We start from the raw sequence: 70,720 nt of genomic DNA, 5'->3' as shown, positions 1-70,720 counted from the left end.
GGATGGATATATAATAGTTATACTGGAAAATATAGTTTTTAGGAACTAAAAATCAATATAGACGATTAATATATACTTTTAAATGTAGAAGTCAAAATATTTTTATGGGTGATGCTGAATAATTTGGAAAAAACTTTCGAGAATTGATATCAATAATTTAAGATCCAAATAGATAGATTTTTTTCAAAAAAAAAAAGATCCAAATAGATGGTAAACTTCTCAATAGAACTAATGGAAATTGATAAACTAAAAGGAAATTTTCAGAATTTTTTATCATTTACATTTTTTTGGGCGAATAATTCAACAATAGAATCTATAGCAAAAATGTCTATATTTTTCATATAGGGGTTTGTTTTATTGATTGTTATATTATATGATATGGTTTAAAGTTTGGGTAGTAAAATTACTATTTTTTGTAATAAAATTACTATTTTTTGTGAAAAAAAGAGACCATCTCCAATCATTTAAATCCAATATAGAATATACTTGATTTTAAATAATAATATTAAATATATATATTTATATAGAAATGAGTTCGAGATATTTTTACCGGTGAATTTTTCTTAATTTTTACCTGTGAAAACTTATGTTTAGGTACACATCGGTGCTATTTGTGGTCCTGATGGCTATAAGAACGGTTCCGGTTATCACTTTCTCATAGATTTTTGTTTTCTTCTGGTGTCTTTTCCGTGGTGTAGTTTCTGGCTCCGCGGGTATTAGTTAGGCAGTTTGCTCACTGGTTTCTCTGCTAGTGGGAGGTGGTGGCTTTTATATTCGAGGTGGATTTCGTTAAGACACATCATTTTTATCTAATAAGACTTTGTTTTTGAGGACGATGGAAGTTTTTGAACAGAGAGTTGGCGGTGATTGCTTAAAGCCTACATTGTTAGATTTTGTGCCATAACTATTGTGTTGCGTTCGCATATAGTATATCTTTATTGTTTAGAGTGTTTCATAGCAGCATGTTGCATTCCGTAAGGATATCCAATCTCTACGAAACTTCTTTTTTTAAGAAAAAATTTCTATGAAACTTGTTTTGTTAGTGTTCTAAACTTGGTGAAATTGCAGTAACTAAAAATACAATTTTAACGAAATGATTCTTTTATTACATAATATAAATAATTTTCAGAAACTTTTTATTTTAACTTCTAAAATATGTTTTTTTTATATTGAACCATGCGAATGTCATCGAGTGGTAAAACACGCTTTTAGAAAGCTAAGCAATCCGAGTTTTAAATTTATCTCTCAATCTAATTACATTTGTGTGACCATATAAACAGAACTATGTTTTAAGCCTTATTTGAAAATCCAAAAAATGTTCAATTGTGGGTTTGCAACTCTTCCCCTTAAGAATAACTAGATTTAGACCCGCACAACCGTGCGGGTATTAATTTTCATGTTTATATATATATATATATATATATATATATTACATAATTAGAATATATTTTTAAAGTTACTTATATATTTAAATGTTTATATATAACTATCTTAAATATAACAACAATTTGATAGTTTTCATGCTGTAAGTTAATTGATTATTTCAAATCATCACATATATTTGGTATTTTTTATTATATATATTTTAAAATTATTTTTTATTCAATTATTATGATCCTGATCCGTAAATCATCACATATACTTTCACATGTATTTGTATCTTCTTCTATATATATATTTTCGGATTATTATTTCATTATTAAAATCATAACTATATATATAAAGATTAGTAAAATATTGTTTTATTGTCATATTCAAAGATATTGTAATATTTCACAAATTTAGAAAGTTTTTTAAGAAATTAAAATTTTCGTTTCAAAGATTTATATTATCGAGTAAATAATTAAACATTTAATTTTTGTTTAGTTTTTAAAATAAACTATATAGTTTAAAATTTGTTTTCATTGGTTTAGGGTATTAAAGATTAATCATTGTTAGATAATATAATTTTTGTTATTTAACAAAAAAATCTTTATAATTTTAAAAGTTAACTTCGAAAAATATTTAAATATTCAGCATATAGAGGTATAGTATTACAACAATAAATTATGTTTATTTTATTTATACTATATATAAATCCAATGGATCATCTATTGTTTAAATTTAATTATTGATAGCCCAATAAAAATTTCTTGTAGGCCCAAAATTTAAATGATAAAATTAGATATTAAATGTAACATGACTTTCTAGGAATAGGTCCATTAAGTCCATTTTTAAAAAAAATCACACATGAATCAAAGTTGTGACTTCTCTTTTAATATATAAGATTACTCCTATATTAAAAAAAATGTTATAAATGTTATAAGTTTTATGCAATTTTATATTTATTATATATTTAACAATTTTAATTTATATTTTTATAATTAGTTGATTTATATTAAATAATATTTTAGAAAAAATAAACATTTCAATATTTATGTGTGTTTTAACTTTTAACTAAAAGTGATATGTAAACATTGGTAAAATAAAGGGAAGCCCTAGACAATTATCAAACTAGGTTGAATGGCGGATCCATATCCTGTAGACTTTCCCAACGAATCATCATCATATTTGTAATTTATAATATGTAACTTATAAATTTTAGCGTAAATTACATTGAAATAAAATCATTTTTGTACATAGGTAGACGTGTCAAACACCACTGTTGAAAGATTCTAGCTTTGTGAGCCCATTCCATCATCAGCCATGTTTTGAAGCTTCTTTACCCTAACAATTGTGTTCTACTATGAACATGTCAAAGGACCTACGCGACCATGTCGGCTTCCTGTGAATCAGGAACGATGATGTCAAGCCTCATCATGGCCTTGTAGCATTGAGGAACCCGAGCTCCGCTGTGCATACAAACCTCAACCAAAGCAGGGGCTTTACCATAAAACCTCTTGAGATTTCCGGTAAGCGGAGTTCCCTTAAGGTCTCTCACATGCCATACATAGTTAGGAGGAAGGACCTCCTCCACAAGAGCATCTTGCCATCCGTGTTTCCCGTCTCTCCATTGGTGTTTGAACTCTCCACACAGCTTCACACTATGTCCCCATGGTCCTACATGCACTTCAGAGCAGTATCCGCATGCTTTCACCGTGTACTCCCTCATCAGTTTGGTCACACCCCATCTCACTTTCTCGTAAGCATCCATTGTTTCCTGTGCTATCTTAGATACCTTCTCTGGTGTGGGAGGTGGATGCCTCTCGCAAGCACCAAGTGTGTCGAGATCAGCTAGTGGAGATGTCGAGCTGCAAGGCTTATCAGGCTCTTTTACATATCCACCTCGATCGATCACTCTCTTTCCCATCATTCGAACTGGTTGTGTTCTTCTGCGAGAAGGATACTCTGGAATCTCAACACCAGCCTGGACGCATAGCTCAACAACCGCTGGGATTCTTTCGTAGTCAAACCGGGATTCGTGCTTTATACGCCGCCCGAAAGGGTCATACATGTGGTACGACTCAACAGGAACCAGAACATCATTGATGGTGCCTTTGACCCACAAATGAGAACCATGTCGCTGTGAACTTGTTGGACCACTGCAATCCCTAATATTGTGACCAGCACTAGCCACATGAACCGCCGCACATTCACTGCAACAATACAAAAACAAAGTAAGTGGAAACGTGCAGAAGCAAATGATTTTGGGTCAAAAACTGAGAGACAGCTGATATTACCTGCAAGCAAAGACGGGAACAACATGGAGAAGCTGCGCTAAACCCTTGATGAGCAACTTCCAGTTATCTATGACTTCATAGGCGACAGGAACAAGAGTGGGGACAAGCAAGCCGTTCTTGGGAGGGTCCAAGTGCTTCTCTATCCCCATCTGTGCAAGTTTCTTGTCTTTCTTAGCTGCTTCCTGAATTTGCTTAAAAGGAATAGGATAAGGTTTTTTCTTGTTCTTTGGTAAAACAGGAGGAAGATCCACGTTCTGTGTAGACACATGCCGTTTCTTGAAATTCGGGTGCTGTTTAGGCTTCTTCTGATTGAAACAAACGAACCTCATTGAACACTCTTTTTTAAGAATCGGACGAGGAATCTGCATATATAAGAAGATCCATAATTTTAAGTAGGTGAAAAGCCAACCTCAGCAAGATGAGATGAAAATGTAAAAAACCTGAAAGGCAAGTGCATAAGAGCCTCTAGCAGAAAAATCAATCGGGTTGGAAGCAATGGAGTGAGGATAAACAACACCTATAGGTGAGGATCAGCCAGAATGAGAGACTGTGTACAATTATGGATGATCAGATAAGATAAGACATAAACAAAGCAGCTTACCTCTACCGGGAGGCGAAACCAGAAGCATGGTGGCTTGACGTGAGAACCCAAATCAGAAACTAAGCCAAAAACGATAACTTTGGCCGAGCCCTGTAAGATTTAAGGAAAATGTGAAAGGAAGTAAATGAAAACAAGTACATTGGTTTAGTCATTTCGTCGAACATGTGGTGTGTGTATGCAAAGTAAGACAAGAGATCAGACAAAGAGGAAACATAAAAAAATATAAAACCTTAAACTCCGAAGAGAATGATGAGCTCAGAAGGAGAAGATAAATTGGATTAAACAGACGATGTTCGTTCGGCAGTTTTTGAGTTCCTCAAGAACAGGATACCCGAGCATGCCTCGAACGCGAGTGGAAAGATTGGTCGGAATCTGAAAATGGTTCAGAAAGGTGAAGCAGAAGCAGATTCAATCAGAGTTTTCTTAAGCTGTCAATTTCTTGGGATAAATCGATGAATCCAGAAATTTCGAAGTTCTTTAATTTATTGTTGATGGAGTAAAAACGACAACTGAAGTTGATGATTTTTTTAGCAGGACAAATAATACGACGTCGTTAGTCAGGGTGGCACAAGACCTTTTTGGACATTGGTTTTTGCAATCGCTTATATATGGACTAAAATCTGAAATGGACCAAAAGGCCAAAAACAAGTTTCACACATCCAAAAAAAATATGTATGGACCGAGTGATTGTAAACTACTATTTTACCCTTAATAAATGAATAATATGAACCATTAGATTCTATAATCTTTCTATAAATCAGAACCGTCGGATTAAGAGAAGAAAAGATGAATGTTATATTTACAAAAGTGCCATTAATGAAACTCCAACCAGAGCCATTGATCATATTTTCTATGTTCTAATCTTGGTCACACGCTCTCACAGATCTCTCATTCTCTATCATCTCCCCTTCTTTAATCTGACACATAAATAACTCAGAGCCACACGATTTTCATTATTTCATTTTCTCATTCGACTAGGTACAACTAGTATAACTCATACAACTATACATGTTAAAAAATAATATAACTAGCACAACTGGTATATAAATGTTATAATTCATGTACAATTTGCAGCTACTATAATTAACTCAACTATTAAATCATTTTTTACATATGATGATAAAATTTCATCTATTTTTTCTGAGGTTCTTCAATTATTTTTAAATTATTAAATTACATTATCAATTTTATATAAGATATCTTATACTTTTAAGGTTTGTTAATTAGATTGACCATATTATTATGAAAAATAAACATCAAAAATATATTTACAAAGTTATAATGTGAAAAAATTGGTACAACTCCTAAAACTAAACATATAAAAAATTTGGTATATTTTTTTATTATATATTAGTTTACATGATCTACCTTATACTTTTAAGGTTTATTAACTTGTTTGTCTACATAATTTATGGAAAACATACATGAAATGTATTTTAACAGTTATGAAATGTATTTACCAGACTAGTAATACTGATATAACTAGTACAACTACTCAGGTTCTGAAATTTAAATATTCCTTCGAGTATGTCATATGAAAAAAATCAATAAAGTGGCTAAATTGTAAAGTATTTATAAAGGTTCCTTATGATATTTCATGGGGTTTTTTTTTTTTTTTTGCAAATCTAACACAATCACATAAGTTTGCATAATCTACCTTATACTTTTAAGGTTTGTTAACTTCTTTGTCCACATAATTTTTGGAAAACATACATGAAATGTATTTTAACAAAATTTATGATTTCATTTTATTGGAGCACAGACATGTACACATAATGAAGTGGTACAACTGAGGTAAGTTTAAATTTTATGTCGTACAACTAGTTTTTTCGATTTCACTGTCAAAATATAACTATGTACAAACTGGTATAACTCAAAAACTAGTACAACTATGTACAAACAGGTACAACTCGAATACTGGTACAACTATGCTATTTCATTTTATATTGTGCATTACATTTTAAACGTGTATCATGTTTTAAACATTATGGTTGAATATTAAATCAAGTCGTTGTACTAATTGTACTATTCCTAAATATTTTTGTGTAGTTTAACCTGTTATCTATTTCTTTTGGTTGAAATACATTAAATCAAAGTCGATAAAATTAAGAAAAAAATTTGTTAGGTATGTAAATACAACACGTAAAACTAAATAATATTTATAAAAAATAGATATTAAAAAAACTGATGGTATTGGGATTATAAATTTTATAATTTTTTAAAAACTTCATAAATTTTTGAAGATTTATTTTTTTGTAGGAAAAAATTTAAATTATAAAATAGAATTAAATTATAAACTGAGTGAAATGTACGAATTTGCAAACATAAGAATCAAAAACTATTTGAAATCAAATTTGTAGATACAACAAACATATGTATATCATATTTTATATCAGAATATGCAAGTTTCACCATGTTCTTTTTGTGTATGTGATTACAATTGCTCTATTTCTTGTAATATTTTCATGTCATATCAAGAAAATGAACTTTGAGGCGAGAAACCTACTAACCAACACTAGAAAAAAACAAATCAAGTGTTGCCACAATTAAACTAGTAATAGTACTACTGTAGTTAAACCGGTTAAACTATTATTGTTGTAGTCCAAATACCAAATATTAATGTTTATGTATTTTTTTCAAATTCGTGATGGCTTATGCATTATCTTTTGGACTATACTCTTCCAGATCTTAAACTGGAATCTTTTCTCGCTCGGCAGTTGTCTTATTTGGCTTCGGGAGCAAAAACGTGAAGATAATTTTCTTCCATATATAATACAACTAGTACAAATGGTAAAATAAATCATTATCAAAACAAATATTATATAAACAAACTATTAACATATTTTGACACATCCATGAAGATTAAACCAATATTTTCATTGGTGATACATCATCCCTTTCTAAAATATCATTCATACGTTGAAAACAAAAATTAAATATAATCATATTAATTGTAAAATTGTAGTAAATATACATGGTACAACTAGTTTTTTCGATTTCAATGCCAAAGTACAACTATGTACAAACTGGTACAACAATGTACAAACCAATACAATTCAATTACTAGCACAACTATGTTATTTCATCTTGTATTGTGCATCATGTTTTAAACGTGTATCATATTTTAAACATTATGGTTGAACTACATGTGAAGATAATTTGTTTTCGTAAATAGTATACTAGTACAACTGGTACAATTGGTAAACAATAACTATCCAAATAAATATTATAAAATAACTTTAAACATATTTCGACAAATCCATATAGTGGAAGATTATACCAACTTTTTCATTGGTTCTACATCATCCTCTTCTATAACATCATTCGCATGCTGAAAACAAAAAGCAAATATACCATATTAATTGTAAAGTTATACTAGTTATACACGTTCTAATTATATTAGTCATACTAGCTAAATTTGTTGTAGTTGTATTAGTTATTCACGTTCTAGTTGTACCAGTTATACTAGTTTCAGTTGTACTAGTTGTACTAGTAATACTCTGTGTTTTTCATTGTTGGAAATTTTGTACATTGAACACGAGATTCAATTTTATATAAGAGAAAATGGATTGAGAAAGATGGAGAATTGATCGATTTGGGATAAGAATGAAATTTCATAAGGTTTGAAGAATTTTTCAATTTTGATTTGGATAATGAGATGAAGCAATTTTGATATGAAATAAAAAAAAATTAAAATATGGGTTCTTAACATTATGAATCAGGATTGATTATGGAATAGATGAAATTGAGTAACACAAGAGGAATCAGGTGGATGTTACATGATTTTAGTTTGATTTTGAAAAAATAGTAATGAAAGATGAAGGTGAAAATCGTGAGAGGGAGGATGTTTGAGAAACAGAGATTTGGGGATTTAGGGATCTGAATTGAGTAGGATCGGGTTAGTGGGTTAGGATAGTGTGTGGTTGGGTTAGTAAATAAGTAGAACTTTCTAGGCTTCATGGTCTTTTCCTCCTATTTTTGATTTAATTTTAATTCTTTTTTAAAATAAAAAGGCAAGAGGTCCATATGAGATTATTTTGACCCCTTGTGGTCCATTACAGCATTTGTCTCCTTATATATTAATCAAGAAGCATTACTCACGTATTATCGCAAAAATAATTTTTAGAATCTTTAGAAAAATATATTGATCACTAAATATATAATAAATTTTTATTAAACTAACCATAAATTCATTATTATTTTCCTAAATAAAAGTTACGAAATTACCTATTATGGCTAAAGTATATATGATAATTAATGATTTTAACTAGTACAGATTTGATAAAAATTAATTTATTATCCATCATATTTTTTTTATTTTAAACTATTAAAATAAATTAAACAACCATATTAGCTATATAATAAAAATTTAAATTTTTTGTATATGTTATATTTTGAATTTTTTTTAAAATACTATAAATTACTAAAACGGTTAAAAAGCTTACATTCAACTTTTATGATCCATTGTTTAAAATTTTTGTTATGACAAGATGTAAGTGATTACAAAATTATATAAGTAAAAAGTCTCATATAATAATTATTAAGATTAAAAAAAATATATATATATATAGAGTTTTTAATTCAAATATATAATATATAAAATAAATAAATATTTTAATTTTGAAATTTATTTGAACAATTGTTTTGATTAAATATTTTAACAAACATTGACAACTTAATTTTTAAGAAAATTATAAATTACTAAAACTATTAATCTCACAATGAAAATTTTACTTTCAATAATTTAAAATTTTTGCTTTAAAAATACAAATGATCAAAAAAATCATATGAATAGAAAGCATCATTTAATAGACATTAATACTAAAAATGTACTATATATGTTAATATAATTTAAATTTAATTATATATTTTATGAAGTAGAAAAAAATATTTTTTGGATTAATAAAATTTATTTATATGTTTGCACCCATTCAATTATATATGTAACTAAAACTTGACCCGCGCATCCGCGCAGATTTTTGTTTTAAAATTTATTTTTATAAGTGATAATTTTATTTTAAAATTTATCCATTTAAATAATTTTTAATATGAAATTTCTAAACACAATAATTTTATAGTTTATATTGTGATATAATCCATATTTTTAGAATATGATCCATGTATCCGCACACATATAATTTTAATTTTTTGGAATCGTGCAACCGCACAGGTATTTATTTTTACTTTTTATAACTAAATTATTTTTTCTACATGTATTATATAATTGTTTTAAAATGGCATTTTAAATCATAATATTTTATTTATTACAATAAATAATTATATTTGTTTTTTCTGCCATCAATTACATCATATATATTTCTTATCATATTTATTTTATCATATTTATAAATAATTGAATTTTTATTTATATTTAAATATACCACGAATAATATATTAACAGATTAATTTGTATTTGATTTATATGTTGTAAAATTGATTAGTTTATGGTTTTTTATTTTTATTTATTAAATAATGAGAAAATATAACTACAGATGTTTAAAACAATATTATGCTATAAATGAAATAAATGAATAAACTAGTTCCCAATATTATTGAAATTATTAAAAATGATATTTCAGAAATTACAGATAGTCTCTGATTTTATTTACATATTTTCGTATATGTTTATTAGATTAGTTACAAAAGTTTATAATATAAGTCTGAAATTGAAAATATATATTTATATTTTCATTTAGGAAAGAATGTAAAAATGGAAGCTTTTAAGGTGTAAGCTTAATTAAACTAAATAGTATCATTTATTTCTAAGCTAGATTATACGAAGTAGTTAGGACTAGAAAATGAATGAATTCAATTTTTGAACAATTGATCATTTTTAATCACAATGTAAAAAAATATCTACACGACTTGTTTGATATATTAATGTTCAAATCATTTTAGAAAATTATTTACTTCTTGGAAAAGACAAACATTAATTAAAGATAAATTTATTTAATTTTCAGTGATATTAGATTGTAAATATTGTGTAAGTTTAAGGGTTAATCTTAATTTGTACTTCTTTTTAATAGATTAGATTTTATTTATATTAAAATATACTACTAATAATATATTAACTGATTACTTTGTATTTAAATTGTAAATATTGTGCAAGTTTAAGGATTAGTTTAAATACAAAGTAATCAGTTAATATATTATTAGTAGTATATTTTAATATAAATATTATTAGTAGTATATTTTAATATAAATATCATTTTAGAAAATTATTTACTTCTTGGAAAAGACAAACATTAATTAAAGATAAATTTATTTAATTTTCAGTGATATTAGATTGTAAATATTGTGTAAGTTTAAGGGTTAATCTTAATTTGTACTTCTTTTTAATAGATTAGATTTTATTTATATTAAAATATACTACTAATAATATATTAACTGATTACTTTGTATTTATATGTTGTAAAATTGATAATTTTGTGGTTTTTTATATTTATTTATTAAATAATAAGAAATATACCTATAGATGTTAAAAAAAATATTATGTTATAAATGAATAAACTAATTCTCAATATTATTGAAATCATTAAATTGTAAATATTGTGCAAGTTTAAGGATTAGTTTTGATTTATACTTTTCTTTTAATAGATGAGATAATTACTGTTCTTTTAATTATTCAATATATATTTATTATTTCATAATATGTAAAACACATACTAATACATAAAATAATTTATGTATATAATACGTTTAATAGTTAAATCTTAAAATATGTTTAGAGACTTCACTATTTCCAAGATACGAGCTTTTTAGTGAGACTTTTAATATTAGAAAAATTAGGATGCCTACCAACCATCTATCTGCTATTTAGCACACTGCCAAGAGCCCACATTTCAGACACTGTTGATAATTATGGAGGACACTGATACCCCTATACTTCATATTCGGTGTGTATAGGCAAAATATATTCCAAAGATACGATAGGATTTGTAACAGGATTTGTCAGACCAAAATTACAACCCTTCTCTTGTTTAAGATTTTAAAAATCAAAATTTTCAGTTTTTTTCTTTATTCCGTCATATCCTAACCAATCCAAAAAGTCTCCCAACCTCTCTCCTCTCAAAAACATCTCCAATCCATCAAACAAACCCTAGATTCTCTATCTTAAGACACTAAATAGAACAAGACAAACGCCAAGTAGATACCATCAGATCCTCCCCTTTGGCAAACTTATTGAGATACCTGAAAAGCTCTCTTTCTCAAAACGATTTGGTCGATTCATTATTTCCAAGCAGTTAAAGGTCGTGAAGAAACATGAGGCGTGGTTCTTTTTTGCCGGAAAACTAGTAAGATTTTCACTTTGAGAATTCGCATACCTGACTGGCTTGAACTGTATGAAGTTACCTAATCGATCCAGGTAGCGCCTTGGAATTTGTTTCTCCAAGTCGGAAGATGCCGATGAAGATGACGACACACCAAAGAATTCATCTGCGAAACTAAGCATGATCTCTGGTCATGCAAAAGAGATTGAAATCGAGGCTAAGGTAAATAGTTTCAGAATTTTATACACTAAATCCGTTATCAAAGATATTACCTTGATAACGTTTTGAGTAACTGCTATTTTTAACTCTAACAATACATTAGATGCGTTATATGAGGCCACTGAAGATCCACAATTGTTTTGTCTGACGAGGATGAAAGACGTTAAGATGGAGAATGTAATATTGATGTGTGAAACGTCAATTTTGAAACCTAGCAACTGTAAAGCAAAAACCGAGGTTGTGGAAAACAATGGTGTATATCTAGAATACGTTGTGGTTGTTGTGAGGGAATATGACGAGGATGTAAGAAGTTGTTATAAGAATGTACCTTAACCTATTAACATATCTAACAACACTGTAACAATTTGATAATATTTCTACATGTATCATTGAATTTAGATTTTTGAGATTTGATATTGAATGGTTAACTTATTTAATAACAGATAACAACTTATTTATCTACTTGCTATTAATCTTGAATATGTTAATAATGCAAAATTTTATTCAAAATTAATAGCAAGTCTCTTATACAGCATAAGTTAAAACTAAGTCATTGTTAGACGTCTAACCTGTGTTTTTGCGAGCTAATACTATTTTTAGCTGCCATTTTCTTGTTTTAACCGGTAAATAACATTTTCAAGTATTTTGTGTTTTGTTTTGTTTTGTTAAAGCTAATACTATCTTTTAAAAAGACACATAATGTTTTTTAGCCGGCTATACACTACCATATAGTATAACATTTGCAATTAGTCATATGTTTTTCTAATACAATTACAAATGATATTTCTAATGTGAATGTTAAACTTCATTTAACTAACATGTAAGCAGCATATCTTATAATAAGTCATTTACCTTATTTTATATTGATATGCTACTATTATATTTCATATAACATAAATAATGTGTTAGCAATGCAAATATAAAATTAGTTGTCCATAGCCTAACTTAAAACAAGTTTTGGTGATACTGAGTCATTTAGACGTCTAACCTTTCTTCTTGCGGGCTAAAATTATATTTAGCTCGGGCTTGCCTATTTTATCCGGTTAACAACATTTTTTTAAGTATTTTGTATTTCCTTTTGTTGAAACTAATATTATGTTTAAAAAAACACATAATATTTTTTATTCTCAATAGTAATTCTATGTGTCATCTACCATTCTCTGTTTTACTATTAGACTACTTGTTATGTATATTGTTCATATGTAGATTGTTAAATGTCCCTTAGTTTGTATTCTCAAGTTGTTATCCGTGTTGGCAACTAAAGGATTGTCTATCACTTTATATGTATGGCTAAGTCAAACTGCCACCACTTTTAGGAATGATATATTTGAATCCTTTGTAACCGGCTAAATATGGTCTACGCAATCTAAGATTTAATTTATATGTCCATGATATATTGAAGTCATCCACTACTTCAACTAATAAAAAAGATAGGCTAAAACCTTTCATTTTAATAAAATGCAAATAACCATCATTTTCAAGAATAAGATATTTGAATCATCTATACCGGCTAAACTCTTCTATACACAAGCTAAGATTTAATATATACATCCATGCTATATTGTAGCCATGTAATTATCATATTATCATAGCATAACTATTTGATATATCATATTAGAAATTTTTAACTTACTCTAACTATCATCAATATACGAATTTAACATTTTCAATACGAATTAGCTAGTTGGACCTCCTCAAGCTCATCTCTAAACCTGTTTTACAAGATTAATTCAATTCATGTCATTGAACTCAATATAAGAAAACTAACTATGATCTTTGTGTTAGTTCACATTATATTACTGATAAGCAAATCAATATTTTAATATGTATGGTAAGCCAAAATGTAAATAACCATCATTTCAAGAATAATATATTTGAATCATTTATAACCGGCTAAACTCCTCTATACACAAGCTAACAATTAATATATACATCTATTATATATTGTACTCGTCTAATTATCATATTAGAAGTTTTTAACTTATTGTAACTATCATCAATATATAGTACTCAAAGAATTTAGCATTTTTAATACAAATTATTTAGAACTTCTCAAGCTCATCTCCAAACCTGTTTTGCAAGATCAGTTCATTATGTGTCACTGAAAAGAATATAAAACAGCTAACTATTATCTTTGTTTTTGTTAGTTCACATCGTGTCACTGAGTTTTTATCAAGTGGAGGATGGTGAAGTAGACCAAGTCCATATTTGATTAGCTGGCTAAACGAATAAGAACCATATACACGACTAGACAGCCATCTAATTCTGAGACGGTACCGTCTTGATTGTTGGAAAAATGACTCGGGAAAATTTTTGTATGATAGGGAATGAACTCTGGTAGAGAGAACTCATAATCTTGTTCGGGACTGTGATAATGATGATGAATGGTTGGATGCGCTCAAGTGTTTATGTAGAGGAAGAAAATAGAAAAAGAAGAAGGAAATTCATGATTTTCTTTGGTTGTTTGCAACTCATGAACTCCTAAAGAAATAAGCAGAGAAACTTATGAACTCATGAAATTGTTCAGAATTCTCGATCTTTTTAATTTTGTTTAGATTCATCAGGCAAATGTAAAAAAAAAAACAGAAGAAGAAGATGAAGAAAAAAACAACGATAATGAGAGAGAAAACAAGTATTTTTGTTTAATATAACCAAATCTATACTAAATCTTTGCCAAATATCGACAAATCTAATAAAATATTCTCAGCTAACCTATTAGTTGTACTTCCCTATAGGACACAAGTTCTATCTGAAACTTCTGAGGCTAATTTTGTCATTACATATCACCCATTATGCCAACAAAACTACAAGTTTTACTGTTCTTGGTATGTAGCTAATATCATAAGTTTTCTTTGGTTTTAAGCAAGTTATCCCTTGATATTATAAAGGAGATGTATGTGTGTAGCCCATGAAACTAATTTGAGTTCTTGTTCATTTCCATTTCGAATTGGGTTTTTCTAGTTACAACCCAATTTATGTTTCATTTATTTGCCTTCAAGTGGTGTTTTATTAAATTATATTTATTTTATAGTTAATTAGTTCAGTATACACAAATAAGTTACATATTTGAAAAAACAGAAAGTTGTATTGAAAAGTGAGAAAAGTAGATGTAAAATATCTTAGACTATGTATAATGGTTTTAAGATTCAACACCCTTCACTTCATCTTTTAACACTTTATGTCATCTTCTCTTTCTTCCACATCATCATTCAACATTCAATTTTTATCCACTACAATGTTTTTGTTGAATAAAATTCAACATTCTATTTTATTAATTAATAATTATTTTTTTCTATATCCAAATTAAATAAACCTAGTTTCTATTTATAGATAGTTTAAAATGATAAATTTTAGTATAAGAAATAAAAATCTGTTATTGAATTTATAATGAGATTAATTGGTTTTGAATAACTAAGAAAATATCAAAATATCAAAAAAGTGACATGTGTCGTCGTTGGTCCATATTTTCTTCTTATTCAACATGTTGAATCTTTTCAACACCAATTAATCAACATCATCAAATTTCATTTTTCAACACCCTCGTTGCAAGAATTCAACAGTTCAACCTTTTATTCAACTCCCCACTGTACATAGTCTTAGATAACCCTTTGTTAAACTAATTTATTCTAAATAGATAAAATATGACTATGGACTATGATTATTGATTAGCCTATGACAGCCTATTAAAATTTATCTTTTAGGTTTTAGATTTAAGGTTAGAGCTTAGGGTTTATCTTCTGAGTTTAAATTTAAGAGTTTGGATTTATGATTTACGTATCTTCTTTGGATTTAGCGTTTAAGGCTTATGGTTTATAATGTGGAGGTAAAAATTCTGTTAAACATAATATTAGTTCTCCAACATGCTATCAAATGTTGTTAGCTGGCTAAAACTTTACAGGAACAACTAATCTTAATATTAGTTATTTAATATAAATTATAGCTAACTGTAAAGGTATTTGAACTTTTTCTATACTAGTTTATGTAATTTAACGGTTAAAACCATTTGAGTTTGAAACCTTGAAACTTGATGATATGATCACACCATCAAAACTCAAAATCGGTTAAGGTTGACAAAATTATCTAAAAATCTGTTAAAATTTTGATTTATACAAAAAAACTTTCCATAAGTTGAGATATTATAAATAATCATTTCGTGTTTTTGGCAATCAACTATATGCAACATAAACACCGAAAAGCTAATTAACATCATTAACATGACTTTAACAGTTGAAATTAAAGGTAATTAAAAAGGAGCAACTCAATATATAAATAAACTTATCTAAAGAGTTGACTTATTAAAGTGGCACTCAGGGTACGCTCCTCCATCAAATAAACTTATACAGTAGATAACTTTTGGTAACTAAAGATTTGAAAAGTTTTAATTTTCCTAAAACGTTTTCATCTGATCCACTAAAAGAGTAAGTTCGGACAGGTGTACGAACGACTTGGGTGTGTCGGCGGGTTAGTCGTGCCCATTAGCACTCAACAATTTAAGAATTCGATATTTTCTTATTATTCAGATAAAAATGAAAGCTGAGTGTTCCAAAACTTTTTAAAGTAGACCTAAAACTTAGCGAATTGAGAAGTTAACGGTCACTAGCTAGTTAAACTGAAGACGTTAGTAAATGTTTTCACAAAAACAAACTATTTATTAGATATTCTACAGTTGTTACTAATTGATTTTTATTTATACATTCTATCGCATTTTTTCTTTATAAGAAATAACGATACAGTTTGGAATCTACAAAAATTCGCCAATGGTTCATCGTTATCTACAGGCTAAATCATACACCTTGGCTATATATGGCATATTAATGAAAATTCCGCTGATGGTTTCAATAAAACGTTAGTTAATAATTGTTCTTAAAATCTGAATCTGTCAAACCACAGGAAGTATATGGCAATGTTTTTGAAAACACATTAATTGGCTAAGATTAGCGTGCTCTCAAGATAATAAGAAGAACAAAATTTGTTTAGTAATTTTAAAAAATGTAAAGCAGTATTTACTTACAAGTTACAAGTGTAGCTTAGGTTATGTTGTTTATCTTTTCATCTTTTTTTGGTTTCGTTTCGGAATCTTTACTTCTTTGCATGTATGTCATAAAATGCTTTTTTGTCCACTACCTTTGAACTTTGAAATAAAAATATCCTCTTGCTTGTTCTATTTGCTAGCATGTGTCATTCTAATTAAATACAGTGTATGACTGCATGTCTATGAAACCCTTTTTGTGGTAAACATGAAACCAGGGCCGTCTCAAACTTTATACAGACCCTGTTCAAACAAAAATTCCCTTTTTAATAATTTAAAATAATTTAGATTTTTTTACTAAATATCATTATAATATAAATAAATACATCAATTTAATTATTTTATATCTAAATAACATAATTTTCTAGTTTTCAATGCAAAATCATCGATCAAATCATCAAATTTGATCATTCTTCTAGCTTTTTCAGTTTTTTTACGTTTATTATCCACAACCAGAAATTATAATCTATAAATATAATAGAATAACAAAATCTGGATAATAGTTAGACAAAAAGCTATATACTCTTTGATTAGGTTATGTACTCTTTTTTTGCTTGTCGACAGAAGTTGTAGGCTATTTTTTTCCTTTTTTGCAGTGTTTTAAAACCCGATCCGGATCCATGGTTGAACCGGTAAACCCGGTGACCCAGAAAAAATCCGGTTTGGGTTTTATGAAAAACCCAATATTTAAAAACCCGCAAAAACCCGTAAAAACCCGCAAAAACCCAATAAACCCCAGAACCCGATACCGGTTGAACCGCCGGTTAAACCAATAAATAACTTTTACTCTTTTTTTAGTTTTTAGATTATGTTTTATATTCTAAGTTTTCAATTAAAAAGTTAAGTGCTGACAAAAAAAAAGTTAGGTTTTTCCTTTTCAGTTTTATATTTGTAATTTTTAGATTTTGAAAAGATTTTTCACTATACCACCTAAAAAAATGAAGTGAACGATGATAGAGAAAACCAAAATTAATTGATGTGATTTGGTGTTAGTTTATTTCTGCTATTGACAATTTATTGCAATGATCTTTTACTTTTAGTTTATTTTGAATTTGAAGTTAATTTATTATTCAAATTATATATTTAAATATTTGTGAGTTTTATATCTTGATTTTTCTAGATGTCATAACTCTTACTTTGTTACAGAAAATTTTAAATAGTCTAAACTATTTTTTTTATATTTTGCATGTCAAATGAAAATAAAAATATAAAAACTAAAGTTAAGTATTTGTTAAATACTTTTTAAACATAGTACATACATATCGAAACTATTATTTTATGTTTTAAAAAACATTAAAAAAATATAAAACTTTTGTTTTTATATATTTATTTTCATAGTTAATATATTATTATATAATAAAATTAATTCATATATTAACCCGCGGTTCATCCGCGGTCGACCCAGTGACCCAGCGACCCGGTAAGTCGTCCGGTTCAGTGTCCGGGTAGGGTTTAAAAACATTGCTTTTTTGTGTTTGCTATTTTTTATTTAAAAACGGTGAAGAAAATATATCTTGTTCTCCCTATTTATTATCACTAATTGATAATTTTTCCTAAACATAATCAAATTAAAATACTTACTTTCTATACTACCATAAAATATTCAAACACACATCAACAACTATTTCTTACTTTCCAAATATATAATTGATATAAATACTAATTACTTCCTAATTTATTGAAATTTATATTTATTTTTTATAAATACGAAGACTAAACAAAAATATAGTTATTCTGATTTTTTTATAAATATATGATTTTAAATTTATAACTAAAACAAAAAATATTGGACCCTCTAAAATTTTGGATCCTGTTCGACCGCTCCACTTGCACGTGCTAAAAGACGGCCCTGCATGAAACCCTTAGTTTCTACAAAATAATTCTCTAAAGAACGTGTTTATTGTTAAAGGTAATCCCTTTTTTCTGGTAAACCCTAAAGGTAATCTTTCACTAAACATTTAACTACATATAATTCCTGAAAACATACTGGTCCATTATTTATTTGAAAAGGAGAGTTGGTGATTTTTTTTTTGTGGGCACTGGGCACAATTCCAATGTGTAGTGTCAAGGGCACAGTCGATGTCGTTTCGGGGCTATCTCATGTTTTGTTAGAAGTTCGAACATTGGTTGATATATAAAATCATTGGACTTTTTCTTGAGTTGGTTTTTATTTTTCTATGCGCTCTTGACTTTTTACGTATTTTTATGTTTTTTAACAGATATTTTAGAATACACATAACAAGTGTTCTACAAAAAAAAAAGTGACACGTTATAGACGACAACAAATTAAAAACTCATAACAAGTTGTTGTGTGAGTATAAACTATCAAGTATCAGTGGAAAATTTCTAAAACACATGGTTGAAGTATGTTTAATATAACTTCATCTCATTATCCTAATTTCCGATAGATCTGAATCCAAATTTAAACTTATTAAGATAGAGTCCTTAGTAAATAATTTTCTAATTAATATGTCATAAAACATATAATCAAATTGTTCTAAGACTTTTCCTCCCACAACGTTTGTTTTAAGTATTATATTAACAAGTGTTAAAAAGGTATAATATTAACAATGAAATAGATTTATTGCATCAATCACTTTTATGAAATATATATTCTCTAGAATATGTGTACATGTAGCTCCTGCAAACAAACAATTTGTCTATTGTACAAAGTTTCTGGCATAGTTCCAATGATCGAATTTTGGATATATTTTGAGTGAAATCATGCGGATGGCTGAAGAACGCTTACTACATCCCAAACAAAACAATTAACCGTGGCCCATGATTAAATTATTGATACTATATATAGTCACTTGGTAAGTGAAGGTTATCAAATCATTCATCGTTCTCGTGGCCGTTCTCATTGGCTGCACACTATATAATAAATGCTCATGCAACATAAATAGTTAGCGTTTTACGAAAGTGGTCCATTTCTATCTTAGTGCTAATGGTTATCGAAACTTTCAAATATACACATTAATATGGAGATTTGTTTTTGAATCACGTGTGAAATGAAAATACATGAAAGTGATATTATACCTATATTCCAAACTTTTTGTACACGCTAGGTTAAACCGAATACGGTAAGAGACTGAACTTTCTTTTTGATAATTCAGCATGTATAAATAACTAGAGAATCTTTCTATAAACAGTAATTAAGTTAACAAAGCCAACAACGTCTCCCTTATTAATTCTTATACACAAATGATATACTAACAAAGCAATTAAACACAAAATATTAAAAGGAGGGTTTGCAGAATTATGAAAATACTCCTACGTCAGAAATTAAACTTGTTCCTTCAACTGATTCTCGCTCACGAACGTTCCGTGGAAACCGTACGGTACTCTCTCCGGTAGTCGCACGGCCGCTACTTGCTTCATCTCCGATGCGTCAACTACCACAAACTCCGACTCATCTCTCTCTTCGTCCCTCACAAACCCCATTACATACCCTTCGTCTTCTCCTTCTCCGTCCGCTACGAAATACGGTTCGCCGCCGAACCGGCCCGGTCCGTATTTGAATTGGATAACGGTTCCGTTCTCTAAATCAACTTTTGCGATGCCACTGCATCTCGGCCAAGGATCCGCTACCGCTAAATAAACGAACCGGGTTTTTCGGCCCAGGAAATTCCGGTTTACTTGACCCGCTTCTAAATTCATCCCGGTTACAATAACCTTCCGGTTCGATTCTTTTGTCCGCAGGTTTAACCGTATTTCAGTTAATTCAATCCGAGTCGGTTCTCCAGATTCGCTGAAAATCGTATCGGGCGGGTTCATGCACGACCCAATGACGACGATAACCGGGTCACCGTCCTCGGCTATCTCTTCCCACGCGTTCCATAGATGGAAACAGAAGCAGTCGGGTACATCGACCCAATTTACACTCGACCCGGTCGGATCCTGTTTTGACAAAACCCCGAATCTGGACATCTTCTCTTTGTCGTAGATAACCGGTGACCCGCCCCGAATCATTTCGGATAATTTGAATACCATTTGCTGATCTGGGATCACGACAAAATTTTCGGTTATTGCAAAATCGTGAATCATCGTGGGTTGCTCGAGTGTGATGTCAAGGTCACGTGTCTTTTTCCCGCACGTGTCGAATTTAAGATATTTGAGATGAGGTTTCTTCAAAACGTTGTAACTCAGCGTGTGAAGATCTCCTGTGGTAGGGTCCACTTTAGGATGCGCTATTACTGGACAATCAATCTGTTCATCGAATTGGAACCGTCCGATCGTCTCGAGATCTCCATGGCCGTTGATCTTCACGTGGTAAGGGAGATCATCCTCTGACATGGCTAATAATCTTCCGTTAAAGTAAACGACGCCGGCGTTAGCTACACCCATGCCACGTGTCGCGTCCACAAGACCAATCTCAGCTCGAGCGGCGAATAAAGCGAGTCGAGCCAAACCCGAGTGACCGTGAAGCTCGCCGATGGGTTTAGGGAAAACCGACCGGCCAAGCTCGGCTTCCTGAACAAGCCGGTTTGTTTTAGTGTACCGGCAGCTGTAACTAACCCGGTTATCAGAACCGATGCTAACTGCGTGAATCATTCCGTCACCGTCAAACAAATGGTGTCCACCTAACGGCGGAAACATAGGATTAGCGCCGTTACGGATGTAGACTCCACGTAGACAAGGAGGAATATTACCGATGACTTCTAAACCGTTTTGAACCGGACATTCATTAACGGGAGCGAAATTTCCAGATAATTGAATAGATGGATCGGTCGGTTTAGGTAGCGGGTGGTTTTGTTCCATTGGTACAACGAGGGAGGACTCGATTTTGTCGAGCATGGAAGCTGCTAGCTTCTGGAGAGGGTTTAAGTGATGATGGGTCGGCTTGAGCTTAACCGGAGACGGAGGTGACGTCGCCGGTGAAGTGAGGAGAGGAGGGAAGTCTGGAGGTTTTGTTGTTTTCTTGAAAGGGTTATTAATGAGAAGTTGGGACTTAGTAATATTTGCATGCTTGATTTGTGGGCGTAAATGAAAACGTGAGGATGTTTCCGGCGGAAGAAGATTGGAGCGGAGAGAGTGTTGCATGGTGGCGAGGTCAGAGTGGAGTGAATGATATTTTGCATTGTAAACATGAAGGAGCATGGTCACGTTTTATAAGTTGTTTTTTTTCTAAAAGATTTTTTGGTTTGTTTTTGTTTTCTCAACCTACTAGCGGTTGAATTTAAAAATAAAAAAAATTTAGTAGAGTATTGACATGTGGCAAATAATTATCTCTATTATATTATTAAAAATTTACAATATAGATAACTATTGATAAAACCATACGTCTATGCATATATCATAATTACTCTAAGATATTTGTGTATTTAAATCCAAAACAAAGTTAGTGAATCTTTTCAAAGAGGTGGGAGCCTATAGGAATAAATAATGTGCTTTACAAATAAATGTATTGTCTCATGTTTAAGAAGATTTTGGGGAAACTAATCTATTAAATGAAAGAGAGTATATATAAATAACTCCCGTTCGGAACTACGTTGGTGCTAATCGGACGGCAACTCCGAACCTAACGAGTTACCAGAAAATCAAGGAATACTCGGAGATTACGCAGAACCTAATTTTAAATATAATTTAATACATATATAATATATTCAACTAATTTTAAACATGATGATACATGTTTTTAGACATAATTATATAACTTTTTATATATAATTTTAAACATCTTTTTTTTTATTCGTCGAATATTTAGATTATGGTATGTTTGGTACGAAAAAATCCTTAAATGCAGTAATTATGTGTTTGTTTTGGGTTTAATAGCTAATTGTAATTATTTAGTATTGAATAATTATGTAAAGACTGTCAATAATAAGTAAAAAATAATCAACCGTATTTCAACTTTACACAGACAAAATATAAAATAAAAATTTAGATGTCAACGCGGAAATTAGACAGTCTTACGCGGATCAACGCCGGACTACACTGATTTGGGCATATTTACCGGTCATCCGAACAGGGACTATAACTGGTATAGTATGACTTGGTAGGTGTCGAGGTCTGTGTGTTTTAACACTAACGTAAACTTCGTGTGGTGTGTTAACAAAACTTCAACGTTTATTACTAATATGGAGTGGATGGTATATCTAACTGCACGCTCAAAAGTTAAAATCAATTATTCTTATGTGCCATGGATAATGTGGAGTTGCTGTTGGAATACATTTGGGAGAGATGGTAGTGGAAGCTTGATGAATGATGCGTAAGATGACAACTGAGGAATATGCTTTCTGTTTTTTCTTTTGAAGAGAAGACGGTCCGTGAGAGTCGGTCAGGCTCCTGGTTTATTGAAGAGAATTTTGGCCCTATAACCATTAAAAAAAACTAACCATCCTTCCCTTTTCTTTCTTTCTTTTTCTTCCTATATCCCTCTAACTCATGGTTAGTTTCTTAAATTTAATTTTTTTTAGTGCCATTTCACCTTTTATTCAACTGGTTCAGCCGGAAATTTTTGGTATGAACTAATTTGACTTTTTCCAAACGTAAATAACACAATATCTTACACTATAGGAGTTTGTATTTGGGTGCAACGATGATATTAAGTACAAATCATAGCCTATTAATCTTGACCAAAGAAATTAATCTTGATCAGTAACTGCACTACATCTATCTTTTGTTTTGCAGTATTAACAAACTGCAACAATGCGGAGATTCGAATATTGTTTTGTTCTAAAAGAATATTTGCATCAAGCCACTATTCTAAATGGCTAGTGTCTTTATTGATATTTTCTTGTGTAGTTATGTCATGATCTCGTAATAAACCAGGATGAGCTCATGGAAGCACCGCCAACTCCACCACGTGGGTTGGGTTTCAAGGCAAAAAGAGAAGACTTCAAGGAAGATATATCATTCTAGTTTCAAAAATAAATAAATAAATAAATAAATATATATATATATATATATATATCATTCTAGATAATGCTATTTTATTTTATTTGTATCTAAAACAACCACATTTCTATTTTCTTATTAGATATTATAACTAATAACATGTTTGTAATTGATTGCATATTATTGGATAAATTTATAATATATTTTTTTCAAAATATATTGGTAAAAACTGTATTTATTATATTTTGTTTTTTTCAATTTTCTTTTGAAAGATTATGGGTAGCCAGTCTCTTATATTTAGTGTTGGAAGTTGCAAATTTTTGGTTAAACATGGCTCACTAATCATTTCTAATTTCCAAAGTGTACACATTATAAGTTCATGCTTGATTAACAAATTAATCGGACGAGGACAAAATTGAAATACCTAAATAGTGGACAATGTGATGAGTTCAATCTGCATGTTATGGCTTTGAGTAGTTACCCCCAAATAATATTGTGCATATACATGTGATTCAAATCAGACTATTGGAGGAAAGAGCTAAGTAGTCCATGCATAGTTATTAATTTTGGTTAAAGAGATCATATTTATTAAAAAAGAATTACACGTCGTTTTAGTACATGGTGCCGAATCAGGCCAGTTGGAAATAGTTTCATCACTAGACCACACTCGGTGAAAGTAAAGTCCACGTTATGTAAGTGAACACAAACTGACGACAAAAAAAAAGAGAGTGAACACAAACTGCATGTGGGCTCATAGGTCGAAAATGTGAAAAACCTAACCTGGTCCACGTTTTCTGCCTTGTAAGAGTTAAAGACATACTTGTTTATGTTATATGTTAGCGCAGATCGCAGTGAACTTATTCTAACATGGATAAGAAGAGAGGTTGAATCAATTGATTAAAAGGGCCTATTTAATTGCCACAAGGATTATGCCTGATGAAGTGACCCTGTATAAATTAAAAGACGAGTTAACTTGACAGAGATCGTAAAAAGAAAAATTGAAAGCAACCAGAGGGAATACGATACCCGCATAGCAGTACCCAAATTTCTAGCATTGGCAATTGCTTAGAGATTCATCATGTATTCATTCCTGTTTACTGTTGAGATCAATGCATTAATCAAGAGAGATCCTTGACTGGGCGTTTTCCGTAGTTTTTTAAACGAATTGAATTTGTTTGAGTTCCGTTAAAATTAGTGAAGTTAAACTGTTAAAGTCTCAAAAACTATTTGTCGACAGAGAATCAAGAATATATATTACCTTTACTAACATTGATTATGTCTTAGTTAAAGTGACTGGTTGTAATAAGTAATAAACATGAGACATGCGAAATTAGCATGTCCATCCATGTAAATGAATAAGAAAAAGAATGCAAAATTTTCAATAAAAGATCGATTTTAAAACCAACTAGATTTTGACCCGCGCTTAGAAAGCGCGGGTTTATTTCTTGAATTTAATAATTTTTAATATAAATTTTTATATAAGATAGTTTATAAGTTTGGCCATATTATTCGGAACCGAATAATCAACCTGTACCAAATTGAAAAAATGAAACCAAACTTGAACCAAAATTTATAAATAACCGAACATATTATATATATCTAGAACCAAGATAAATAGATACCTGAATTTTTAAAATATAAATTATATATCTACAAATATTAATTATATGTAATTTCTAAATAACCAAATATCTTAAATATACTATTTATAAGCTGAATTATCCAATAAAAAAAATTACTCAAACATGTTTTTCAAATATTAAAAAAAATATCTTAATAAGTCGTCAACATTCAGTCTAATTTTCCACTAAAAAGAACCAAAACACCAATAAGTGGTATCCACAGTCAAACCAGTAAACGCAGTCACCATATATAATCTAGTTTCAATTTAATAAAAATCCATTATTTAAAATCCTTTAAAATCTAAAACACATATTAACTCGTGAATCTATACCAGATGACATGGTAAAAATCTAAAATAACATGATAATATTTTTCAAAATTTGATTAAATTTCTCATATAAATTTTACTAAGATATAAAATTGAATAAACTACATTTTTTATGTTATACATTCTAGTTTATAGGTTTTATAATGACTATATTAAGATTAAATTTTTGAGTTTTAGAAATAAAATTATTATTAAGTTGAGTATAGTTGAGTTATCTATAAATGTTAAAAATAAATAATATATTTTATTTAAACATAAAAAACATTCTAAAAGTGCTATAATTTCCTGAGAAAATATTTATACAAATACCTTTCTCCTAATAAACCCAGTTGTAAAAGATTTTTATCACAAAAATAACTTAGGAAGGTTTAAAAAAAAAGCTATAATTTTGAAATATAATTAAGCTTGTTGTTGTACTGTGAAGTATTTCTCTAATCGTAATTGGAAGTTAATATGTTTTAACCGTAGAATGATATCATATTTTTAACTTTCTGTTAACCGTACTTGCATCATGTTTTTATGTTAGTTTGGGTCATAAAACATTTAATATGAATTAAAAGTATGGTATTGTTCAGACTTTAATTACCAATAAATCCAAATGTTTTTATAGTAACTGCTTTTGTTAAAGAAAAATGATCATGGGTTGTATGATTATTAAATCAGTTATAAAATAATCTGTTTTTCTTAATAGGTTTAGTGGCACAAAAGTAATATTCCAAAGAAAAATAGGAGTGAAATATATCAATGATTCTGAATTAATAATATTGATGTATAAATCTTTGGTGTATTATAGCAAGTTGAGTATTAAATATGAGCATTGGTTATTTTATAGTTAGAGAAATATAAGATAATTGATTAGTGTATAGTTAGAGAAATATATAAAGTGAGGCCAAAAAAATAGCTAAGTTTAATGAATAGGTCCAATAACTTTTTATAAGTAGATTTTTTGGAACTCCTTCTTTTTTAATAGTATAGATATAAGGACGTCAGTGATCAATACCAACACCAACTTTGCTACATGTCTTACTCTGAAGTTATATATTAAGGAGAATCTTGATGGCCCGTTTGGAATCTAGCTTCGAAATATATAGTTATTAAGCTTTGTATAATGCAACAAGCTCACATGAGACGACCTCATAACTTGGTAGCCAGACAAAATAAAGATGATGACAGAATCCTTAATTTACATTTGATGACATTGTCTCTTTCGGATTTTATAACGTTGTATTACGCGAAATTGATCTTGCTTCACGTGGTACGATTGTACGTGTAGGATTATAGTCGCTCCGACCGCTTAAGAACGACCAACACTTGGCGTTATGAGATATCCTGAAAGGAGTAATTCTATTTCACGTGTCAATATGTAGCTTCTTAGGGAAACAATCTCACGGCGTCCAACTGTATTTTAAAGAATATGATAGTCAATTAAATACCTATATGTAGGATATTTTGAATTAGTTTGTCTTATTTGACTGGTATATAATTAAATAGTAAACTAATGAAATGGCTAGATGAAAAATTAAGTTTTAAAGGAAAATAAAATATTTAAACTAATATATATATATATATATATATATAACATAACTATAAAACAGCTGAATAAATAAACGTAATTTAGCTGTAAAACTAAAACATGAAATAAATTTTAAACTATAACTTTTCAAATTTTATTGTTCTACATATTTTTATATCATACTCATTCCGTTGTAAAATAATTCATGTTTTAGAAAAATACTTCAAAAAATATTTTTACAGTTTAATGTACCTTTTAGTAATAGTGGTAAACTGTAAAATTTTTTTTTAAAAATATTATTTTATTAAATTTTATTGATTGAAAATTGTGAAAATAATTAATAAAAAATAATATATTTATAATCAAAATGTAACATGTTTTATCAATATGTATAAAATCTCTAAAATATATTTCAAAATGAGTAAATGGTATAAAGGTAAACGTAAATTATGAAAACTAAATACTATTCATTATCTTTAAACATGTATGATTAAGCTTGTTTATGTGTCAATGATGTTTTTACTTAATTCTATTTTTTTGAGAATGGATAATTTGATTGTATACGGTGTTTATTTATCAAGTTATCAAATTCATTATGCTTACGCGTGGACAAATTTTATTCTCTCTCCCTAATATGATATAGGAAAATGGTTTGAAGACAAAAATTATATTTAAAGAAACTTGAAACTTATCTGAATGAGGGGGCAGTTGTCACCAGGAAGTGTACAGTTCCAACATTTTCATTTCTGCATAGATTGCAATGCAGTGAATACAATCAACATTCCACAAGTGATCCTATGCAACAATGGAATATCATTTAGCATTCTACAAGTGATCCTATGCAACAATAGAACACACAACTGAATTATTCATATATTCTATCTAAAATATTATTGAAAATTAGAGATTTTTTTTTTGACTAAAAGATTTATTTATTTATTTTTTAATACGAACTTTTACACAAATATGAGGGGAGTAAGTCAAAATAAATATACGACCAGTTAGAATAAATTCAATACACTTGTTTCTGAACCTATGGAGTAAACACAATTTTTAATTATTATTTTACCGACGGAAAACAATAGTTCTCCTTTAGATATATTGATTAGTGATTGTGAGGTTTTAAATTAACGCATTTCATGTAATCTAATTATATGGTACTGGGGACATCAGTATTTATTTTGAAGTATGTGTTTCAATCAATTGTACATATATAGTGTTCCGAAAAAGAAAATCTCTCGTCTACATGAAAAAATTGCAATTGGTCAAAATGATTGATAAAAACATGAAAATAAGTTGTTCTTACATATATAGTGTTTTGAGAAAGAAAATCTCTTGTCCACATGGGAAAATTGCAATTGGTCATAATGATTAATAAAAAACATGAAAATAAGTCATTCTTAATTATGAAAATGGGAGATGACCGATCTGAAGAGGGATTTCAATTCCAGTATTGCAAAAGATCAATCAGTTATCTTGATTATTTGGAGATCACGATAAACAAATGTTTATTTGTTATTCACTTATTTGTAGCATTTAATGCAAACAATTTTTGGATTGATTAAATTTATATTCAATTATTATATACATATATATGGAGAGATAAATTAAATTTGGAACCTAATAAGTTTTAGTATACGGTATATATTTATTTTAGCAGATACTTTAAATTTGTCAAGTTTCAATGTTTTAACATATTTAGTGGTTGACAAAAGAAAAAAAAAACAAAAGCAATGAACTGCTGATGTAGAAGTAGCGATTATTGCTGCATAATTTGGTGTGCCACACCATAACTAAATGTACTAGCAAATATATGGTCTTCAACATGCATAGTAATGTTACTCGGACATGTTGTTTAGTCATTTGTCTACTATAATCTCCAACATTTTACCTTCTTAAGTTCTCAACTCGTATAATATAGTTAGAACTCGTGTTATATAGGCGAGATAACTCATAACAGTGATAGTATACTAACTATTTTCCCTTTTGTCAACAGTATACAAGCTATTTAAAATCCAAATTCTAAAGTTATTTTCACAGTTTGTTAATAACAAACATTTTGAACAACTCAAGCTATCGAGTGATTATCATATGCAACCCTAGTAAAGATGTAATTTATGGAATACTCTTATGCTAATTTGATATACATATATTCGCCAAGTTTACTTGAATTTGTTCAAAGATTAAGTTTACTTAAATTTGATCATAGCTTGATGAAACAGAGAAATCGACTACTGCAAATATCTTTTTACTAATGTAAAAATGCAAGTGCATTATCTAAAAAAGAAAAAAATTATGACGAAACTTAACTGCAACAAAGAACCCAGCTATTTCTGAATCTTTGGCTTTAGGATTCTTAGTCTTAAAAATAGACTTATAAGTTATAAATTAATCTTTTTTAATAACTATCCTGAATCAAATTTTTTTTTGAGGAAACCTTGAATGGTCTTCAGAGATCAAGAAACATGAAGTTACTATTACGAAAAAGAAAAAAACTAAAGAACAAAAAAAAAATAAGTTTGTTGGATTAAAATATATTTTCTCATTTTCATATAATGTATATATGTACATATAAACCAAAACTAAATAAATATTGTACAATTAACTAAATTAAGCCAACAAAAATAATCCGACTTAACATTTACACCCAAAAAGAAACACAATGTGAAAACTTAATCAAATCCAATGTACTTTAATAGTTACAATACTACTTAGATTTTTAAACCTATTTAGAAAGTATTGAGACAATGGAAGGTGTTTTTATAATTTTGTAGAATTTCTTAACCCAAGTTGTTTTACTCAATACACTCAATTTCTGATTTCTATAAGAAAATGTATAAAACTTCTTCTTGATTTGCACATAAGCAAATGGTAACTAATAAATCAATATACCAAAAATAAAATTAAAATAATTTCTACATAGTTTCTGTATACTCTTTTTCAAATTTTAAATATTCAAATTCAAAAAATATTTATCAATGATATTCTTTTTCTGACAAAATTAGAATTTTAATTAATTTGAAAACACAAAGTTGAAACAAAAATACAGAATAACCAAAACATACAGAAACAAATGACAAACTTCTGGGAAACAAATTATTACATAAAGCAAAATATATGTACCATATGTTGAGTATGATTTATGAATAATTTATTTAGCGATATTTTATATATACAATATGAAATCTCATTTTTTGCATCCATATAAAAAATATTGGGTTGAAAAAAATCATCGACAAGCAGTGCATGGTATGTTCTACACAGTCTATATAGCAATTTAAAACTTTATAGTTGTAATCAGAAACATTATATGTCATTGCCGGGTTTGAAGTTAAATCAGCCACGATATATTTTCATGTTGGCATTAAATTGAATGAAAATGGTTAAAATACTTATTTATTTAGTGTCTCTCCAATGACAAAAAGTAAAATATATATCCCTTTAAAGAAACAACACACACATGAGTTGATACAAGGACATCTAACAACGCATGGCTGCTGTGAAAGCCATAAATATGGGCAAGACAAAGGTTTACCATATTCCATGTTTCTTTTTGAATATTTGGTAGTTTTGGCCGAAGTGCATAATCTCTTCAAAACCTAAACTACAAAATGTAATATTACTTTTGAAAAATAGATATATATGTTAGTTTTGAATGGTTCCCAACAAAACTCAAGACCAGCACTGGTCTTCTTTTTTTCAGTTTTTACCGATTAAATTTTTTCCTAATCACAAAAATCTAATTGCATGTATACAAAAAGATTGTGCATAACAAGTTTAACACATAAGTTAAAAAAGGTAAAACTAAATGAAAATTTTGATTTATGTTATTTAAGTAATAAAAAGCGTGAGAACATAGAAACTACAATATTGTGCTAATTTTTTTTTTAACAGAAAAAAAAATTAATGAAAAAATATTTCAAACCTAAAAAAAATTGGATATACTTCTGAAAAGTCTGAAGATGATTTGCCTTCTCAAAAAAAAAAAACTTTGAAGATGATTTGGAGAATTAACCTAGTGATCCTAGAGATAGGTAAATGATAAATGAATATTCTTCAAATCAAAGAGACGACGTAAAATGCAAATATCTTATGAGTGGTCCTTGTCAACCTCGTGGTTATGAATTTCACAAAACATTGTTTCAAAGTAATTTGAGACTATTCAATCCTTCTTGGTTTGATCTCTATGGCGATTGGTTACAATATAGTGTGGAAAGGATAAAGTGTTTTGTTTGTTCTGCTACTTATTTAGAGATTACACTAAAAACAAATGTGGAAGTGATGCATTTGTGATCAATGACTTTGATGACAAGAACAAGACATAGAAAGTATGTGATCATGTAGGAACAATGAATAGTTTTCACAATAGTGCATTGAAAATGGCTGATTTTCTAATGAAACCAAGACAATCAATTGTTTATGATTTTTATAAGCAAAATGACTCGGTTAAAAATGAATACAAGTCAGATTGAATGCTTCAATTGATGCTTCTAGGTATTTTTAAGACAAGGACTCTCGTTTTGAGGTCATGATGAATCGAGGGATTCAGTTACCAAGGGAAACTTTTTGGAGCTTGTGAAATATATTACAGAGTAAAATGAGATTGTAAGTAAAGTTGTGTTAGAGAATGTCTCCCAAAAAAACTAGATGGTGTCCCATAAAAATCAAACATATATTGTTCATTGATTTGCGGAAGAATTTATTGAATCTATTATTGAAGGAGTTGGTCATGATGTATTTTGCTTGTTGGTGGATGAATCTTCACATGTTTTAGATAAAGAGCAAATGACAGTGGTTTAGACCATATGCAGATAACGAAGAACCATAAGATCTTCACTTTGTTGATACACAAAAGATAGTTAAAGAAATGTTTGTTGGCCTGATTCATGTGAAAGAAACATCTTCTTTATTTTTGAAGAGTGTTGTTGATTCACTGTTTGCTAAACATGGATTGAGGATGAAAAAGTTAAGAGGACAAGGTTACGATGAAGCGAGTAATATCAATGATGATTCAATGGGTTGAGAGCTCTAATTTTGAGAGAATACAGTTCTGCATGTTATGTCCATTGTTTTGCTCATCTAGCTCAATTAGTTGTCGTTGCAGTTGCTCAGAAGAATTTTAAAGTTGAAGATTTCTTTGATAAGATTGATGTCTTGTTGATTGTGGTTGGAGCTTCTTGTAAGAGGAAATATATGGTCCGAGAAGACTAATGGAATGAGACTGAACCAATAGATTTTGTTTCAAAGATCCAGTAAAACTCGTTGAGTTTCAGACTAGAAAACATTGATGCGATTGGTTGATCTGTTCACTTGTATCATTAAAGTGCTTGAGTATGTTGAAATCGATGGAAGTGATGGTATCGAAAGACGCCAAGCTAATGGTCTTCTCAAATACTTCAACTCCTTTGATTTGTGTTATACTTACAATTAATGTTGCTTCTTTTTGGGATTAAAATAACTTGGCAAAGGCTCTTCAAAGGAAAAATCATGACATTCTGAATGCTACGTCGCTTGTAAAATCCACCAAGCAACAATTGTACAACATCAGAGATGACATATGCGGATCTCTGATCAATAAAGTTTCTTTCTTTTGTGAGAACTATTAGATTGAGTTCCTGGTTATGGATGATGAATTTGATTCAAAGAATTCAAGAAAAAGAAAGAAAAAGAAGCAGTATAACCAACTTGCATCATTACAAGGTTGAATGTTTTTACACTGTATTGGATATGCAAGAGTTTAATGACGGATTTGATGATGTAAACTCATAACTACTTGGCTGCATTGCTTCCTTGAGCCCCACTAATTCATTTTAAGAGTTTGATCAGTCAAAAGTTTTGAGATTGTCTGAGTTTTATCCTGAAAATTTTGGTCCTATCGAGTGGAGTACTCCTGAGCATCAACTAGGTCTCTATATTTCGGGAAGATGATTTTTTTTTCTAATTTGAAAGATCTTCGAGATCTTGCATGCATGAAGGTGAAGACAAAGAAACATCTTTTGATCCTTAGGTTTATCGGCTTTTGAGGCTAGTTTTGACTTTACCTATTGCCAACGTTACAGTTGAAACATGTTTTTCAGCGATGCATATTGTATATACTCGCTTGCAGAATTGGATAATTGATAAGTTATTTAATGATTGTGTTGTTTGTTTTGTTGAAAAAGATTTGTTTGAGAAAATAACAAATGAAGTAGTTGTGAAAAGAATCAAACATATGGAACCTTGTAGGATAAATTTAGAAAGTATTTTTTAGTTATGAAACTTTTTTTTTATCTAATTGAGTTAGTTATTAGGGGATTTTGTGCTTCTGATTAATAATTATTCTAGATTCGTAACTGTATATGGTAAATATACATATAACAGATATAATCTTGATTCTGATAAATCATTCTCAGTGGATGATGCTTGATTTGAGATTATTGTATATGTACATGATATCCCTTTCCCAAACCCATAATCCAACTAGATATTCTTGGATAATCACATCGTGTCTCTCTACATGACGAACAAATATAATAAATTTGACCTCTATTTTATCCTACCAAGATACTTCTAGTCGATACAAAGCTAGTAAATACATAACATTTAAAATTCTATTCCAAACACCAACTTATACATGCGTTTTCTTCTACAAAAGATTTATTTTTCATGATTAAATACACGATAATATTTTCCATAAAGAAATCGATTAAAACATTCTCTTATATATATATTATTTGAGAAGCATTTTAACATGTGAGCCATGTTAATATGTCATCACTAGAATGATACTTAAAGTCATTGACTTATTATAGAAATAGATTTTAGTTACTAAAATATTACAATACTTGTCATTCATTATTCAGTTCACCTAAACATATATTATGTTTCTTATTAAAATAACCATAAAATTAATTAACAATGTACAAAAAAATCTTTCTTTTTATTTCCTTAAATAGAAGTTAAAAATTACCTAATGTGATTTAAAATGTATATGACAACTAATGATATTGAATAATACATATTTGATAACAATTTGTATATTATCTATCATTTTGTTTCATTTTATAAAAATAAATTAAACAATCACATTTATTCTATAATAAATTTTAATTTTTTGTTTATGTTATATTTTTGAATTTTTATAAACGAATATAAGTTACTAAAGCTATTAAAAGTCTCACTTTTTAAACGGTGTGATCAATGGTTTAAAACTTTTATTATAAAAAGATATAAATTATCATAAAATCATATGAGTAAAAATTCTCATAAGTAGATATCCAAACTAAAAAAAAAAAGAATACCAACACAGTTTCGACAAATTAGCAAAATACCAAATTCTTTGAACACTATAACAAATCAAATATGACTCTGATAATCCTACATCCTAAGCCTGTTGACATACGACAAAGAGTAGACAAAATATTTTAGGTATATTCACTAAGATATCATATACTGTCATTATATGCATTCTTTACTTAAATTTGCTTTATGTCATGTGCTAAATTTAATTATTTTGATGTTTTTGAACCAAAGTTTTTCAAAATCTAAAATATTAATCTTTCTTCCTCTCTCACCCTAAATATTCCTTCTTTCAGATTAACTCACTAGAGAAAGAACTCTAAGAATTGCGGTAGACAATTCCAGAAAATGCAGAACGATAATCCAAAATGAATATCATGCATTGTTCCCGAGAGGGTTTTTGCAGTGGGAGAAAAATCAGTTGGGATCAGAGTGACATCGTATCACAAACCCTTATATATCAGACAAATTCTCAACACTCTCAAAGCCAACAAATTTGAGCTTATTCGTATTTCTCTGTTGGGAAAATTGGTGAAGAAAGCCGATAAACCTTCTTTCGACAGCTGAAATTCTTGAAGAAGCACAAGGTGTGGTTCCTTTTCGCTAGTAAACCAGTACGATTCTCTCTCCGCGAGTTTGCCATCGTCACTGGGTTTTTCTAGACACACAGCTTGCTGGTGTTGACTTCTGCAAATCTATATGTTGGATAAGTTATCCTTGCTAGCAAAGTGCAAAGAGTAGCACTAATGATCTATGAAGAAAATGTGGGCATGTTTGAATCTTTATATGGCAGTTTTGGTTATGTTATCAGCTTTCCCATTTAATATGTTTATGGATCTGTATTTTCTACGCTCTTTTTCATGAACTCAATGTTGTTTTGATTTGTTTTCGTTCGGTTTGTGTGATTCTTCGACCTTCCGTTTGTTTTCAACTATGTTGGAATGTTTGTAGTTTGACTGATGGTTCTTGTTGTTATTACACCGTTAACCATCATGTAAGTTGGATAAATAAAACCCATAACTGTGTTGTTATTATACAGCTAACCGTGATGTTAGTTGGATTACTGAAAATATATAACCGTAATTGAATTATACAGTTAAATATAATGCTAGTCAGATAGCTAAATACTTTCAAAAGCATATGTTGGTTGGGTACAGATCAGTGGAGAAGAAACAATTTGTGCCACAATGTGAGAAATCAAATGTTATATTAATCAAGAATCAATTAGCTTATCATTTTGCGTACGTGTTTTTTCAATTTTCTTGACTTGTTGTATTGTGTAAATATCATTTATCATGACTGGTTGTATTGTATATATATATAACCAAACTTGTACATATTAAATTAATTTGTTACATACACGATCACAAGAAAGTTTAACCATGTAAAAAATCTTAAACAACGCTAAAATATCAGATATGTTTCATTCTTACGCTTGCATATTTACCTTCCTTATTTTGCTACTACTTTTATCATTCACTCATCTGTTCAAATCATCTTATTTTTAAATTTTAAGTACTATTATTTATTTATATAAATATATTTTTTTTCTTATTTTACTTGATATTTTCTGAATCAAATGAATATAATATAATAATACATTTTGAAATATAAAATTCACTATGTCTTAGGATTTGGTTGCTTCCCTCCCACTAAGCAAAATTGCAACTTCACGACTGATTCCTTCTTCCCTTTCTCTAAAAAATTGTCTTTCCTTACTTGATCCAATCGATCTTTTGTTTAATCATTTCCCGAAGACACAATCTCGAGATTGATTTCTTTCTTTCTCTCGGTGTTTTATTTTGGTCCACGCGCCCACATGCGTCTTTCTCGTGTCTGATCTGGATTTAGATCACAAGAATCTCTCTCTCCTTCTCCTTCTCTCCTATGAACACAAAAAAGAAAAAAACAATACAGAAGACACGAAGCTTTAGAGTGGACAATGCTTCAAGCTACGGAGTAAGACGTGATTCTCTTTCTTGCGAAGCAAGTTAAAAGGTTAGAAATTTCCATTTCTCTCCGTTGATTCCAATTAAGGTTTAAACTTTCTCAAGAAGGGGATTAGGTTGAACCGTGTTCTAGTTTGACTTCAAATCAAGAAACTTTGATCCTGTTTCCGACTTGACCCGACACCAAAGTTAAGACTTTGATCCAGTTTCTGATTGACCCGACTCTAAAGTTGATGTTTTTTTTTTATCCAGCGTTGAGGCTTTTGATCTGAAAATGGAAGGCATTGATGTTTCCAAGTACACACACAGCCCCGTGCACCGAGCCGTTGCTTCAAGAGACCACGCGACTCTCAGATCAATCCTCTCTTCCCTCCCAAAGCCACGAGACCCTTCCGAGATCCAATCAGAATCAGACTCCTTATCCGAGGAAGCTACTTCCGACGCCATCTCCTCGGTTATCGACCGAAGAGACGTGCCACGCCGCGACACGCCGCTTCATTTAGCGGTGAAGCTCTGTGATGCAACATCAGCCGAGATGCTGATGGTTGCCGGAGCTGACTGGACTCTGCAGAACGAAGATGGCTGGAACGCGTTGCAAGAAGCTGTCTGCAGCAGACAAGAGTCTATCGCCATGATCATCGTGCGTCATTACCAGCCTCTAGCGTGGGCTAAATGGTGCAGGAGGCTGCCTCGTTTGGTAGCGACGATGAGGAAGATGAAAGACTTTTACTTGGAGATGAGTTTTCACTTTGAGAGCTCCGTTGTGCCTTTTGTCTCAAAGGTCGCTCCTTCTGATACTTACAAGGTGTGGAAAGTGGGGTCTAATCTGAGAGCGGATATGACTATGGCTGGCTTCGACGGTTTCAAGATCCAGAGGTCTGATCAGAGTATACTGTTTCTTGGCGATGGGTCTGAAGATGGGAAAGTACCTCGTGGTTCGCTTTACATGGTGAATCATAAGGATAAAGAAGTGATGAATGCGTTGGACGGTGCGTCTAGCGTTGCCTCGGATGAAGATGTGAAGAAAGAAGTGGCTGCGATGTGTAGGAGCAATATCTTTAGACCGGGGATCGATGTGACGCAAGCGGTTTTAAACCCGCAGACGAATTGGAGGAGGCAGGAGAAGAGTGAGATGGTTGGTCCTTGGAGAGCTAAGGTCTATGAGATGAACAATGTGGTTGTTAGTATCAAGTCTAGAAAAGTTCCTGGCTCATCGGGTGATAAAGAGAACGGTGGTGGTGGTGGTGGTGATGATGAGCTCTGCGATGTGCTAACGGATGAAGAGCAGAAGCAGCTAGAGGCTGCTCTTAAGCTGGACTTACCAGAGTTCCCAAATGTGGATAGTGAGAATGGTTTTGTAGAGACTCCTTGTGTGGATTCTAGTCCGTCTCACAAGAAACAGGAGAAGAAAGGGTGGTTAGGTGGTTGGAGAAAGAAAGAGGCGACAATGATTAAGCAGGAGAAGGAGATTAAGTACGCGCCTCCGAGAAGCTCTCTTTGTGTGAATGAGAAGGTAAGCAATCTTCTAGGAGACACTAATCAGATAAAGCCAGGAAGACACTCGGTAGATAATGATCATATCAGGAAGCCAAGAGTGTCTAGTAAGAGTCACCAAGAGAGCGAATACAAGAAAGGTTTGCGTCCTGTGCTCTGGCTATCTACAAACTTCCCGTTACAGACAGAAGAGCTGCTTCCTTTGCTTGACATACTCGCAAACAAAGTCAAGGCTATTCGGCGTCTCAGGGAGCTTCTTACCACAAAGCTTCCCGCAGGAACGTTTCCAGTAAAGGTAACGTTTAAGAGCTTATAATGTTCCTTAAAGATGAGTTTTATATTGAGATTGCTTGTGAAATGTAGGTTGCTATTCCAGTGGTACCGACGATAAAAGTGCTAGTTACGTTCACAAAGTTTGAAGAAGTTGATCCTGCAGATGAGTTTAAGACGCCTCCCTCAAGTCCTACTGCTACTTGTGGCTATGAGAGTCCAGCTGACTTCACCAACAACGCATCATCGTCTTCTTGGTTTCGTCGAGCTAGGTCAAACAAAGATGGTTCTAGCAAAAAGCCTCAAACTTTGCAAGACCCATTTGCTATCCCGGCAGGCTATACGTGGGTCAGTGGTGAATCAAAGAAAAAGAAACCAGATACACAGAAAGTCAAAAAGGGTAAAAAGACAGAGCAAGTTAGCTAAAATCACTTTAATACTAACCTACTACTACACAGATTGATTGGTCATGAAAAGACATTGAAGAAAGAGTTATGCTTTTTGGGTTTTGAAGCGACACTCTCACTTGCAGTCTGAAAAGAGAAAGGCAATATAACAAAACACTGATGGTGATGCGATTTGATTCTTTTGTAACATAACAATTTGCTATGAGTTTGGTTTCTTTTCGATTGGCATTATTCCTTTTATTACTTATATGTGGTTAAAAAAGTGTGATGTATGTTGATGTTGCTGAGACCTGCAACCACGATCAAATGTTATATGTTTATTTTGTCACAATAATAATATCTTGCGGCTAGTTACAGCGATCAGATTGTAGAAAGTTTTCAGCCATATAGTTGTGACCAGCCTTTATGATTAGTCGTGCTACATCAAAACAAACAATACGACTGTTCGCAAATCACCATCAGTGGGTAAATCCGGATGATTTGAATAAACCATTTGGTACCGGTCCAGCAGTGAACCGGGTTTTCGATTGAAAACCTAATAACCAAAATTACAACAAGTGACCCAGACCAAGAAAGTAAACCCGACCCGAATAACCCCTTAATTAAAATTGTTGCCGGAGAAACTCGCCTGTCTAACCTCCAATCCAATCCAAGACGCTTGCTTACATGATTCACTGTTGTTGCTGATATCCAGTGTGAAATAGGTTTCACGGGTCGAACCGGTTTATTCGAATTTGTCCGTATACGTTATCAAAGCTGCCAACACCATGAACAGGTTCTCCCTTTTTCCATTTTTGTTTTGCTTTTGTGTCGGTGATCATGTTTCAGTATAGAAATTTGGGTTTCTTGTTAGATTACTTTGTGTGTGTTGTTGTTCAGTTTTGTAAGGCCAGAGCTATATATATACCATGTGATGTCTGATGTAATTAATTGTCCTCTGGGACAGGGTGCTTGCAAGGAAACTTAGGACTAATGTCTGTGGATCAAAACATATCTTTCAGAGGGCTTGTTCTACTCATGTGACACGCAAAGTCTCTTCTACTGCTGGTTCCAATGTAAGATGATCCTACTGCTTTTATGTCCTTGTGAATTCGCTGTCCTGTCTTGGAAGGACACTTTAGATATTTGGGACAACAAGAACCTTGTTTGTTTGCTAGAGTGGGACATTGAATATGATTTTGTACAAGTTGATAGTCACTTTTGATAAATGATTTGTAGGAGACCAATGCAAATTCCACTGGCGATAGTCCTCAACATGACATTGCTATTGTCGGTGGTGGAATGGTTGGAATTGCTTTAGCTGCTTCGTTAGGTAAGCCCATGTTTGCTGGCTAGTCTTGTTGATTTTTTACGACATGGTTGTTCTTCTTCTTTCAGCTAGCAAGCCATTGACAAAGCACTTGAATGTTGCTATTATTGACAACAATCCTCTTTTGGGGAGAAAAAACATCATTGAGAAAGGGCACCTACCTGATCCTAGAGTCAGTACCGTCACACCTGCAACAATATCCTTCCTCAAAGGTTTCTCAACTTTTCCCACAGTTTGTATTTTTTAGAATTTGCTACCAGAAGAGCCTAAAAATTGTAGCTTAAGGAGTTTGAAATGCTCTGCTTTTCCCACTTCGAACCCAAATTTTGATCTAGTCTTTGTCCTCTGATAAAGTCCATGTATTTCCCTTTATAGTTATAAAACTTTGGTGTCATTTTATCATGCAGATATTGGTGCCTGGAAATACATTGAAGAACAGCGACATGCCTATTTTGACAAAATGCAGGTAATGATTATTAACTTCTTAATACTTCCGAAGTTGTTATATTATGGCTGCTGAAATGCATATAGCTCACTTTGGTTTGTGGCTATGATTTTGGTTCTTGATCATGGCTCGACATTGGTTTGATTTACTGCTGTTTGGCGCTTATCTCTTTATTTGAAGTTGTTCTTAAAACCAAAACTGTTATCAGATCTAGGTGTGATGATCTACTCTGTGTAGGATCTGCATATACTGATAATGATCTGCTAGACGTTAACAAAGTCCTCCTATGTCTTTTTGTTGTTGTTGTTTTAGGTCTGGGACTACACGGGGCTTGGATATACAAGATACAATGCTAAAGATGTCGATCAAGATATCTTGGGGTAAGCATATTGGTATATACAGTACATCTGCATCCTTGATGATGTGCTCATTCTTGACATGATCCAGGTGCGTTGTGGAGAATAAAGTTCTTCAGAGTTCTCAGCTATCTTGTGTTCAGGTATTTTGCTTTCTTGGTTCAATCCCAGTTTACCTAAGAAGGATACGTTATATGGCCCCATTCTTGTAACTCCCACCTTGCATGTCCTTTCTCATGTCATTGCAGTAGTTTTGCCCGTTTCAAAATTTCCATCTACCTTTTCATTCGTTTCTTTCGATAAATGAAGCATAGCTAAATATCAAACTTCCAAAAAGCTTATGTATATAGCTAGTCTGGTTTTCACCTGAACGCAAGTTTAGAAAGAAAATTTGTGGTAATTTCTTATAAATTGCTAAACCAGCTAGTACTTTCTTCAACTTCTTAGTCAGATTATCTGAATTTTAGAGAGTTCATAAATCATATTTTTGTTTTTCTAACACGAGAGAGCTTGGGATTTGCAGGAATCAGATCTTCAGAAGACTATTTATCCAGCGAGGTTAAACTCAATGGATATGTTACCTAGTTCTTCTTTGACTGGTCTTGGTGAAGTACCATCCACAGCAGATTTATTTATGCGAGGGCGCCTTGCGAAACTGGAGCTAAGCGATGGAAACAACGTCTATGCAAAACTGGTGGTAGGTGCCGACGGGTCCAAGTCTCGAGTGAGGGAGTTGGCAGGAATCAAAACAACAGGATGGAACTACTCTCAGAACGCTATAATCTGTACAGTTGAGCACACTGTCGAAAACTTCACTGCATGGCAACGGTTTTTACCCAATGGACCCATCGCACTTCTTCCTGTTGGCGACAAGTTTAGCAACATTGTATGGACTATGGATCCTACAGAGGCCTCAGATCGCAAATCCATGAGCGAGGATGACTTCATCAAAGCTGTAAACGACGCTCTGGATTATGGATACGGCCCACATCCAGAGACGACAAGTTCAGGAGGTAGTAGTCTCTCTTGGCTTACAGGAGATGTGAACATATCTGCCAAGGAGAGGTTTGAAACTCCACCAAAGGTTGTGAAGCTTTCTTCAGAGAGAATGATGTTTCCTTTGTCTTTAAGGCATGCAAAAGACTATGTTTCAAACCGTGTGGCTCTCGTGGGTGACTCTGCTCATACTGTTCACCCCTTGGCCGGTCAAGGAGTTAATCTAGGATTTGCAGATGCGAGTGCCCTCTCCAGAGCTATAGCAGAAGGCATCGCTCTTGGTACCGATATAGGCGAGGTACGTATGCTCGCTTGGATTCTAACTCTTTAAACCAAATATTGATGATCTTCTTCCCTCAGTAACATTTTGTCTTGTAGGCGAATCTGCTGAAACGATATGAAGCAGAGAGAAAGCCTGCAAATATAGCAATGATGGCGGTATTAGATGGGATCCAGAAGATGTATGCAGTGAATTTCGGACCTTTGAATGCATTCAGAGCGGCTGCATTTCACGGAGCTCACTACATTTCCCCTCTTAAAAAGCGTATCATATCATATGCTTCCGGAGAGCAGTCTCTGCCACTCTTTTCTTGAGAAAGCCTCTCTCTTATCAGAGATATTGGTCGCCTCATACTCTCAATCTTCTCTTCCTTTACCTTATAGATACTTAATGGTTATTGCAAAACAGCTTCTCTAGTGTAATGTGACCTGTATCTTTGAATTTTATCTTTCAGAATAAAATCTTGTATTATGTGATAAAATTAAAGAGAAGTTGCATTGCATAACCTTCAAACATTTAATAATTCACTAGACAACTAAAAAAAATTTGATTGTGATATTCAACGAATTTTGTGTTTTATATACCAAAACACCATTAACATCTACAAGTTCAACTTCTTCAACCTCTGTTCTCTGTTTTTTTCTTAACTCTCCAAAATTTCTTAATCAAAAAGATTGTTGATAAATTTCTTCACATCTGAAACATGAAATAAGTGTTAAATGTTAGTGAGTTAATTATGTCAAAATCATTGATATATTCTTAATTTTCATTGAGAATTTGGCTATCAGAATTTGGCTATCAGCAAATTAACCCTAAATTAAAACATGTTCCAATAAGAACATTTTGCATTATATTAGATATATAAGATGTAGGCCACAGTGGAAAGGAAAATACACTTTCATTTCATCTGTTATTATTACAGCAAGTATATGTGTTAATGATGAACAGACAATCTTAATCAGCTGTTGTCTGTATGTTTTATCGGTACTATAAATTGAAACTTATATATGCACAATTGTACAAAGCTCAACCCAATGTTTACAAAAAGGTATCCCGAACTATTCTCGCCATGACTCTTGACCCAAGCCTACTCATAATCTCGGGCAATACTGTCGCAGAGATTCCAGGCAACACAGGAAGCAGTTCCCGAACCACTTGAGATACATCTACTACCTGTTTTATGGTATTGAACACACACACACGTTCAAAGTTTTGTACAACAGATATTGATTCTCAATTATCTGACAAGGTTCAGAGAGATTTATGAATCTAACCTGATCAGGGTTATTCGACATGGAGCTTCTTGCGGTAAGGAACTCGATTACTTTCTGCACATTGTTCAAGATGACTTTGTCTTCCTCTGTTACAGATGGAAGAAGTGCTGCAGGCCTGAAGGGTCCTAGTGTCGGTACCATACCGAAGACTGGTGGTGCGTTTCTGAATCCAAAGACCGCCATTGCTTGCACCAGCTGTTCTCTCGTGATTGCATCGATGCCTTTTACTATCTGTTTTGAGTAACCAAAACATTTGTCAGAACTCAGGATGCCATGAAATTAAGTAACTCTAAGCTTATCTACATAATAATCGTCCAGTTCTCATTCATGCTGCATAGGTTTAGGTGGTTAGATTTGTGATTGGTAAATACCTCATCTAGTAGAAACTCGCGGAAGAAGTTTCCTTTCTCGGAAAGCAGAAAAGACAAGGCGACTCTCGTTTGAGCTGGCTGGTTCGGTTGTGATGCACTTGCTGGAAACGAAGGAACCAGACTAGTTGTCTGGTTTTGCATAAGCGCCAGCTCAGCCATGCCTCCATTCATATCTTCCCCTCCTCCACTTTTGGCTGCTGTAATGAAAGTCTCAAAGGCTTGCATCACATCGATGAATCTCTCAGCATCAAACACGCCAGTCTTCCCATATATTGTGTAGCGTAAAGCCTCCCTCAGGCGAGGTGACTCATCGGTGAGGAGCCTCTAAATATTGAGGCAATCATATGAAGAAGACATTGACCATCAGTATTTTGTAAGGTCTAATGAAAGACGGTGATGAGTGGTCTGCGCACAATGACAGAGTTCATAAAAGAAATACCTGAGCGATATAAGGATATGCCTCGTCCACAATAGCAAATTCAGGATTCCCCACTAGAGCTATCCCTTCGAGCACACCAATTGCTCTAATTATAAGGGCGAAATAAGGTGGAATTCTGAAAGGATAGTCAAAAGTTATCTGCGCTAAATCTGCTGCCAACTCCTGAAAGTTGATGTTTTTAGCTCCACCACCTTCAAGGGCCTGATCAAAAACCTTGGCCAGGACAGGTAATATAGGTGCCAGATTGACCCCATCAGGGATGAAACCAAGTTTGACAAAATCTTTGACAATAGCATCATAGTCTCTGTGAATCAAGTGTGCTATGGCTTCAATCATTCCGTACTTCTGATCATCAGTCAATTTCGTGACAAGACCTGTCAATGAATAGACAAACATAAAATGTCAACAAAAGATTCTTCTCATCCCACATTGACTGTAACCGCGGAGCCAAATGCTTATTTTGGATACATGATTTTACTAATTAGAACTAGAACCATTACCAAAATCAAGGATGGCAAGCTTCCCATCTGGGGTACGAATCATATTTCCAGGATGAGGGTCAGCATGGAAAAACCCAGTATCAAGCAACTGAAGCACAGAACAATATCACGGTTTAGAGGAAGAATATAAATGTAAGACATTTATCATGCGTAAGCTAATAAGTGTGTAGCCTAAGGACAAATTTATAATGATGTGCAACAAGTATGCAGGAAGTGTTACCTGCTTTAGATAACAAATAACACCAACATTCACAAGCTCTCCAACGTCACTCTCAATACTTTGTGACAGTTTCTCGCCATCAATCCATTGTGTTGTAAGAACCTTCCTTGACGTGTAATTTTGGTAGGTTTTTGGTACAACAACCTGAACCCATCAATGATTGCACGATTAGAAACCATTCCACAAATGTTAACCCACATAAGTACTGGTCAAATAAAAACTTATGAAGCGTACTTGTGGGAGATCTTTCTTCATCATCTCTGCAAAATATGTACCATTTTCTCCCTCGTTAACATAATCCAGCTCCTCAAAGAAACGAGCAGCCCATTCATCAACCAGTCCAACAACATCTACTGACACCTGCATGAAAATTCCCGAAAGTCAGCAAGATAAATGGTGAAAGAGAACAATACACTGAGCCATCAGACGAGAACTTGCCTGAGGGAACTTCCGTAGAAAAAGACCCAAATTCCGTATAACAAACAAGTCAACAGTCACAGTCTCAAGAACAAATGGCCTCTGTACTTTCACTGCCACCAAATCCCCGTTTTCCTTTAATCTTCCCTTGTACACTTGTCCCAGAGATGCTAAAAAAAAAAAACAAAATTAACTGTAAATCATCTGGAACTAAGTCTACTAAAATGAAAAGTTGGGCATAAGAATAACATGTTCAAAACTTACCCGCAGCGATTGGGGAAGGAGAGAGCTCTGAGTAAACTTCATGCCACGGCTTCCCAAGCTCCTCCTCGATAAGAGCCATTGCCACATCATCAGGAAATGAAGGGACCTTCACATAAACAAAAAAAAAATGAAACAGAAAAAACCCACATTTAGCCATGCTAAAGAAAGAAAACTCCAATGGGAGAAATCAAGAGTATATGACAAAGGAATGAAGGGAACAACAATATACCTTGTCACAGAGCTTCTGTAGTTCTGTCATTGCAGCAGGGGAGAGTATATCTGGTCGAATACTCAAAGCTTGCCCAAGTTTAATGTAAGCTGGACCCAAGGAAGTAACAATTTCCCTCAACTCAATTGCTCTAGCGACCTCATTCTGAAAATGACGACCAACGAAAAATGAGACTCAAACTGCATATAAGATTCTTGCAAGCAGAACAATACTGAAACAGTACTGCAACTGTGTGTACTAGATGGCTTTCAAACGTTTAAAGCACGGTCTATCATTAGAATGCATAAGGAAGTAAACAAAGTTATGCAAGCCACAAGGCCTACACTTATCTTTTATATTGACAGTTCATTCACTGAACCCTACTAAAATAAGTAGATAGATCACTAGAATCTGCAACAAGTCACAAGTCATAAGTATATAGTACCTCTTTGACTTTCTTGTTAATTACATCCCCAGCGATACGCGAGAGAAACCCGCCAGCGACTGAGAGCAACTGGACAACTCGACTAGCAACGGCACGAGGCCGTTTACCCCAGTAAGCAGAAATGGTAGCCGGATCATAAACCAAAGGTAAGAACTCACTGCTCTCACCAGTCTGCAAAACGAAGAAGAAATAAAACATTCACAAAAATGCTGTTAAGTCAAAAGACTAAAACTTTGAGCTGAAAGATTATTAATCGGTTACCTCCACAAGCCTTAGCTGAATACTATCATCGGCGAAAGTGGAATCCTTCAAGTTCTGGCCACGAAGGCCTCTCATCAGCACAGATAACTGCTCGTCTTCTTCCATCTGAGCTCTAACTCTCTTGATCTCTTTCGACACATCGTTTATTCTCTGTTTGATGAATTGCCCCAAAAAAATCAAATTTTGGGTGTTAGAATTTTCCACAATCCCTAATCTAAAATTGCATAAAATCGGGAGGAGAAGTAGAATCTTAATAACCGTGGAGACATTGTTGTTGACTGGTTTTGACGCAGAAGACGAAGACGAAGAAGAAGATCCGTTTACGGTGGTAGGTTTGGGATCAGTAGCGACAGCTAGAATCCGTCGAGAGCGGTTGCGGCGAGGGATGCTGGAGACGAAGGAGCGGCGGGAGGAGAAGGAGAATCGAGTTGGTTGGGGTCCTGAGTAGACGAGCCTTGGCACGCCTGCTTCCATGGAAACAGAGAGATTTTTTAGACTAATTTGTGGTGTTGTTGATGATCAAGTGAAGAAGAAGCAGTGGCTCTTCTTCTTTAGAGAGTGTTTTGTATTTCACGGGAAGTTTAACGGCAATGGAGGGACCACGTGGCACAACCTAGCGCATATGAAATTACTCGGTTCCTATAGCTTTTTATTATTTGTTTCCATTTTCATTTATTGAGGAGGTTGTTTACACACCCGGTGCGGGGACTGTGACATCATCATATCTTTCCGTAAAAAAATAAAAAGAATGGGGCGAGAGAGGCTCGAACTCTCGACCTCAGGATTACTCAGAAGCTATGAGACCTACGCGCTAGCCAACTGCGCCACCGCCCCTTTCGTTTGAATTTTCTAAACGGTTTTACAAGGCTTAGGCAACGATTTTGTTGGTTAATATGGTGGTGGCATTAGCTTGAAAGGATTAATTGTTTAGGATATCAATCAAAATTTCATATCGAAATGTCAAATAAATATGCTTGGTCATATTTGTATTAGTGATATAAATAATAACCCAAAGTAAAAAAAAAAAGTATATAAACAAAAAAACGACATAACGTTATTAAACTCTTTAGTTATATGATAAAAAGTTCAGTTGCTTTAGATACACAAGAAACACAGAAAGATCAACGGTGATTTGGTAAAGTGACATCAAAGATTCACGGATTTGAAACCAAAACTATATTTTGGTGACTTGCGACTCTAATATAAAGATCAAAGAGATATTCACCAAAAGGATCATCTCGACTCTCGAGCCGCTAAGAAATGTTATAAAATGTCTTAGATTTCTCGCTTATTGTCGAGAGGTTACAGGATTGTTCTTTTCATTCCTTGAAAGGTGAGATTTTTTACTACCATGATCCATCGGATATGCTCTCATGTCATGAAAGATTATAAAAAATTATTTTTGGTGACAGAGAAAGTTTTGCGATTGGGCTCTTGTCTTGTTTAATTTTTTAAATTTGGTTTTGTTTAATATATAATAAGTTGAGAGAACAATTTGTGTTTGTTCTTCTCTTGTATATATATATATATATATATATATTTATTTTATTTTTTTGATAGTTTTTCTCATTCGCAAAACTCCATTGGCTTGAAGAAAAGCCACGTCAGAGAACGTTAGCGACCAAACCCCTAACGCTTTATGGCGTTCGATGTGGACCTTGAGTTTTGAAATTTCTCACATCTTTCGTTGGTAGCTTCCATCAATTCGCATATGTCTAAGAGTTAGGAGCTAAGACCAGTAAGTTGGTATACACATTTACAAAAAAACTAATCATTTATATTCCCGATATTATGTACACAGTCATCACAAGGTGAAAAAATAAAAACAAATATAAAAGGATTTTGTTCGTGATCATCAAAACCTTGATAGATCCGATTTCACACAATATATTGGCACCGTATCCTTCCTTCGTGTCTGGATTTTAAGTAGTTACACACACAAACACACCATCTTAGAGAGGTACGGTCTCTCATTCTCTTGTCTGATTTCGTTTCCGAATAAGATCTCACCACCCTCTTTTCGGTCCGACTTTTTGTTTACTGATTCGAGATTTGATTTTTTTTTCTTTTTATTGGTTTGATTTCCATTTCCCGTGAGTTCTGATTGGTGGGTTTTGCTTATCTTTTCTTTTTCTTTTAAGTTTGGATATTTGATTCTGCACAATCATGGCGAGGAAGATGCTTTCTGATGGAGAGCTTAACAAGGCCGCAGCGGCTGGGGAGGAAGCTACAACCGAGACTCACTATGATTTTGATTTGTTTGTCATCGGTGCCGGGAGCGGCGGTGTTCGTGCGGCTAGGTTTTCTGCTAACAATGGTGCCAAGGTAACATTTACAGCAACAGTGTTGTGATTACATTCTTATGTTGTGTGTGTGTTTGATGCCTTAGTTATCGATATGGTGTTGTTGTTGTTCTGAATATAGGTTGGTATTTGTGAGCTTCCCTTTCACCCTATTAGCTCGGAGGAGATTGGAGGTGTTGGGGGCACGTAAGTTATCCCTATATGCTTCCTTTTGTTAATATTATTATTTTGCATAATAAAGACCACATCTTTTTATACAATATATCAATTTTATGGTTGGAGCTTTCAGGTGTGTTATTCGTGGTTGTGTTCCCAAAAAGATTCTCGTCTATGGTGCTACTTATGGTGGTGAACTTGAGGTGTGTAAACAAATCCTTCTTTTTTTTCACTTTTATCCATCATTTGAATGCCTTTCTTTTAGCTGTTCGAGAAACGTTTTTTTTGTTAGTCCTTTGCCCAAAACATTATGTGCACAATCGTATTACTGTTTTAAGCTATATATTGGTTGGTCAACCGGCACTAAATGCTTAGGCGTGTCAACTAAGTGTTATCTTCTGGCAGGATGCTAGAAACTATGGGTGGGAAATCAATGGGAATGTCGATTTCAATTGGAAGAAGCTTCTCCAAAAGAAGGTATGCACTTGGAACTGCTATACTGTGCCTTGTCTAGTTTACACGAGTGACTTTCTGGGTTAACGTTTTGGATGGTTTGGTTTTTAACATGGACCGTTTTTTTTTATTTTTTTCCTGATGTGCAGACTGACGAGATATTAAGACTGAACAATATTTACAAGCGGTTATTGGCGAATGCTGCTGTGAAGTTGTATGAAGGTGAAGGAAGAATAGTTGGTCCCAACGAAGTGGAGGTCAGACAAATCGATGGCACCAAAATTAGTTACACCGCCAAGCACATTTTGATTGCCACTGGCAGTCGTGCACAGAAGCCCAACATCCCTGGACATGTAAGTGTCTCTGTGAATACACCAGCTAATATTATGGATACTCCACTGATTTTTTCTTACATAAATTGGTCTCTTTCAGGAGCTGGCTATTACATCTGACGAAGCTTTAAGTTTGGAAGAATTTCCTAAGCGTGCTATAGTGCTTGGAGGAGGGTAACGTTTTCCTCCTCATGTACCTACCTACCTACCTACCTACCATGTCACTCCTATTAATGGTTTGTATTTACTTTTTAATCAGGTACATTGCTGTGGAGTTTGCATCAATTTGGCGTGGAATGGGTGCTACTGTAGATTTATTCTTCAGAAAGGAACTTCCACTAAGGTGCGTGCGCCGCAATCTTGTCTTCTTTCTTCTTTTTTTTTTTTCCTGGGTCTAATGCAGCCAACTTTCTTAATTATTTATTTCTAAAGTTTTTTACTTATTCAGGGGCTTTGATGACGAGATGAGGGCACTTGTGGCTAGGAATCTTGAAGGAAGGGGTATCAATCTGCATCCACAAACAAGTTTGGCTGAGGTATCTGAATATGATTGCTAATTTTCCTGTCTCATTACTCTTAACATATCTTGTGGCTCGTTTCATCAAGTTCATTCTTCACTGAACATATTTTTAATTTAGTTGATAAAAACAGACGACGGGATAAAAGTAATCTCCTCTCATGGGGAAGAATTCGTGGCAGATGTTGTACTATTTGCCACTGGTAACTTTTCTAACCCGTTCTATTTTACTTTAATGCATGTACATCAGTGTCTGGCTTTATTGTTTACAAAACAGAATATATTTGTGCGTCTTTTGCTTCCTCAATTGAACTTTACCTATGAGGAATATACTTGTTATTTCATATTTTCATGGAGCTGTCTGAGAGGATCTTTTGTTTATATCTGTTATAGGAAGGATTCCTAATACCAAGAGACTGAATTTAGAAGCTGTTGGTGTTGAACTTGATCAAGTTGGAGCTGTGAAGGTCGTAACAACTTTCCCACTATTACAGATTTTGTAACTTATACTCTTGCAGCTGATAATTCAATACATTATCCGCAGGTTGATGAGTACTCACGCACTAACATACCTAGCATATGGGCTGTGGGAGATGCTACAAACCGAATTAACCTTACACCTGTTGCGTTAATGGAGGCCACCTGCTTTGCGGTTTGTGCCTCTATTCTTGCACTTATAAATCTTTCAAATTTTGTGGTTGTGAATGTCCAATTATGTAACCCATTTGTTAAATGGGATTGTGTTTTGATGTTTGCAGAACACTGTCTTTGGTGGGAAGCCTGCTAAAGCAGACTACACCAATGTAGCTTGTGCCGTATTTTGGTAAGCAGTCTTTCTTATTGGAAGGATATACCAAATCAATTTGAATTTGTCTTAGAGGTTTGTATGATTGTATCTTTATCTTCTCTGTTTGGCAGCATACCACCACTAGCTGTGGTGGGTCTCAGCGAAGAAGAGGCTGTAGAAAAAGCGACCGGGGATATTTTGGTTTTCACCTCTGGCTTCAACCCTATGAAGAACACCATTTCTGGGTATGCTAGCGTCCAAATTCTAATTACTGCAAAATCTTTATAATGACACACACAATTCTTGATGTTGTTTTGTATGAAACTTCATGGTTCTTCTTCAACATGCCTTTTGCAACTGATAACTTTTGAGGAATGTAACATCCTCTTTGATCTAATCACATCTTTCTTTTGGTGATAGACGGCAGGAAAAATCATTAATGAAGCTTATAGTTGATGAGAAGACTGATAAGGTTATTGGAGCATCCATGTGCGGTCCAGATGCAGCTGAGATCATGCAGGCAAGTTTTCTTCCATGATAGCTTCTACTATTTATTTACTTCTCAGCTAGTTGCTATAATGCAGTGATTAGTGCATGGGTTTAATCCCATCTAACAAGTAAAGGACAGAAGTAATTTATGGGATATTTTTGAATGATTTGGACTAATGAAACGAAAGCATGTCTATGCTTTCTTATAACCTACATAGGAAGAGAACCTGATTTGAGTTTGAGAAGTGTTGACCCTTAACTTTATTAATTAGAACTCAAACTTGTAAATCGACTAGAGTTTGATTTGGTGGTATCTCATGCTTTTTAGTGTCTTTTATTACTAAATGCAGGGGATTGCAATTGCGCTCAAGTGTGGAGCAACCAAAGCACAGTTTGACAGCACGGTAAGTACAATGAATCAGAACACACTTGCGTTTTCATTTTTAACAGTTCGAAGTTTCTCTACATAAGAATGAAAATTAACATTGTGAACAAAAACACACAGGTTGGGATACATCCATCTTCTGCAGAGGAATTCGTGACAATGCGCACTGTGACCAGACGCATTGCCTACAAAGCGAAACCTCAAACGAGTCTATGAACCGCCAAAATTAAATAGACTATTTGCATTGAACACTTTAGTTTGGTCGGAGGGTCAGACCGAAACATTTGTTTCGTCATACTCATGTTCAAATAAATGTTTTGTATAAGTTTTTGTTTGTTTGTTTATCACCAAACATGCATTATCTTTGGATAAAATTCACACTCTTTTGGTCATATAGTGTACTTCAATTTGTTTGGTAAGTTTTGTTTCAATGGTGTATTTAATTGGACAAGGTTATTTAGATTAAGAGATATAAGACCAAGTTCAAGCTACATATAATTTGGATCATGTTATTTGGACATAGAACGTGTGTAAAGAGCATGATTAATGGAGAGATATTCCCTTCAGTCTCTCAATAATAAATTAAATTCAAAATCTATTGTTGTTGGTTTAAAAATTTTTGAAATATATTCAAATCACTTGTCATTCAAAAATTTTAGTTTTTTTATAGACTTTAATTCTAACTAATCTAGTGTTGTTGAGGGAGATAAATTTTATTCATTTTTACTCATTCGATTCAACTTTCAAAATATCATATGTATCTATGTGATTTTCAAAATATCTAATCCAAAGTATATGACCAAAACCATAATACATTATATTTATATATTTTTACAATTTTGAATATATAATTACTTGAGTTTTTTCAAATATGAAATAAAATTTCAAGTCAAACACAAAAATAATCCATGTTTTTTTTGAAACTTTTTATTTTCCTATTCACCTTAGAATTTCGAGTTATTCACGAAAATGTCATTGTTTTTTTTCTTTTTTTCTGAAAATGAATCTTTTACCTTATCATCTTCACCAAATATTTACAATATTGTCATTGTCATCAATACACTAACCACCATGAACAACCAATTTGAAGCTCTTAATACACCAAATTTTTGATTTTTACTCTTCATATATCATTATTTATGCACACAAATCACATCTTTCACTTTCTCTTCAAATTCATCCAAGAAAACCAAGATTTTGATTCCAAGATTTGTAAGGTTCATAGAGACATTGAAACTCATGATTCATGGTCATTAACGACTTGGTAGCTTTTGTAGTGAAGTTCTGGATGCTTGGAGAAGCTAAGCAAGGCATCTCACAGGTTCAAGGTATGAAATCGTTTTTTTTTTTTTCAGATCTGTTCGTGAAGACTTTCAGAAGGCTTCTAGGGAAGACTTTCAAGGGAAGTCTTTTAACATTTCTTTATTAAGAAAAAACCCAAAAAATCCCAGACTTCACGAGAAGTCTTTTCGGATAAACATGTTAGTTTTACAATTGACCAAAATTTGTCAGAAACTTTTAAAGAAGTCTTCTCAAATTTTAGAAGACTTCTACAATTTTATTCCGGGTTTTGGTCAAACCTTTGGTTACGAGAAAAGACTTCTATAGATTTTTTCCGATGGAAGACTTCTAGAAAAGTCTTCTCTAGAAAAATCAAATAGTCAATTGCAAAAGTATCCCATGTAGACTTCTTGCGATATTGAGAAGACTTTCAGAAGACTTCTATAGAAGTCTTCCCCGAGAAGACTTCACGAGAAGTCTTCTATAAAAAATCAAATTTTTGACAAACTTCGGTCAATTGCAAAACTTTCAAAAGTCTTCTCTGGCATTTTCGAGAATTTTCCAAATTTAAAAGTAAACCAATATTTACAAAGAAAGACTTCTCGAAATGTTTTTATATAGATACTGATAACAAAACAGAGAATAAGAAGGTGATGAGATGAGAAGAATGGTTGGATTGATGGATGCAATGGAGCTAAGCTTGCTGGTTGTATAACACTCTCAAGACTTGACCGATAGATGAGATTGATAGATGGATATAGATTGACTCTCTCAATCAATGGACAGATAGATAGTCTTGAATCACACAAGGCTCCTTCGACGTGGCTTGAATAGGTCTTAGTGAATCACACACAAAGAACTAGAGAACTAACAACAAAGAATTCACAACTTTGTTTTAAAAGAAAAAACAGTTTTTTATTACTTTCAATGATCAAGAGTAATTTACATTGAAGTATGACATGAGCTTATATAGGCTCGACATTGGGATTACCAGTGCCGGTCCGGACTCGTGTGGAACGACAAAAATACTGCCCGTTAACCATAATTAAAAGTTTTACTATACTTTAAAAATGTAACCACAATAATACCAAATATTTGCTTGCCTTTTGTTGCTTGTGAAATAAGTAAGTTGCTAAAAAACTATATCCATTGTTGTTTGTTTATATATTATCTATGGTAGTAGTAAGCTTTGTGATTTCGACATTTTAATAAAAGCATTTCTTTAACATATGCACCACTAGTTTAGCACTTCTGATTAAAAGATTAAGGCATCTATGACCCGAACCAAAACCTAGTTAGTTGGAATAATAGATGTAAAGTTTTTTATAATACGCGCCTCCATTGACCAACTTCTTCTCCACTACGAAAGCAAAGAACCAGTGTCAGAAGCTTCGTCGGCGGGAGGCTGTCCATATTTTTCGGAACTCCTATTTCTTAAGTCAGGTTCTAAACGTAAAAGGAAGAACCTTAGAATCTGTAAAAAAAAAAAAAAAGAAAAAAGAAAAAAGAAATCGGAGATGATGGAGGATCCTCTCTCATGGTTCAGATTCTACCAGACGACCACCGACGATCGCGGTGGTACACATTCACTAAACCCAAGTCGAAATCAATTCTCCTGCTAATCATCATTGGGGTTACTGTTTGTTTGCTATTCAAACATTGAGTTGTCCTCTTCAAGAAAGGTTCTTAGATCCTCTGGCTTTACGTTTATAGACGAATGGGCTTCTGTTATTTCTGGTTAGTTGGTGGTTTTGTGACTCTTGTTCTTGTTGTTATTAGTACTACTACATATCAGTGTTGTTAAAATTGTTTTGTATAGGATCTGATGAAGGTATATATGCTTGGGTTATTGCCAATTATGCACTTGATTCGCTTGGCGGTGATCCGTTACAAACAACAGGGATTGTTGAACTCGGAGGGGCTTCTGCACAGGTTTAACTTTCTCTCGTCCCTTTTTGTTCGTCTTCATCGGAAACTGCTCATGTGTGATTTCGTTTTTAGGTGGCATTTGTGTCAAGTGAGGTTGTGCCTCCTGAGTTCTCGCGTACCATATCCTATGGAGGTGTTGCATACAAAATCTACAGTCACAGCTTCCTCCACTATGGACAGGTTAAATTTTTTAGGAGCAGAGAGAGAGAGAGAGAGAGAGAGAGCATTTGTCTGTTGAGTGTAACTCAAGAAAAAAGGAATTTTTTTAATCCTTTGTTAGTTTTCAACAAGTTAAAATTTAACTTTTTGTAGCTGCTTCGCAGGACACAGCACAGGAAGATTTATATGAATCACTCCAGAACTCAGGTTAGATGTTGACAAATTGTTAGATTATTCACTTTTGTTTAGTGAGCTTGTAAAGTGCACTTTTGAGTTTAGCCACTTGCATCGAACACCTAAGCTGACAACTATTAAAAGAACATTCTACCACTAGACTAACTAGAGTTTTGTCAATTTTTTTGGCCGGGTATTATCTATAAAAATATTAGGGCTGCAAGCCGTAGCTTCCTTTGCTTGGGCTCAGGGCTGGTACTGGCCACTTGAAATAATCTCTTATTTTCGCCATATATAAAATGTTTCAATGCATACAACTCTACAAGAAAAGGAATGGTTACTTACCTTGTACTCCTAAAGGATACATGGCCGGGGAAAAATCACTGAATGGTTCATTCGGAAACTCAGCTGAAGAAAGCAGATTTACAGCCACCGTTCAAGCTGCAGGCAATTTCTCACAATGTCGATCTCTTACAGCAATGTTGCAGAAAGGAAAAGGTAAGAATCATTACCGGTATATCATTCCGCGTGTCAATTGTCTTCCCCTCTTGAATTTTTTTTCCTTGTAGAAAATTGTCCTTATAAGCATTGTTCTGGATCAACATTCACTCCTAATCTTCAATGAAAGTTTTTGGTTAAAGAACAATTCTATACCACACCTCCAAGGTGTAATAATCCCACGAATTCTGATTTGTTTGAACAATAATGATCTTATTGTTTCTGTTTGAATTCAGTTCTTTGAGTTAGAAGAAACGGCTTGGTTGTCTAAAATGATTCCAGCCGCAAAGAGTTTCTGTGGAGAAGAATGGTCGAAACTTAAAGAGAAGTATCCAACATCTTAAGATAGATATCTGCATGGGTATTGCTTCTCATCAGCATATATTGTCTCCATGCTTCATGACAGTCTTGGTTTTGCTCTTGATGATGATAGGTTAGAATTTGTGTTACTCTCTGCAAATTCAAGAAAGTTAACATCAATTAATGTGGTTTTGATCAATAACTTTGTTTGTTTTGTCTGCAGAATCAGGTTTGCGGATAATGCTGGAGCCAAAAACACACCACTAGATTGGGCACTGGGAGCTTTTATACTAAATAATGCCAAAGCCAGATATGATTACAGTGGTAAATCAAGAAACATTCTTGGCTTTAAAAAAAAGAAAGTAAAAGCAATGTAGCTAAGTTCAAAATATGATATTGATTGCTTACAACATATCATGTTTCCAATAAAACCAGTAAACTGTACTGTCACATATATATGTATTTTAAGTTCAATTTTCTTTTTCAACTATTGTTTTTTTTTCAATTCAAAGCTTCTTATTTTGTAATAAGTTGGAAAAAAGTTCGGTGAATGAGTTTGAATATATGCATCATTTTTGAATAAAACTATATCTTTTGTTTAGATGATGTACGTCTTCAATTGGTAAAGTTTGTCTCGGTAGTGATACAACGAATCAAACTAACCTGAATCAAAACTAAACAAAAACATGTCTGCATAACCAAAAAAAACATGTCTGCACGACGTTTTATATATTTTGTTTTCCAAAACGAGATCAAAATGAAATAAAACACACCACACAAAACTGGTGAATATTTTTCCAGTTATTGATGAACGAGTTCACAAGTTGCAATAATCAATTCATTTCCATGATCAAAAGCTCTTACATGAAACACACAGAAGATTACTTGAAGTGTTCAAATCTTTCTTTATTGTAATTAGGACTCGAGAGTCACATATATGTAAGAAGAAAATAAATTATAAATCGAGAATGCAACCTTATGGCAATATACAAATAAACACATCCATTGGTCTCGCCACAAGTACCATCCTTCTCTTAAAACATTCAAATAATACTGGCTTGATACACACAAAAAGATGTAACCGATCAACCTGAAGATTCAACCGTGTCCACTTGACGTTTTGACGCTCTAATTTGTGTCTTAATCAAGCTTAACGTTTGAATATAGGAGCGTGTCCTTCGTCAAAGGCATGTACATAAGGAAATACACCTGCAACGACCATGAGAGCACGACTGGTCAACTCCAACAACATATACGTTCAAGACTAAGCTACAAATTAATACAAACTATGATATGATTCAACTCTACATTGGCAGAATAATCTGCTCGATAGTTCATTGATTGAAGAGAGGATAAGTGAACTTACCCCAAGGATAGTTGCAATGAGCAGGATTATTCCAGTTAACCATGCAAGCGTCAGCCTAACAAGTATAACTTGAGCGATAATGGCTCCACTTGGAACTCCCTCTACCTCAGCCATCGACCGTGCAGATGAACCAGAAGAAGAGTCAACGCTCAGCAGATTAGCTGATTCTTGATTTACTCTCTCATCAAGGACGATCACTCCAACAATTTGGCCTGCAACAGCCCAAACATTTCTCAGCTTACATACTAACAGTAAAGAAAAGGAAAACACATTAAAGAGGATTAAGTATGTAGTATTAGTTTTAATTCAAAGTGTCCACCATCTTGAACTACTTTCCAAGGCACATCTTTTGAAAACTTTGAGTTTAACAAATCACAGGGACATTTCACCTTTATGAGATGTCTCCAACAGATTGAATAGCTTTGACAGTGTGGCAAGCAGTACATCCATCCCTTGCTTAACCATACCTTGCCCATACTCATGTGCTAAAGCCTGTAATTTCAAGCGAGAATAGATAATATTAGACACAATAATGACAAGCTCTGCAGGACAAGCTTTGCAAGAAAAAGAAACAGAAGAAAGGACAAATAAACGCTCTTACATCGATACCGCCAAAGCGTCCAACCGTTAACTCAGCAGGTCTCTCAATACCATGAGATAAATCCTCACGTAGATTAACTACCCCTCTTATATTCTTATATAGAGCCAAAAGGTTCGATGCAAATTTCCTCTCTGCTTCCTGCACACGGTAACAAAAGTCAGACCCCAAAAGCATTCTTCAAATGGAAATCACCAATATCTTACAAGCAATTCCGGAAGCTATATAATTTCATGGAGTTAATAATATCACCTTTTCCAAATGGAACTCCACGTTTGCCCCACCGATACTAAGCAATCCAGTCAATGGTTCAGCAGAGCCAGCGACATATGATCCACCCAACCAAGATGCCTAGAGATGATATAACCACACCATCAACTACTGGTCACAATGATATGCAAAAGGCGTAAAAAGTGTTTGCACTTAATATGACGGTCATTGTTGACTTACAAACTCATTCATGTCTTTGTCAGTCACATCAGATGAGGGTTCATTGACAGACATAACAGCCACTCCACTTTCTGCAGAATTTTTGGAAAGTTTAACGTAATGTATTTAAAGCAATGCTTCAACCCAAATGAAGACACTAGAAACTATTTTATTCATGCTTTATCAGATAGTTCTGCTACTCAAGCTATCACGGCACCTGGAAGTTCAATATCAGCTTTGTAAGAATCAGAACTGATACTGCCTCTTATGGCATTTCCCAAGAAAGAATGACTAGGTAAGGTCTCCTTCACAAGCGCATCTGCAAGTCAAAACAAACACTTAAAAATTTCGACATAAAAGATTTTTGGTTCATGTCAGAACAGAGCACTAAGGGCTTCCAGTGTATTTAGCTGCATACCATCAGCTCCAGCGATTTCTAGTACAAAAGCAGCACGAGGCCTCTCAAATGGATTAGGTCTTAGAATCTTGTTCAGCTACAACAAGAAAATGATTTTAACCAAGAATAAAAACTAGCAAAAATTTATAAGAGCATTTAAAAAACCTTGGAGGAGCCATCAGGTGTCAAAGTAGCTGGAGGTGAAAAACCCAACAAGGCAGACACTGCTGCAGATACTTGAGAGAGAGACATGGGAAGCGCCTGTTGATTTTCATATCAAAGGAAGAAGCTGACAAAATGTGATTACCCACCATTTGAACACTCAAAAGTAAATTATATGATGAATTTAAATCTGTCTGGTGATCGCTCATCAAGAGCCAAAATGAGGCAAGGGAGAATGATAACCTGGTCTGAAGGTGGACGAAGGTATTGGTTGTTGGATCCATCAATGAAGAAAACAGAACCAGTGGCTTCTCCCTATCACAAAAACCGATCCAATTCATCATCAAAACTCAAAGTCAGATCCATAAGACAGAGATTTGTACAGGTGAGATTCCGTGGGAGGAGACACACGAAGAATAGAAGAACGAACCCTGTAACTGAGGGTTAGAAGAAGAGACACGACGAATATGGACAAAGCTTGCATCTTTAGAACGAGAAAGAGAGATGGGAGTAATCTGGCGAGGATGTTTAATGGAGGAGAGAAGTCAGATTTCGTGCTCGAAGTGGTAGACACACCTGTACGGTGTCAATCAAATATCGGTCCAACGCGGTATTAAGTTCGGTTAATGTTTTTGGTATTTTTATTTCATTTGGTTTACAACTTCTTCTTTTTTCGCTCGAAGTTTATTAACCGTAAACTGTATGATACAAAGAAAGCCCTAAAAAAGGCAAAACAACAAAGACCAACAAAAGACCTAACACGTAGGTCCAAACTAAGGAAACTCTTAAGGCATGAAGCTCAGCAAGAGGAAACCGTAGGGGAAGAGAAATTCATCACCCACCACGTAGACGTACTTCATCTTCCTCCGGTGCCAGAGACGAGCCGCGACGACGGAGCTCCACCAAATAGGAGAGGCAAGCCGAATAAGAAGCTGCTCAAACCGAACAGCTCTCACCGAAAATCACAGACGATAAGGCTAATCTGGCAGATCGAACGCTTCGGGAAAGAAAACAATTGTTTTCAATCGATCTAAAAACAAACATCAATTTTCATGCATGATTGATCAGACATCTTTAATGATACTGATAAGCTTAAAGATGAAACGACCTCATGAAGGGATAGGAAAGAACAATCGATGAAGTAGATCAAGAGTCAGTCGAGACAGAGAAGAACAAAAGCGGCGATCGAACAGTATCCTGGAAAAAAAATCCAAAGGTAGCTGACGAAGAAGATGCTATTGGAGCCATCACTTTCCGGAGTTAAAGCCGGCGATGAGATGCTATAGAAGCCATCTCAACCCAGAGTTAAGAGTCTGATAGACGGGAGTCGTGGCCGGAGAGAACCGGCAAGCAAACAAAAACGAAAGATTTCTCTTTTCTCTGTAAAAGATTTTAGAGAGAACAGAAACGAGAGAGAAAGCTTCTAACAGAATGGTTTACAACTTTTGTGATTCACCTTTTTCATTTAATACTAGTGAGTTTTATCAAAAAAAAAAAAAATTCATATGATCTTGTGGTTATTGAAATTTGATTTGTTTTCAAACCCAGCACCGCTTGCCTTATATAGAAAGGACACTGGACACCTTATATGATGAGGGGCATAATTGTAAACTCAGAGAACCGGTTCGTTTCATTTCGTTTTTAGAGAATTGGTCCCGAAATCATTTCCAGAAGGAGCAGCTGTGAGGGAGACGAACGATGGAGAGGCAGTGACAACGGAGAATCCCGCGACGTAAGGCTATGAGCTCATATTTCAGATCTATTTCAGCTTCTCCCCCTGTGTAGACCGTGGATCGGTTAACACGATTCTAAAGCTTCTCCATCTCCCTAGGCTCTGAAGATGCCTCGGCCAGGTGCTAGACCTTACGAGTGCGTGAAACGAGCTTGGCATAGCGATCGTCACCAACCTATTCGAGGTTCCATCATCCGCCAGATCTTCAGGTTTCTCTCTCTCTCTCTCTCTCACCTTTCTCGATTACTAAACTCTTTTTAGGGTTTTTGAAAATTGGGGTTTTGGATAATTCAGACTCGCCATGGAAGCTCACAGTGCGGGTACGAGGAAGAACAAAGAGTGGCAGGAGAAGTTGCCTGTTGTTGTCTTGAAAGCCGAGGAAATCATGTACTCTAAAGCCAACTCCGAGGTCCTTCTTTTCACCAACTTTCCTCTCTTTTAACCGGGCGTCTAGCTCTGGTGGTAAAGGGCTCACAGCTGTGAGTACGGCCACCTTGGGTTCGATGCCCGGCCAGTGCGGATTTCACATTCGGGCCGCAGCCACACAGATTAGTCCCTTGGGCCTGGGAAACCTTTGGGAAAACTGTGTATAAACCAAAAAAAACTTGCCTCTCTTTTATATGTGCTTCACACTGAGTTTGGATTTGTGATTCCCATTAGGAAGAGTATACGGATGCTGATACTATGTGGAATAGAGTCAATGATGCTATTGACACCATTATTAGACGAGATGAAACCACTGAAACTGGCCCTCTTTTGCCTCCTTGTGTTGAAGGTAACCTTGTTTCTTTTGGTTTCTACTGTTTTATCGTGTGTTTAATTGTGCTGTTTTTTTTTTCTTGGCTGCTGTCAGCTGCTCTTAACCTTGGGTGTATTGCTGTAAGAGCTTCTAGAAGCCAACGACATAGTAATATAAGGACTTACCTCGCTCCAAAGATCCAACAACCGGTTTCTGCTTCCGCTAATGACCCCCAATACCATCATGATTATCATCATCAAGCTCAAAGATCGACCAAACCAAGCCATACTGTTCAAGCGGCCATCCCGGTGGACGTTTCTGATAACAGCGACAGCCGTGTTGCTCCTCCTCCTCCTCCTCCTCGCGGTTACCCGTTTCTACATGAATCCGTGCCGATGCAGCAAAAGCCATTGGCTAGAAAACTAGGGACTACCACTGCTCCATCTCCAGCTCCAGTCAACTTGGGTTCAGTCTATCCTTTGTATTACGGAGGTAATGATCAAGTGGACATGTCTTTAAGAGTCCCTGAAACCCCCATAATCATTGGCATGCCTATTGGTATAAAGGCCCCGGAAGAAGCAACAGAGAGGCTCTGCGATTTATCACTGAGGCTTGGTATGTCTTCAGAACAACCACCCTCTACAAGAATAGATGCCGGCTCTAGTCGAGCTTACCGAGGAAGGCACCAACAAGAGTTATGTTTATTCTCTCAGGTGAAGAAAAAAGATGATATGTTTGATTGGTTTTCAAATTAAGACTTATATTACACACATAGTCGATCTTGTGGAGACTCCCTCCTCTAGGATTTGCTTAGTGTTACTCAAATCTTGTAAAAGCCTCAGGTTTATTGGTTAATATTGTTGACTCTACTAGTCTAGCAACATCGATTATTAAATCTTCTCTGCATCGAACAAAACAGAAACTGAGTTTGCTCTGTTAACATCAATAGTCAATGCAGATGAAAAGTATTTTTCACCACTTCGGCCCTTTGTTACTGCAATCTCTGTAAACACTTTGCGTTGCCCGCTCGGCTTAGTCTCTCCATATATGGTGGCTACTTACTCTATGTTTCACTATACATATGACTGCCATGATTACTTGCATAGTCTAGAAGATTCCCAATGATGTATTTGTGTTAGACTCACAGCTATATGGTTATCTCGCGGTTGATCCTACAATTAGTAAATGCACCAAGAGCATCTCCAATGGTGCATCAAAATAAGAGAAAACATTAAAAAAAGAAAGATTTATTTTTAATGGTACATCATTTTGAAAGGAAAAAATGAGTATGTGAACAGTAGTCCTTCAGATTTGAGAGAATATTATTTGCAATCTCATTTTGATGTCAAGCTTTTTTTATTTACACAATGGTTATTTATTTTTTGACAATTTTTATTTTTTGCGTAAACAAAATATTAACACTAAAAAGATGTGATTCATGACATAATGTTTACTTGTGTAATTTTACACAACATGATAATTAAAGATGAGCTTGATCTCGATGCACCAATTGTAGTTGGAAGAGAAGTTTCAGCTCCAGAAGTTGAAATAGCTGAAGATCAAACTACCCGATTCCAAAAGTTTTTGAGTCGGTTTAGACAAAACAAGGATAAAGAAGCTCATTTCTCTCTTTGAAATGCGTTGACTGATCATTGTGGGAAAAATTATAGTAATAGTACTGTTTAAGTAAAATTCTACAATTACTTTGTATATTATTATGTAATTTTATTAATGTAATATATATTTGCTTTTTTATAAGTTGAAGTTTGGTTTAGAATTAAAAAATAAGTAAGTATAATCTAAAATTTTATAAAATAAAGGTGTTATCTGCAATAAATAAGAAGTTAAAAATAAATATAATAAGAATTGAGAAAGAAAATGAAGGGAACCATTGGAGCAAATCACAAACTCATCTTAAGTTTACTTCATTTTGAGAGAAAAAATAAGGGAAACCATTGAAGATGGTCTGATTAGAAATCTAAGAGTCTTAAGGATCAAATGGGCTCAAAAGATTTCGGATTACGGGCGTGTCACAGGAGCCTCTCATCTTTGCATGCTGAAATGAAAGGTTTACTTTGGACAGCCTCTTGTATGAGAGATAAAAGGATAACCTCGGTACGATTTGAGACGGACTGCTCGGACTTAGTGGAAATGACTACAAATCCGATGAATTGGCCAGCCTTCACGTCAGAGATCGAGGCGTTCCAGAGGCTACAGGAGGACTTCGAGGATGTGAGTCTATCTCATATTCCTCGGAGTCGGAATGGTCGAGCAGACACGTTAGCAAAGGAGGCAAAGATCAAAAACTATATTTTCTCCCATATAGATCAGACCCGAGTAGATGGAGATACTCCTCGGAGAATCGGCTCGTCTATTTTCCATTTGATCTAGCTTAAAATGGGTTGACGACCAAAAAAAAAAAAAAAAGATTAGAAATCTAGGGAAAAAAGTAACAGGAAAAAAATATCATGTATGAGCTTTGAAAAAAAATATCATGTATGAGCTTTCGAACCTACTACTTTATGTACTTTGTTGAAGAATTCTTTCACAATAGTTTCCAATAGTTAACTAGAATTGGACGCACGTATCCCTCTTTTTATTGTAAATTGTTTGTATTTGATTATATGGTAAAACAATTATATATACTGTTTTAAGAAACTAGAAATTATATATTGTTTGCAATTTGATATTATATATTGTGTAATTAATTACCACAAATACCTCATTCATAGTATCACTTTTCATGTTTACACTAACCACTTTTATCCTCATTTCTAATAAAGTGTAAAATACAATTATACTCGTAGGGTTAACTAATCTAGACTTAGGGTTTAGAGTTGAGGGATGGGGTATGGTTTTTGGAATGTGAAATTTATGATTTTAATAAATATATAAATACTTAAAAAATATTTAAAAATATTTAAAAAATAGTTTCAAACATAATTTTCGTTTTTCAAAAAGAAATTTTAAAAAAATATTTAAAAAAATTAGAAAAAAAATTCAAAAAAAAACATTTTGATAAAAAAGTTCAAATTTGAAAATGTATAATTCGAAAACATTAAAAGAAATTTACTTTTTTTTTATTTTTTTTATTTTTTTTATTTTTTTATTTATTTTTATTTAAATAATGATTTATTATATATATAAATAACAAGGGCATAAGCGTCTTTTGCCACTTAATAAAGAAGGTATTTTGAAAATGTCTCATTAGTGGTTGTAAAAATGAAAAGTGATACCATGAAAGTGGTAAACATGTAATTTACATTGTTGTTTTGTACTTTGTTTGATATCATTAATGGTTTATATTTTTATATGCTATTTATTTTGTCATTAGTTATTAATGAATATCATCTATTCTTGCAATACTGTTATAAAAAAAATTTAAATATGAAATAATCAAATAAGTAAACATCAAAAAGATCATTTCTAAATCTTTATAGTTTGCATATAGTTTATTTTAAAATTTATTGATCTACCTACTCCTTCATGATATCAGCATATGTATCAAGAAAATGGGGGGAAGCAAAGAGAAATATTTCACCAAATATGAGTTTATAAATTAATCTATCCCCAATGGTTCCTCATTCTAAAGGAAAACATAAAAAACAAAAGGGAAACCTTCTACAATGTTGCACTATTTTGAGAGAAAAAAAATGAGTGTGAATGGTGTTCCCTTATTAAGTTTTTTTTAAAAATTATTTAGTTCTTAAACTTTTATGTAATTTTTTTATCTAAAAATATTTAATATTTAATGTAATTATAAGTTAATATAAAACATTATATCTTTTTAAGAAACTGAACTTATGTATATAATTAAGATTTAGTTCAAATAAAATTCTATTTTGGTAAAATTTGTAAGTTTTATAAAATAATAAGCATTTTGGAATTACTAAAAAGTTGTAATAATATAATATACTTGAAAAAAAAATTGGGGGCTGGGGGTATGAAGAAAACCATTGAAATAATATACAAACACATTTTGAGTTTACTTCATATTGAAAAAAAAAGAGATAAATTGGAGATGTCCTAACTAGCTGGTTTCTGCATCCGTTAATAAGCTGCAATACAGTTATGAATTTTTTTTTTTTTTTTGGTAAAAAAACAGTTATGAATATCTATCAGCATGTTCATTAATGCCGCTCAAGCTGCAATCCCAGTGGATGTTCTTGACAATAGCAACAGTCGCCTAGCTGATCCTCCTCGCAGTTACCCGTTTCTACATGAATCCATGCAGATGCAGCAAAAGCCATTGGCTAAAAAACTAGCAGTGCTCCAGCTCCAATCAACTTGAGTTCGGTCTATCCTTTGTATTATGGAGGTAATGATCAGGTGGACATGTCTTTAAGAGTCCCTGAAGTGAAACACATATAATTGTTGGCATGCCTATTGGTATAAAGGTCCTGGAAGAAGCAACATAGAGGCTCTGCGATTTATCACTGAGGCTTGGTATATCTTCAAAACCACCCTCTACAAGCATAGATGTCGTATTTAGTCGGGCTTACCAAGGAAGGAGCCAAAAAGAGGAGTTATGTTTATTCTCTGAGGTGAAGCAGAATGATAATATGTTTGATTGGCTTTCAATTTACTATTCAGATTAGATAGTTAAAAAGCAAAAAGCATTTTGTGGAGACTCCGTCCTCTAGGCTTTTGCATATTGTTACTTAAATCTTGTAAGAGCCTCAGCTTTATTGGTTATGATTATTTGACTCTTTACTAGTCTAGCAAGATTGATTATTAAATGTATTCTGCATCGAACCAAAAAGAAACAAAGGTTGCTCTGTTAACATCAACAGCAGTTTGGCTTTTGTTAGTGGAATCTTCTGTTAACACATCGCTGTATTCTTTTTTTTTGGATCAACTGTTGCATTCTCCACTTCGTGGGTTTCTTGAGAAAATATGTTCCAGTTATTTCGGTACTTGAGTTCAGGACGTCTAATAACATAAATAAGTGGAGCGGTCGAACATGGTCCAATTTTAAAACTTAAAAAAAGAAGAAATTTTTGAAGATAAATATACTGTGTTCGAAGCCTTTAGAATTTTTAGGTATATTACTAAAGTTAAAGCTTATAATTTTAAAAGAGACATCACATATATATAGTTATAAACAGTTATAAACTTTTAAAACTACTATATTATCTCGTTAAACTAATATGGTTTTGAACAAGGCCCGTAAATAATTTGAGTCGGTGCTGCTTGTGTTTATAGTTTCTTCATATACTTTATTTTAGCCCTTTTAGTATTTTCCATTTAAAATGTGTTAGAAAGAAAGAACAAAGCAGTTATATTTAGATATTAGTGTTACTACATTCGCTTAGCATTTTTTTTAATAGCGAGTGCATAAAATATTTGATAGAGAGAATTTCGTGTTTACCACTTTCATTGTACCATTATTTATTTTTATCACTTTCATTTTGAAAAATTCACTAGTAAATTGACAACCCTACGTAGAGTCAGTGCCGGTTTGGACGTAACTGGCGCCAAAGTGCACAAATCTTTATACATGTTATTAATATTTTATTTCCGTTTTTATTTATGTAATCAAAATATAAATTAATACTAAAAATTTATCGCTTTCCAAAAAAAAACTTCTACATATTATTTATGAAATTCTTTTTTTTTCTCTACCATCCATTCACAATATTTTTAAAGGACTAACCCATCCAAATCACATTAACATTAAGTTAAATTTGCAAAATACTATTAAATTTTCAAATTTTTACATAAAATTAACTTATTTAGGTTAATTTTATGTTTGTTTATATTTTGATTTTTGTAAAACAGATTATAAAAATTACAAAAATAGAGAAGAAGGATAAGAAAACTTACAATAAAAATTAAAAAAATGCGACAATCAATAAAAAGTTAAGGACATAATTTTTTTTTAAACGACTAAGATGAAAGAAAAATCAAATTGTTAGAATGAATAAATGATCATTAGGTTTTTATTTTACACTTCATTTAATATAATACTCCATATAATAATAAAAAAAATCTGTTAAAAGGGAATAAGCTAACCTGTTTCGAAACGCAGTCGTATAAGTTTCATTTATTATCAGTATCAAAAGAGGGGAGTAAAATAAAATAATCTGTATGGCTTCGAACCTACCACCACTAGAATGAGAAAAGAATCTGAGACCACTACACTTCATGGACTTAAGAAGTCTAATGCCCTTATATATAAGGAATAGAATACCCTTATAATATAAAGAATAGGAATATGGCGCCTAAAACCCTTGCTCCTGCCTAAAATGCAATCATAAATCTAAATACTTTACATGGTGATAAGGCTCCTGAAGCCCTTGGTGGTAGGAATTATCTACTAGAGTAGTAAATGTCATGCGGTGTGTGTCATAGTAGATGGACAGCCAAATGTCATGACGATTCATCTCTAAACTCATACTCATACTGCAGTAGAGTAAAAGCAAGACCTCTCGTTTATCAACAACCAAACCGAGAAAAATAGTACACCAAATTGTTGGAGTGAGTTCGAAGTTAGCTTGAGAAACAAGCTATCATAATCCTATCGAGTTATGGCAATCTAAAAGAATTAGGAAGTAATGAAAAGTGTTATTACTAATAGGATTAGGAGTTTTCTAGTCTTATATAAGAAGATGCATATGATGTTTGCATATTGTGATTTGTGTGAGTGATTTGAGAGCTTAAGGTTTTTGAGCACTATTTCCTTTAAAAGATAAATAAGAGAGTTATACTTATTAACACAGTTCTTGTTCGTGAGTCATTAAGTTTGTGCTGAGATCGTGAAATTATATTTGATATCAGAGACATGTTCTGGAGGATCGTCTTGGTTGATCTTCTTCATGGTGGCTATGGTTATCATTCTCTTCATCATTAGTTATTTCATGAACATCATCGCCTATATCAGTCTCGTTCTGACCTTCTTGAGTTTCAGTGCCTTCAATTACTGATCTCATATTGATCACAAAACTCCCACCATCTACATCCTGGGTCGTCATATCTTTGTTCTAGTTACAGCCTTTGTCTTCGTCGAGTACAACATCAAGACTAACTACTATCCTTTTGCTGACTGGTTCGAGTAGCCGGTAGGCTTTCGAACAGGGATCAGTCCCCAAGTGAACTAAGAGCTTGGACCTGTCGTCGAGTTTCTTTCTTCCTACTGTGTGTGTCTTGGCATAGCAGATGCACCCGAAGATTCTCAGATGTGAGAGGTCTGGTTTCTTGCTTCATAGGACCTCATACTGTGTCCTCCCGACCAAAGATCTTGTCGTAATTCTGTGTCTCACAGCTTCATCCCAAAGTTCATTCGGTACGTTTTTATGCTTCAAAATATTCCTGGTCATCTCGAGAAGCGTTCGATTACGTCTTTCAACAACACCATTCTGCTGAGAAGAATATGGTGCTGTCGTGTGTTTGTTAACACCGGTTTCGTCACAAAATATTTGAAATTCTCGTGACATGAATTCCCCACCTCTGCCTGACCTAAAAGTCTTCAATGTCGATGTTGTTTCTTTCTCAGCTAACATCTTAAACCGTCGAAATTTATCAAAAGCTTCACTCTTTTCTTTCAACAGTATGGTCCACATGTAACGTGAATGATCATCGATAAGCACAAATACGTATCTCTTATGTGCCGGTGTAGATGGTGTGATGGGTCCGCAGGGATCACCGTGAACGAGCTCAAGAGCACGAGAGGCTCGGTATGTAGTAGCTTGTGGGAATGGCTTTCTCGTTTGTTTTCCAAGCATGCATGACATACATGTTTCTTTATCGGTGACAATGGTTGGTATGCCAGTTACAAGTTCCTTGCTGATCATCTTTTTTATCGTCTCAGTGTTCATATGGCCGAGCCGTGCATGCCACTTGAAGGTTTCATTCGATGACGTGATTTGCAAGCATTCGTGATTCTCGATGTGCAGAGTGATCTTGTAAAGTCTGTTCCTCGACCGAGTAGTTTTAACCATCAGAGTACCGAAACGATCGTATAACATTAGAAGATCATCTTTCATCCGTACTTCACATCCTACCTCGGTGGCTTGGCCCAAACAAACTATATTACTCTTCAATCCTAGTATGTAATACACATTGTGCAAGATCCTTTTCTCACCTCCTTTGAATACAAACTTGATCGAGCCTTTTTCCTTCATATCAATGCGGGAATCATCTCCAAACCTCATTTTCCGGTGATTGACTCGTCAAGCTTCACTTAGAACATTCGACTTCCACTCATATGGTTGCTGGCTCTATTGTCAAGATATCAAATATTTGATGTGTCAAGATCTGTATCGAAAACACTTGGATACACCTTCTTTTCATTGAGATAGACTACCTCATGCATCATAAATTCATCAGCTTCCTGTGTATCTTTGGTCTTCTTTTCGACTGTTTCTTGAAGCTTGAGCAATCTATCTGGACATTCTGATGTATAATGACCAAATTTATCACATCGAAAGCATGCGATGTGAGAAGTGTCTCGTACCAGACCTTGACCTTGTTTATACGCATCTCGTTGGGCTTGGAAGTTTCCAAACCTGCTACGGCCTCTTCCTCTCCATGTAGAGCGACCTCCTCGCCCTCTATCTCTGTTAGTGCTGTAACTCCCGTAGCCATCTTGTTGCGTTTCAGAGTTAGGATACATCAACTTTCCGGAGTCATCTTGTTGCTGTTCTTCTTATATACATATTCTCTCCTCACAGGCCCTCAATCTTCTCACAATATCTTCAAAGCTCATAGTGTTAAGCTTCAAAACTTGCTCCAACGACACGACAATATGTATGTATTTCTTTCTTGGAAGACTCTTTAAAAAATTTCTTCACAATTTTAGTTTCTTCAATGACTTCTCCTAGAGAGGACGATTTTGATGAAATTTCAGAGAGTCTCCCAACGAATGTGTCGATCGTGTCTTCTTCCCTCATCTTGAGTAGATCAAACTCTTGCATGAGTGTGCAATCTTTCTTCTCTTACTCTCTCAGCTCCAACGTGTCTTGCCTTAATTGCATCCCATACCGCCTTTGCCGTGTCAAGATCCCTGACCTGCAAGGTCAATGCCTCTGGTATTGATTGGAAAATCAGAGCAATAGCTATATTGTTTCTCTTCGATTTTGTTCCCTGGATCAGTAGATTCCCAGATTTTGTTGACCTTGAGGGAATTCTTCATTATCATAGCCCACACAATATAGTCTGTAGAATTTAGCACTGGAAACTTGATCGAGGAAGATCCGGATTCCTTCGTGTTCAACTCGGCTTCTTCTTTAACATCACTTATTGTGATCCTGGTTCTGATACCAAATAT

The 70,720-nt window shown here is 33.3% G+C and overlaps 8 protein-coding genes and 1 non-coding gene across 10 annotated transcripts; 4 read left to right on the top strand and 5 right to left on the bottom strand.

Moving 5' to 3' along the window:
* Positions 1–2,526: 2,526 nt before the first annotated feature.
* Positions 2,527–4,803, bottom strand: LOC106450590 (APO protein 1, chloroplastic). Its single transcript, XM_013892272.3, has 5 exons — positions 4,490–4,803; positions 4,261–4,350; positions 4,100–4,176; positions 3,660–4,021; positions 2,527–3,575 (listed from the first exon to the last, which is right to left on the bottom strand). The coding sequence occupies exons 2-5, from the start codon at positions 4,286–4,288 to the stop codon at positions 2,744–2,746; spliced, it is 1,299 nt and encodes a 432-aa protein (XP_013747726.1). The 5' UTR covers positions 4,289–4,350; positions 4,490–4,803; the 3' UTR covers positions 2,527–2,743.
* Positions 4,804–19,876: 15,073 nt separating this feature from the next.
* Positions 19,877–22,352, bottom strand: LOC106454477 (9-cis-epoxycarotenoid dioxygenase NCED6, chloroplastic-like). The gene has a single exon (XM_013896595.3). It carries the CDS (start codon positions 21,877–21,879, stop codon positions 20,065–20,067), a length of 1,815 nt encoding a protein of 604 aa, XP_013752049.2. The 5' UTR covers positions 21,880–22,352; the 3' UTR covers positions 19,877–20,064.
* A 13,457-nt stretch (positions 22,353–35,809) lies between these two features.
* Positions 35,810–38,703, top strand: LOC106450589 (ankyrin repeat domain-containing protein 13C-B-like). The gene is made up of 3 exons (XM_048736544.1): positions 35,810–36,359; positions 36,563–38,099; positions 38,168–38,703. The coding sequence occupies exons 2-3, from the start codon at positions 36,585–36,587 to the stop codon at positions 38,498–38,500; spliced, it is 1,848 nt and encodes a 615-aa protein (XP_048592501.1). The 5' UTR covers positions 35,810–36,359; positions 36,563–36,584; the 3' UTR covers positions 38,501–38,703.
* A 184-nt stretch (positions 38,704–38,887) lies between these two features.
* LOC106453309 (ubiquinone biosynthesis monooxygenase COQ6, mitochondrial-like) lies at positions 38,888–42,446 on the top strand. Its single transcript, XM_048736545.1, has 9 exons — positions 38,888–39,256; positions 39,428–39,536; positions 39,700–39,793; positions 39,859–40,002; positions 40,198–40,256; positions 40,548–40,615; positions 40,683–40,734; positions 41,115–41,885; positions 41,966–42,446. Exons 1-9 carry the CDS (start codon positions 39,249–39,251, stop codon positions 42,179–42,181), a joined length of 1,521 nt encoding a protein of 506 aa, XP_048592502.1. The 5' UTR covers positions 38,888–39,248; the 3' UTR covers positions 42,182–42,446.
* Positions 42,447–42,746: 300 nt separating this feature from the next.
* On the bottom strand, positions 42,747–46,850 carry LOC106453307 (uncharacterized protein sll0005-like). The gene is made up of 13 exons (XM_048736543.1): positions 46,525–46,850; positions 46,267–46,416; positions 46,006–46,176; positions 45,582–45,725; positions 45,353–45,458; positions 45,110–45,258; positions 44,906–45,031; positions 44,672–44,815; positions 44,452–44,539; positions 43,952–44,325; positions 43,513–43,836; positions 43,142–43,372; positions 42,747–43,040 (listed from the first exon to the last, which is right to left on the bottom strand). The coding sequence occupies exons 1-13, from the start codon at positions 46,738–46,740 to the stop codon at positions 42,906–42,908; spliced, it is 2,358 nt and encodes a 785-aa protein (XP_048592500.1). The 5' UTR covers positions 46,741–46,850; the 3' UTR covers positions 42,747–42,905.
* A 165-nt stretch (positions 46,851–47,015) lies between these two features.
* TRNAM-CAU lies at positions 47,016–47,100 on the bottom strand. The gene is given in 2 exon segments: positions 47,016–47,051; positions 47,063–47,100. It is a non-coding gene; the product is annotated as a tRNA-Met (tRNA).
* Positions 47,101–47,964: 864 nt separating this feature from the next.
* On the top strand, positions 47,965–52,107 carry LOC106450588 (glutathione reductase, cytosolic). Its single transcript, XM_013892271.3, has 17 exons — positions 47,965–48,226; positions 48,408–48,591; positions 48,691–48,755; positions 48,859–48,928; positions 49,131–49,202; positions 49,328–49,531; positions 49,611–49,684; positions 49,770–49,853; positions 49,959–50,046; positions 50,149–50,230; positions 50,421–50,494; positions 50,572–50,679; positions 50,786–50,850; positions 50,946–51,059; positions 51,235–51,334; positions 51,654–51,707; positions 51,809–52,107. Exons 2-17 carry the CDS (start codon positions 48,433–48,435, stop codon positions 51,902–51,904), a joined length of 1,509 nt encoding a protein of 502 aa, XP_013747725.1. The 5' UTR covers positions 47,965–48,226; positions 48,408–48,432; the 3' UTR covers positions 51,905–52,107.
* A 4,813-nt stretch (positions 52,108–56,920) lies between these two features.
* LOC106450587 lies at positions 56,921–59,633 on the bottom strand. Its single transcript, XM_013892270.3, has 11 exons — positions 59,412–59,633; positions 59,225–59,296; positions 58,985–59,080; positions 58,841–58,916; positions 58,640–58,741; positions 58,444–58,514; positions 58,246–58,344; positions 57,997–58,134; positions 57,785–57,887; positions 57,396–57,607; positions 56,921–57,238 (listed from the first exon to the last, which is right to left on the bottom strand). Exons 1-11 carry the CDS (start codon positions 59,463–59,465, stop codon positions 57,170–57,172), a joined length of 1,092 nt encoding a protein of 363 aa, XP_013747724.3. The 5' UTR covers positions 59,466–59,633; the 3' UTR covers positions 56,921–57,169.
* Positions 59,634–60,571: 938 nt separating this feature from the next.
* Positions 60,572–62,321, top strand: BNAA07G05990D. Of its 2 annotated transcripts, XM_013892269.3 has the most exons (5): positions 60,572–60,713; positions 60,813–60,922; positions 61,008–61,122; positions 61,374–61,488; positions 61,567–62,321. In XM_013892269.3, the coding sequence occupies exons 2-5, from the start codon at positions 60,822–60,824 to the stop codon at positions 62,205–62,207; spliced, it is 972 nt and encodes a 323-aa protein (XP_013747723.1). In that variant the 5' UTR covers positions 60,572–60,713; positions 60,813–60,821; the 3' UTR covers positions 62,208–62,321. The 2 variants fall into 2 exon arrangements, with proteins under 2 accessions (XP_013747723.1, XP_013747722.1); XM_013892268.3 differs by having other exon boundaries at positions 60,580–60,922.
* The last annotated feature ends 8,399 nt before the right edge of the window (positions 62,322–70,720 follow it).

The sequence above is a fragment of the Brassica napus genome, chromosome A7, assembly GCF_020379485.1.
Source record: "Brassica napus cultivar Da-Ae chromosome A7, Da-Ae, whole genome shotgun sequence".
Lineage (NCBI taxonomy): Eukaryota > Viridiplantae > Streptophyta > Magnoliopsida > Brassicales > Brassicaceae > Brassica > Brassica napus.
The sequence above is the reverse complement of the archived record's forward strand: the minus strand, read 5'-3'. Positions and strand labels throughout refer to the sequence as shown.

Bases quoted from the DNA above. Each gene is read 5' to 3' on its own strand.
- BNAA07G05990D (XM_013892269.3), top strand. From the start codon at position 60,822: ATGCCTCGGCCAGGTGCTAGACCTTACGAGTGCGTGAAACGAGCTTGG. The intron at 61,123-61,373 runs GTCCTTCTTTTC...GATTCCCATTAG, and splicing joins ACTCTAAAGCCAACTCCGAG to GAAGAGTATACGGATGCTGA. The intron at 61,489-61,566 runs GTAACCTTGTTT...GGCTGCTGTCAG, and splicing joins TTTGCCTCCTTGTGTTGAAG to CTGCTCTTAACCTTGGGTGT.
- LOC106453309 (XM_048736545.1), top strand. The intron at 39,537-39,699 runs GTAAGATGATCC...AATGATTTGTAG, and splicing joins CTTCTACTGCTGGTTCCAAT to GAGACCAATGCAAATTCCAC. The intron at 40,735-41,114 runs GTATTTTGCTTT...TGGGATTTGCAG, and splicing joins CTCAGCTATCTTGTGTTCAG to GAATCAGATCTTCAGAAGAC.
- LOC106450588 (XM_013892271.3), top strand. From the start codon at position 48,433: ATGGCGAGGAAGATGCTTTCTGATGGAGAGCTTAACAAGGCCGCAGCG. The intron at 48,756-48,858 runs GTAAGTTATCCC...TGGAGCTTTCAG, and splicing joins ATTGGAGGTGTTGGGGGCAC to GTGTGTTATTCGTGGTTGTG. The intron at 50,047-50,148 runs GTATCTGAATAT...TTTTTAATTTAG, and splicing joins CACAAACAAGTTTGGCTGAG to TTGATAAAAACAGACGACGG.
- LOC106450587 (XM_013892270.3), bottom strand. From the start codon at position 59,465: ATGCAAGCTTTGTCCATATTCGTCGTGTCTCTTCTTCTAACCCTCAGT. The intron at 58,345-58,443 runs GTAAGTCAACAA...TATCATCTCTAG, and splicing joins ACAAAGACATGAATGAGTTT to GCATCTTGGTTGGGTGGATC. The intron at 57,888-57,996 runs GTAAGAGCGTTT...TTGAAATTACAG, and splicing joins GACGCTTTGGCGGTATCGAT to GCTTTAGCACATGAGTATGG.
- LOC106453307 (XM_048736543.1), bottom strand. From the start codon at position 46,740: ATGGAAGCAGGCGTGCCAAGGCTCGTCTACTCAGGACCCCAACCAACT. The intron at 45,726-46,005 runs GTACTATATACT...CGTCATTTTCAG, and splicing joins TTAACAAGAAAGTCAAAGAG to AATGAGGTCGCTAGAGCAAT. The intron at 45,259-45,352 runs GTAAGTTTTGAA...TTTTTTTTTTAG, and splicing joins TCCTTCCCCAATCGCTGCGG to CATCTCTGGGACAAGTGTAC.
- LOC106450590 (XM_013892272.3), bottom strand. From the start codon at position 4,288: ATGCTTCTGGTTTCGCCTCCCGGTAGAG. The intron at 4,022-4,099 runs GTTTTTTACATT...TTATATATGCAG, and splicing joins CTTATGCACTTGCCTTTCAG to ATTCCTCGTCCGATTCTTAA. The intron at 3,576-3,659 runs GTAATATCAGCT...GTATTGTTGCAG, and splicing joins GTTCCCGTCTTTGCTTGCAG to TGAATGTGCGGCGGTTCATG.
- LOC106454477 (XM_013896595.3), bottom strand. From the start codon at position 21,879: ATGCTCCTTCATGTTTACAATGCAAAATATCATTCACTCCACTCTGAC.
- LOC106450589 (XM_048736544.1), top strand. From the start codon at position 36,585: ATGGAAGGCATTGATGTTTCCAAGTACACACACAGCCCCGTGCACCGA. The intron at 38,100-38,167 runs GTAACGTTTAAG...TGTGAAATGTAG, and splicing joins CAGGAACGTTTCCAGTAAAG to GTTGCTATTCCAGTGGTACC.